This window comes from Ailuropoda melanoleuca, chromosome 12 (genome assembly GCF_002007445.2).
Source record: "Ailuropoda melanoleuca isolate Jingjing chromosome 12, ASM200744v2, whole genome shotgun sequence".
Classification (NCBI taxonomy): Eukaryota; Metazoa; Chordata; class Mammalia; order Carnivora; family Ursidae; genus Ailuropoda; species Ailuropoda melanoleuca.
In genome coordinates, this window is record NC_048229.1 from 20,661,335 (window position 1) to 20,732,870 (window position 71,536).

Sequence of the window (71,536 nt, forward strand, 5' to 3'; positions counted from 1 at the left end):
TTTCACCTTAATTACTTCCTCCAAATACAGCCACACTGAGGGTTAGGGCTTCAATGTATGAATTTGGAGGGTTCACAGAACTCAAACATTCAATTCATAGCCATCGTATACTAAAAATTATTTGTTGTTTATTTGAAATTCAAATCTAACTGGACATCCTGCATTTTACCTGGCAATCCTACTCACCCAGCCACGCTCTCTCTGCTCTTTTCTGTGCCAGGCCCCAGGCATTGGCTCAGTCAGCCCTCACAACAGCACTGCTGGGGAGTTTGCACCCCTGCTTCTACCCCAGGTGGAAGTCATGCCTTGAGAGGTTAAGCGACTTGCCCAAAGTCACACAACTACCAAGAGGCCAAGGCAGATAGATGAGGCAAGAGTCAAACCAGGTAGGAAGCAAATCCAGAACATCTGACCGCCAAACCGAGGCATGACAACACATTGTCATGGCTTGAGACCAGGCTCCTTTAGCCCAAAGTATGGGAAGTTATCAGAAATAAAATGTACAGGGGCGCCTGGGTGGCTCAGTCGTTAAGCGTCTGCCTTGGACTGAGGGAGTGATCCTGGCGTTCTGGCATCAAGCCCCACATCGGGCTCCTCCGCTGGGAGCCTGCTTCTTCCTCTCCCACTCCCCCTGCTTGTGTTCCCTCTCTCGCTGGCTGTCTCTCTCTCTGTCAATTAAATAAATAAAATATTTAAAAAAAAAAGAAATAAAATGTACAAAAGCCAGAAGCCCATAAGTGATAGTGCGACCTCCTTCCCTCCAAAAACTATATTCATAAAACAATGAAATACCAGAAGATAGTTCTTCAGAGTAACACATCAAGGCTCCAGGGACACCTGAACTGGACGCTGCCAGATCCTTTGCCTTTTTTCCCCCTAGGATATTCACTTTTCCTTTGCTTTTTCAACTTAAAATTTTTTCCATTTTTATTTTTTAAATGAGGTAGAATTAATATCAATATCAAAATGCACAGATCTTGGGGCGCCGGGGTGGCTCAGTCCGTTAAGTAAGTCCCTTAAGTCCGACTCTTGATTTCAGCTTAGGTTATGATCTCAGGGTCGTGAGATTGAGCCCTGTGTCAGGCTCCACGCTCAGCAGGGAGTCTGCTTGAGATTCTCTCTCCCTCTCCTTCTCCCCCTCCCCCTGCTCTCTCATGCTCTAAACAAACAAATAAATAAATAAAATCTTTTTTAAAATGCACAGATCTTAACATACAATTTGACATTTTAGGACAATTGTATATACTCTGTAACCACTGTCTAAAACAAGATGTAGCATATTTTCATCACCCCAGAAAGTTCCCTTGGGCTTTTTTCCTCCCCACCCCCATGGCAACCATTTTTCTGATTTCTATCACCATAGATTAGTTTAGCCTGTTCTTGAACTTCCTATAAACAGAGTCATACAGATTATACTCTTTTGAATCTGGCTTCTTTCACTTAACACAATGTTTTGTTTTTTATTTAGGTGGAATTCACATAGCCTAAAGTATACAGTTCAGTGGCATTTAGTACATTCACAGTGTTGTGAAACCACCGCCTCCATCTAGTTCCAAAACATTTGCATAACTTCCCTGAGAGAAGACCCCATCGCCATTCGCCATTCGGTAGTCACTCTCTGGCTTTGCCCCCACCCCCAGCACTTGGCAACCAGTAACCTGCTTTCCGTCTAACCTTTCCTATCTACGGTTCATCGGTTCTCAACTGTCTGGTGAAATCCCACAAGTAAAGAGGAATTACAAAAAAGGGCTGCAAAGAAAGGGAGGAAGACGAAAATAACACTAGGTAAAGTAAAATTAAGCCAAATGATGAAGCCACGAAGGAGAGCATTTCTTACGCCATCAAGACGAAGCCTACTCTTCCCTCCTGAGCAGAAGGTCCCTGCTCAAATCCGTCTTGAAGTTTGCTGAGGCGCTATCTACGCAAGCGGTGTTTATTTTCCTGTGGACAAAGCACAATTCAGTGGCAATGTTGAAAGAGAAAAGCCCCACAGCTGGCTCCTTCTGCAAATGGCATTGACATAAAGACCAAAGTAAATGTTAGGAACCCGCAAAGAGCAGCAGGTGTTTTAAATACAAGACTAGCAGCCACTGGGGAGAACTGTGACCACCTGTTAACAAGCATCTACTCAGAACTCATTTGAAACAGTCAATAGGGATGGTTTCTGACTTGTGGGTGCACTTTATTATTGGGGTTTTGTGAGTTTTGGGGTAGATCTTTTCTTGGATTGCAGGGAGTTTTTTAGTAATTTCTGATGTTTTATAACGGGGTCCTTGCTCACCACCATATCCTCAGGACCTTGGGTCATGCTTGGCATACAGCAGGTGAACAATAAGACATTTTGGAATAAAGGAATGAATAAATGAGTGAATTATCTGTCCTACTGACTGTAAAAGTGGAATCATAAAATTACTGCATTTTAGACTCAGAGGAGAACTAGAGAGAAGGGAAACAAAAGACCTCCCACACGGGACCATGAAAAGTGGTTTCTATACATTACCTTATTTAATCCTCACAAATACCTTAAAAGGTATGATGCCAACTTTATAGATGACGATACTAATGGTCACAGAGGCACCCTGCTATGTGTCCCAGAACAATAAGTCCAAGCCTTTCATTTGGTCATTGAGGACACTCAGAGCCAAAGCAGTCAGGGGTCTTGATCCAGGTGACAGAGCTAGCCTGTCCTTAGCTGAAGGCATGATATAATGATCCTTGAAGCAAAATGCCCATTTGTGTCTAAAGCACAGAAAGTTTCGAAAGGCAGAGTATTTGCTTGTTAAAAAAAAAAAAAAGGGCGGTGGGAGGTGCAGCTTCCTGGGCAGATTTTAGGCAAATAAGCCTTCCCTGGTTACACAAGATGGATTCGCATCTCAAGAATCTCAGAGGATGGTTCTGGACTAGCAGCAGTAGGCAGGACACTGGGGAGGCCGACAGGCTTGGGGCTGGAGCGCCGGGATTTGCCAGTGGGTCCTGGCCAAGTCACTGTGAGCCTTTCTGTGCCTCAGATAAGCCACTGATGAGGGATGCCCTGAGTGCCTGCCAAGTACTCCGCCAGAAAGGCAAATTTGATCGATAATCATTACTCAGTGTAACCAAGTGGCCCAGGGGTACAAAAGTGCCTACGATCTGGTCCCTGCTTCCTTCTCTGATAGGACAACCAACTGTCCTGGTTTGCTGGGACGATCTCAATGTATCCCGCCAAATGTCCTGAGTACTGGGAAACCACTCAGTCCTGGACACACGGGGGCAGTTGGCCACCTATGAGAGGCTTTGACGGGCAGAGGAAACCACACGCACAATTATAACGAACACCGTGGGTGGCATGTGATGCCACGTCTAATGCAGAGACGCCACCAGACACAGGCAACCGCACTGTGCTGACCTCGTCAGCGCCTACGGCAAAAGGAAAACCCAACAATAATGATCTTTCTTTATTTAAAAATATGATAGGGGCGCCTGGGTGGCACAGCGGTTAAGCGTCTGCCTTCGGCTCAGGGCGTGATCCCGGTGTTATGGGATCGAGCCCCACGTCAGGCTCTTCCACTATGAGCCTGCTTCTTCCTCTCCCACTCCCTCTGCTTGTGTTCCCTCTCTCGCTGGCTGTCTCTATCTCTGTCGAATAAATAAATAAAAATCTTTAAAAAAAAATATGATATTTGTGGGGCACCTGGCTGGCTCACTTGGTAGAACATGTGACTCTTAATCTCAGAGTCATGAGTTCAAGCCCCATGTTGGCATGGAGCTTTAAAAAAAATGTGAGGGCGCCTGGGTGGCTGAGTCGGTTAAGCATCTGCCTTTTGGCTCAGGTCATGATCCCAGCGTCCTGGGATCGAGCCCCACGTCAGGCTCCCTGCTCAGCAGGGAGTCTGCTTCTCCCTCTCCCTTGCTCCTCCCCCCCTGCTCCTGCCCGCCGTCTCTCAAATAAATAAATTTTTTTTTTTTAGATTTTATTTATTTGACAGAGAGAGACACAGTGAGAGAGGGAACACAAGCAGGGGAAGTGGGAGAGGGAGAAGCAGGCTTCCCGCTGAGTAGGGAGCCCGATGCAGGCCTCCATCCCAGGACCCTGGGATCATGACCTGAGCCGAAGGAAGACGCTTAACTAACTGAGCCACCCAGGTGCCCCTAAATAAAAAAATTTTTTAAAGCTTTTAAAAATATGCTACTTTGTACATGACAGATTTTTTGCATTAATTTAGATTTTTTTAAATATCGCATCAAAATTTTTCATCTTGATTACTGACTTTTGGGGCACCCCTTACATTTTGCACCCGAGGCAAGTGCCTCTCTTGCCTCACTCTATACTAACCTTGCAAGGCAGCCCTGCATGTTAGCCCCGTACCTTCCATATGGTCTTTGACATCTGGGACACATCGCTTGGCTTCTCCATCTGAATATCTTCATCTCTACATAGAGGAGGGTGAATTACACAGCCCCTAGGGGTACTGACGGCTCCAAGCTCTGTGCCGTCATGATGAGGTGTTGGGAAACTGAGAGGAACAGGGGATAGATAATGCCGGGGACAGTCAAGGAAGGGAAAGAGAAGTAGCATTTCTGCTTGCTCACTATCAGAGAAACAGAACCAGGAGGACAGTTTTACATACATCATAGATACGTGATATGGGATATATAGATCATACAGCATATGTGTATATATACGACACAATCGCATGTCATATATACCCACTATACATATGATATATGATCTACGTATATGTGATTTATCTCAGGGAATTGGCTTATATGATTGTGGGGCTGGCATGTTTGAAATTTTTGGCACAGACTGGCAGGCTGGAAACTTAGGGCAGGAGCCAACGTCCCAATCCATAGGTGAAATTTCTTCTTCTTTAGAGAAACCTTAGTTTTGCCCTTAAGGCCTTTCACTGATTGGATGAGGCCCACTGAGAAGCTCTCCTTTCGTAGATGTTAACTGCGTGTACAAAATACCTCCAGAGAAACACCTGGATTACTGTTTAATAGATTACCTGGCTATTACAGCTTAGCTAAGTTGACTCATGAAATTAATCATCACGAGAGGAGGAAATCGCTCAGAGAAGTGATGTCAATTGTCCAAAATCATCCAGCTGATTGGTGCCAAGGTTGGGACTGAAAATATCCTCTACGTGGCCCCCAAAGTCCACGTTCTCCCAGGAGTCTTGCTGTGTCTGGGCCTCCGAGGAATCTCCTGAAACATCAGAGCAGAGCCCTGATCCCTGCACGACACTGTTACTTCTTGTTCATAGTTATTTGTGTGTGTGTGTCTCCTCCTGGACGGGGGGTTCTTTGGGAAAAGGGTCATGTGTAAATATCTTCTTATGATCCACGGAACTAGTGAAAAGCCCCACAGCTGCCAAGCATTCAGGGAATATTTGCAGAATTAGAGACTCGCTAATAATTCCCAGCGTGGTGTTTCCTAGGTAGGAGCACGGAACTAAGCTTGCACTGGAAGATGTTAACTGTAACTTCTAAGATTTTTTTAAAAATGTATTAGAGAGAGAGAGAGAGCACGAGCAGAGGGGAGGAGCAGAGGGAGAGGAAGAAGCAGACTCCCCACTGAGCAGGGAGCCCGACAAGGGGCTCGATCCCAGGACCCCGAGATCATGACCTGAGCCGAAGGCAGACGCTTCACCAATTGAGCCACCCAGATGCCCCCTAGATATCAACTATAACGTCTTCTTCTCGTCCTCCTTCTCTTCCCCTCCACTTCCACCACCACCTCCTCCTCCTCCTTCTAGTGTTAACTTTTGCTTTAATTGAATTTCAGTTTCCCCTCCAAAACAAAGTCAAAGGAAAGGAACCCTTTGCCCCTTGTGGTCATGACGCTATATTCTAGAATTCCGCTGGGCATTCTAACTTAATGTCTTGACAACCCTATGGGGTGGGTTCTACTATGATTCTGAGAGGCATGATAGGAAAACAGTCTCTGAAAAGTTAAGGACTTGTCTAGAGTAACAGAGTTTGTAACTGGACTCTACCCTCCCCCTGCCCAACCGCTAGGCCACACAGCCCCAGTCAAACTGCCCCCTGTGGCCAGACTGGACCTCGACCTCATCAAGCCAAGTTCTTTTGCCTCAAGATGAGGAACAGAGAAGCACGTGTGTTAATAATGGCAACACCATGGGGCGCCTGGGTGGTTCAGCCAGTGAAGCGTCTGTCTTCAGCTCAGGTCATGATCCCAGGGTGGTGGGATCGAGTCCCACATCGGGCTTCTTGCTCGGTGCAGAGCCCGCTTCTCCTTCTGCCTGCTCTGCCTGCCACTCCCCCTGCTTGTGCTGTCTCTCTCTCTAAAAAAAAAAGTAATAATAATAATGGCAGCACCAGGACCAGGGCTCTGGGCTCCTGGCTTCTGGCCCCTGGGCACATTCTCCTAGTTGTCTCTCCCAGCAAGGCCTCCCTGGGGCCCTTGCATGCCCTGCCTGGGCCTCCTGGGGCTATTTACTCCTCTAGGTGTGGGCCCTGCCTGGCTCCCAGGCTGTTGTTTGCACAGTAAATGTTACCTCGGCCCCACCAGGCTACTCCCCAACCAAGGAATGGCCACAGAGACTGAAAGGAACGTTCTTTTGCTGGTTTCAGATGCCTTGACTTCAGTTTTCAGTTTCTATCTAATAAAATGCAAATCACTGAAAGTGGGGGTTGCCTCGGAAGCCTCACGGCCTCCAAGCAGTGAGCCAGGCCTGGGTCCTTCTTCTGCCTGTACAACCTCCAGGAATCGGGCAGTACCTGAAGTCACAGGGATCTTGGTTCAAATCCCAGTTCACCCACTGACTAGTGACATGACCTTGGGCCTCACCTCTCATTCTCCTCGGAGAGATGGAGCCAGTTCCTACCCTACAGGAAAGAGAGAAGTGATGTGCCAGTGCCGGGTGCAGCACCCCATTCTCATCGGCTGCCACTCCTACTGTTGGCTGATTCCGCACATCCTCGAGCTTATTTCCTTGACAATATAAGGGGCTTTAGCATAAGAAGGACAAAAACAAGGCTTGATGTCCAAAGCTACTCTGGTTTCCTATCACCTGGCTTCATCCTGGAAAAAGGTTCTAAGAACTTTTAGAAGTAGAAAGTGAACAAACAAGGGAGATTTAATCAGTAAAAACAGGTTCTATCTTTCTCAGGGAGGCGGCTGCCTACAGCTCCAAGCAAATCCTCTCAATCAGAACGATCAATCACTCCCTGATAGATTTCCAACAGGAGGTGCCTGTTCTGGAACCCGGATACGCAAACAAGGGCCTTTCGGGAAGGGAGGAGGGAGGGAGGGAGGGCTCAGGGCCTCCTCCCGATTGCGGATTTCATCAGCTGCGCTCTCTCCCAGGAGAGCCCGCAGGACCTGTCAAGCCAGTGCCTGAGGCCAGAAGGCAAGCCGAACGTTTCAAAGTCCACGGGGCCTCTTGCTCTTGACCTTTTCATTTAAGCGGGCCACATTTAAGAAATGCCAAGGAGGAAACAGTGCTGATTTAAGGTTGCCAAGCCAAGTGGGGGCGCAGAGAAAAAAGCAGGGTGAAATAGAAAAGGTCAGCTACCAACCCTGTGCAAAGCCAGGAGGCAGGCTCGGTCGAGGGAGCCCTGAGCTCCTGTGCCAACTCCTGGCCCCAAGAGCTAGCCTCTCCCTGGGACTCAAAGGGAGAGTGACGCAAGTCACCCCCAAGTCCCCTCTGGCTGCTTTAGAGAAAGAGGCAGAGCAGGAACAGGGAGAGGGAGTGAATGCAGAATTTAAGGCCAAACAAGGGTAGGATGGAGGTGGGGGTGGCGAGAAATGCTCCCCCATGTTCTCTCTCTCATATTCCTGCCTTCAGTTTTTTTTGGGGGGGGGTGTTTTGTTTTGTTTTTAGGTTTAAAAATATACATATTTTAACACCCTGGGGGTAGGATGCCTTTCACACCCACTGCAGGAGTAGAATCAGAAATCAGGGGGGCGCCTGGGTGGCACAGCGGTTAAGGTTAAGCGTCTGCCTTCGGCTCAGGGCGTGATCCCAGCGTTTTGGGATCGAGCCCCACATCAGGTTCTTCCGCTATGAGCCTGCTTCTTCCTCTCCCACTCCCCCTGCTTGTGTTCCCTCTCTCGCTGGCTGTCTCTATCTCTGTCAAATAAATAAATTAAAAAAAAAAAAAGAAATCAGGGAAGGGAGAAAGAGAAGAGAAGAGAAGGGAAAAGAAGAGAAGAAGGGGAGGAGTGGTGAGGGGAGGGGAGGAGAGGAGAGGAAAGAAATCATATATAAAGTATTTCCTTCCAATAAAGATGGCCCTCAATCAAAAGAAAGAAAGAAAGAAAGAAATTCAGGGAAGGAGAGGACATTCTGACTAGCTGTTTCCTTTTTTTTTTTTTTTTTTTTTAAAGATTTTNTTATTTATTTATTTGACAGAGATAGAGACAGCCAGCGAGAGAGGGAACACAAGCAGGGGGAGTGGGAGAGGAAGAAGCAGGCTCACAGCAGAGGAGCCTGACGTGGGGCTCGATCCCATAATGCCGGGATCACGCCCTGAGCCGAAGGCAGACGCTTAACCGCTGTGCCACCCAGGCGCCCCCTTTTTTTTTTTTTTGATCCTTTTGGCAAGGGTCGTAGCTGAAGTCTGAGCTCAGAGACCCGGAATTGGGGACCACGAGTGAGAGCTAGCTGGGAGGCTGGAGCGCGTCGGGGGAAGCGTTACCGTGACCCTGTGACCTGAGAGGATGGCAGGTGAGAAGAGTCCTGCCTCCAGTTTGAAAGAAAAGTTATTGGTTAAATGAGAAATATTAAGGACATCTCAGGAGTGCTGAAGGGGAGGGGAGGAGCAAGGGATGTCCTGGGAGAGTTAAAATAAGTGTACAGAAATTCAGAAGGATCTTCTCATACCCTTAGCTTTGAGCATGTTAGCAGATGTTACAGGTTGCATATCTGTTTTGTGTTAGTTTCAGATCTTCTTTAGCACCAGATGAACTATCACCACTTTTCTTTCTCAGGGGCCAGGTGACATTTAGCTTCTCCAGCAGGGAGAAGGGTCCAGGGTAAAAGAAAAGGTAAATCTTGGGCAAACTCCTACTCATCCTTCAAAGCCCATGCAAACATCTCCTTTATGAAGCCTTTGTTTATGGCCCTTGCTCCTCAGTCCCGCCACAGGGCTGAATGCAGTTACACTGCATTGGAATTACTTACTTATCCCTTTGCTTTCCCGGGTTCTGCTCCCTTGAGAGCAAGGCAAATGTAGCCCAGAGTCCCGGGGTTTTCTGGCAGTGGATCTGGTCATGATGTTGGAAATAACAGTATATTGCGTGTGGAAACCCAGCTCCCAGCAACCAAGTAAAAATCATTGAATGCAAATGGTTGAACACAGTGTAGGGTGGAGATTTTCAGGAGAACCTCAAGTTGATACAAAGGCAAATTGTTCTCTTTCTTCTGGCTGGAAACTGGGCTGGGGGGGGTACATTTGGTTGATCAGGGTGAGGGAGTCCTCTTAGAAAACTTTGTGGTCAATTTTTTCCCCAAAAAATTTCAAGTAAAACTTAGACTCAGACAATCCACTTCCTGCAAGCCTGAGCAATTCTGATCTTTCTAGACCGTGATGGAACACTTCAACTGAGAAATGTCATTGCCATCCAGAGCTGTACCAGGACAGCTATCTTCTTTACTCCTTTATCTGTTCCAGAAGATAAGAAAAAGTCAGACTCACAGACCCTTTGAGCTGCAAAGTCATCTGGTCCCCTGGAAGGTGAATCTGAAAACCCCCTTGGGGCGCCCGGGTGGCTGAGTTGGTTGGGCGTCTGCCTTCTGCTGGGGTTGTGGTCTTGGGGTCCTGGGATTGAGCCCCGAGTGGGGCTCCCTGCTCAGCGGGGAGCCTGCTTCTCCCTCTCCACCTACCACTCCCCCCGCCTGTGCTCTCTTGCTCTCTCTTTCAAATAAATAAAAATTTTTAAAAATAAAAATGGGGGGCGCCTGGGTGGCACAGCGGTTGGGCGTTTGCCTTCGGCTCAGGGCGTGATCCCGGCGTTATGGGATCGAGCCCCACATCGGGCTCCTCCCCTATGAGCCTGCTTCTTCCTTTCCCACTCCCCCTGCTTGTGTTCCCTCCTCGCTGGCTGTCTCTATCTCTGTTGAATAAATAAATAAAATCTTTAAAAAAAAAATAAAAATAAAAATAAAAATAAAAATGGGGTGCCTGGGTGGCTTAGTCGTTAAGCATCTGCTTTCGGCTCAGGGCGTGATCCCGGCATTCTGGGATCGAGCCCCACATCAGGCTCCTCCGCTGGGAGCCTGCTTCTTCCTCTCCCACTCCCCCTGCTTGTGTTCCCTCTCTCACTGGCTGTCTCTCTCTCCATCAAATAAATAAAAATCTTAAAAATAAATAAATAAATAAATAAATAAAAATAAAAAATAATAACAAAAGGCCCCCTGCCCCCTAGTATGTATCTGTGGGGATTGGAGTTCATTCCTTCAGCGGCTGCACCTGTCTCCGTACAGAGCTGCCCCCTGGGTGGGCTCAGAGACTGATCAGTGTGTGCTCTGGTCACCTACCCAGCCTTCCCCTCGTGCCAGCGAGGGTAAGCTCACCAACAGCCATTTGTTCCTTTAGATATCAAAGCTGCGCTTCCTCAAGTGAAATCAGAGGGGCTCAGGCCACGTGGTCTGCATCGCTCTGGAGCCTGGAGCTAAATGATAGAAGCTCCTTCCAGGGTTCTGGGCACCCTGCTAGGTTGCTTTCCAGCACGTTCCTGCCTCTTCTAGTAAAAACAAACCACAACAACAAAAGGAAGCTTTTGAAGAGCTTCCTGGCTTATTCTGGGTCACCCAGCAGCGCCAAGCGCTAACCGCCAGCCTCCCCAGCTCTCTGGTGCAGTGGTGGGTCCCCTACTGCTCAGCTCCCCAAGAGGCTGCAGATTGCCACAGGTACAGACAACAAGAAGTATTTGGAGGATAACACTGTAGGTCTTAAAGACTATGATCAACTGCATAGTTCTGGAACTGTATGCTGGAAAGTATAAGTAATTTGCAAACAGAAAATGATTGTGTCTTGTACAAAACAACGGGGTCCCATTTTAAATTTCCTCTTCGGGGCACCTGGGTGGCTCAATTGGTTGAGCGTCGGCCGTTGGCTGAGGTCATGCTCTCCCGGTCCTGTCCAGCCTGGCGTCGGGCTTCCTGCTCAGTATGGAGTCTGCTTCTCCCTCTCCCCTGCCCCTCCTCTTGCTCTCTCGCTCTTGCTCTCTCTCTCAAATAAGTGAAAACTTTTTTTTTTTTAAGATTTTGTTTATTTAGGGGCGCCTGGGTGGCACAGCGGTTAAGCGTCTGCCTTTGGCTCAGGGCGTGATCCCGGCGTTGTGGAATCGAGCCCCACATCAGGCTTCTCTGCTGTGAGCCTGCTTCTTCCTCTCCCACTCCCCCTGCTTGTGTTCCCTCTCTCGCTGGCTATCTCTATCTCTGTCGAATAAATAAATACAATCTTTTAAAAAAACCAAAAAAACAAAAACAAAAACAAAAAAAAGATTTTGTTTCTTTAACAGAGAGAGAGCACAGCAGGGGGAGCAGCAGGCAGAGGGAGAGGGAGAAGCAGGCTCCCACTGAACACGGATCCCAATGTGGGACTCGATCCCAGGACCCTGGGATCATGACCCGATCCAAAAGGCCATGCTCAATCAACTGAGCCACCCAGGCACCCCAATAAAAATCTTTAAAAGCAAAAACAAAAAAACCCTCCTTTTCTCCAGACCACACAGCCTCGCTCACCTGTTCTGTGCAGAACAGCCCCACAAGCCACCAACCCCCAGCTATGGCGTAAGCCAAACTCAACCCCCAACCTCACCATGGGGGGGGGGGTATGGCGTAAGCCAAACTCAACCCCCAACCTCACCATGGGTCACGGGTCTGTGTGCTCAGCAAATGCTGGCAGCCCTCTGCTGGAAATGTTATCCCAGGTCACACTAACAGGGCAGGTCATGGGCAGCCTGTTCGGGTCTGGCCCAGCCAGGGATCAAGAGGGCATTTTGTTCTCAGGGTGGGGGAGGGAGTAAGTGGGGAAAACTCACCTGGTGTTCATTGCTGTGACATTTTTCCTGCTTTGTGGACTCTGTCCCTGCTTAAGACTAGTGACTGAATTTTATACTTCAACGTAGATTTTAAAGACTTGGACTCTTAATTGTTCTGCTTAGCCTTCTGGGACCTGTCAAACTTCTTGGTTACCAAATACCAAAAGATGGAAGGAAGGATGAGATTAACGGTAGGCTAGAGAGAATATGGGAATGCCAGGTGGGGCTGGGGGGGACGGCCCGCCGTAACTATAACCTCACACACATATTACATGCCTTCTCTGCGTCAGGCACTGTGTTCAATACATTATCTCGGTCAATACTTGATTCTTGTTTTACTGACAAGGAAACTGAGGCCCAGAAGGGTTAAGTAACTTGTCCAAGGTTATCTAACGAGTATGTGTGAGAGCTGAAAACCTATGCCATCCATTTCATAAGCCAAGGCCCCTATTCCCGCCTCTCTGTCCCCCAGGCTGGAATGACCATTCTTACAGGGTCTAGAAATGGAAGATGGATGGCCCCTGCCCTGAAGTTCTTTGAAGCAAACACAATTCTATTTCTTCCTCCTTTTTTAAAGCTTTTCTCTTCTCATATTCCCTTTATTCACCAAACCAGAGTTTCTTCTATATTTTACCCAACTGGCTCTTGGAACCACATAAATCTTGGCTGTTTTCATGAAAAAGAAAAAAAAATCGTTTATAAGGGAAGAGAAATGATACAGTTTGCTGTCTTTTCCCACATGAATATTAAATGTATAAAGTCAGCTATAAATAAAAAAGAGGAATTGAAGTCTGAATCCAAAGACAACTTAAAGAACCTAAAGTTTGAAATAAAAGTACCTAAAGGTCTTGGGGGGAGGTTGTTGAACTCACAACCCTGAGATCAAGACCTGAGCTGAGCCCAAGTGTCAGACGCTTAACCAACTGAGCCACCCCAGCAGGTGCCCCTTTTTTCTTTCCTTTCCTTTCCTTTCCTTTTCTTTTCTTTTCTTTTCTTTTCTTTTCTTTTCTTTTCTTTTCTTTTCTTTTCTTTTCTTTTCTTTTCTTTTCTTTCTTTTCTTTTCTTTCTTCTTTCTTTCTTTCTTTCTTTCTTTCTTTCTTTCTTTCTTTCTTTCTTTCTTTCTTTCTTTCTTTCTTTCTTTCTCCCTCTTCTTTTTTTTTAATGTTCGGAACCCCTAGGCCATTCTCAGCAAATCCAGTCTCCTCTGAGCTAGGTCACACAAAAGCTCACAGCATCACCTAACGGAGGAGGCCACCTCATGGAAGGGGGAGGGATTCCATCACTATTGCTTCGGAGTCAAAGCAAAGTCAGGATATGCATGTGTCTGAGTCGATTCAGCTCCTCAGATCAATGTCATTTGCTGAAATTAGTCATGAGACATTTTGCAAAAATAGATACCCCACACAGAAGCGAAGGAATCCAAAAACAAGGCAGGATCCTGAAACAGGAAACAGACATTAAAGGAAAAAGCACTGAAACCTAAATAAAGTCTAGAATTTAGTTAATGGCAAGGTGTCGTTGGTGGTTTCTTAGCTTTGACAAACGTGCTATTGGTAATGGAGACTGAGAATGTTAGGGGAACTGGCACTGGGGACGCAGGGGGGTGGATGGCAATTCTCTGTACTGGCTTTGCATCTTTTCTGTAAATCTAAAATCACGCCAAAACAAAAAGGTTATTTTTTTTTTAAAAGATTTTATTCATTTATTTGAGAGAGAGAGCACAACGAGCGGAATGGTGGGGGGGGGGGCAGAAGGAGCGGGAGAAGCAGGCTGATGTAGGGCTCGACCCCAGGACCCTGGGATCATGACCTGAGCTGACGGCATACTGAGCCACACAGCCGCCCCCAAAAAGTTTATTTAAAATTTTGTGAAACTAGTGAGTTGATATTTATTCTCCTCGTACTCATGAAGGGGGCCTGCAGCACTTAAACTCCTTTCGAGTCAGATAAAACTTGGCTTCTCTTGCTGCCTTTGAACCTTGATGTCGATAAAGTTACCGACAATAGAGTGTTTGCCCTTTCTTTAAAGACACAAAACCAAATGTAGAGCCATTTACTGCTCTGGGTCAGTGCCAAGTGAAAAAGAGAGGCATGTGATATCTTTGCACTTTTCAAATGAATCTTTTCCTTTTGTTGTTGTGTCCTTTAGCCCTGTTGAATTTACTGGGCAAATGAACTATAGCGTTTTGCAGAAGCCAAAGGAGTATTGAGTTTCTTAGAACCTTAATACACACAACTGAAAGTCAGGAAGTGTTGCAACTCTTCTCCAGAAAGGGGTGGGCCGCCGCAGGATTGAAGGAAACATTCGTCAATGTGACTAGGAGGATTTCCTGTCCACATGCTCCGTGTCTCAATATTACTTAAACGGTTTGTAAACGTCCTGCTTTAAAAACATATCCATAAAATTAGAAGCACTAGGATCACTAGTCCTGGCAAACCAAAGGACTTCATTTCTGGAGGGTAGGGAAGCCAGCCCTGTGCATCCAGGATTGGTTTCTCAGTTGTAACAGATGTACCTGGGTCGTGTGAAATGACAATGGTAGAGGAAACTGGAAGTGGGGGAGGGGTGGACATAGCTCGCTCTGCAAGACTGAGATACAACTTTGATTTCGTTAAAGAAACAAAAATATTATATAGAACTTTGCTCTTCACTCTTTCCCATATCATTAAGAGTTTTTTTTTCCCCTTCTAAGAATATAAAAAGTTGTCTTAGAACATTTGCTTTCCTTTTCCAGTGTAGATGGTGTTAGAACAAGAATAATTAGTACTTTTTTTGCTAGAATCTGGCTTTTGATTACAGTGTGGGAATCTATAAGAAATGATGCCAAGCAAAGCAAGGGGACACATGAGTCTTTAATAAGGAGCGTCAAAATCATGGCATCAGAAAGCCAGAATTCCTGAATTTTATTCTCATTCTTCTCCTGAACCATTTTTAAATCTATTTAGTCAATAAACAGGGGATTATAAAGATGAGCCAGATGTAGTCCTTGTCTTCAAGGAGCTTGTGGTCTAATATGGAGATCCAGGCAGGTAAATGTCAATGGCCAAGTGTCACAGGTGTTTTGCTGGGAGGACTGACCGCATGGGAACAAAGCAGGTGCACAGTGGGCTGATGTTTGGCACGAGTTTAGAGCCGTGGTTCTCACCGGGTGGGGAATAGATCTTAGCTCTCAACAGCCATTGGTAATGTCTGGAGACAATTTTGGTTGTCATAACGGGGGCCGGGGGTGCTGCTGGCATCTAGTGAGTGGAGGCCTGAGATGCTGCTAAAATCCTACAGTGCCCAAGACAGCCCCCCACAGCAAAAAACCTGTTGGGCCCCAAATGTCAATAATGCCAAGGTTGAGAAACAATGGTTTCAACAAAGAGAGAAACATGCATTTGATAGCACACTGGGGGGAGCACATTCCAGGAAAAATTGTAGGACTGGAGTGTGGGAGGGACAGATAAACTGGGAGAGTAATCTATAGCCTTAAGCTGACTGTTTTGTTCTTTTGAACCTCAATTTTCCCGGCCACAAAATAGTGATGCTATAATAACAAATGACTCATCTCTTTTCCTGGATCAGAAGAAAGTGCCACTGATAAAAATTATGTCCTTGGGACCCACCTACTTCCAGCTGCCCTGCTCAAGCATACTTGTTCAACTGGGCTAGTAACACATTCACAAGAAAAACAAGGACAGCGTGCCTGGGTGGCTCAGTTGGTTAAGCGTCTTTCTTCGGCTCAGGTCATGATCCCGGAGTCCTGGGATCGAGCCCCATGTTGGGCTCCCTGCTCAGTGGGGAGTCTGCTTCTCCCTCTACCCTTCCCCGACGCCCCGCTCTTGATCTCTCTCACTCTCTTTCTCATATAAAAAAAAATCTTTAAAAAAAGGAAAGAAGGGGCGCCTGGGTGGCACAGCGGTTGGGCATCTGCCTTCGGCTCAGGGCGTGATCCCGGCGTTGTGGGATCGAGCCCCACATCAGGCTCCTCCGCTATGAGCCTGCTTCTTCCTCTCCCACTCTCCCTGCTTGTGTTCCCTCTCTCGCTGGCTGTCTCTATCTCTGTCAAATAAATAAATTAAAAAAAAAAAAATCTTAAAAAAAAAAGTGTTTAAAAAAAAGGAAAGAAAAACAAGGACAGTGTTTGGGAAATGTCACTTGGGCAACATGGTAGGTAAAGTGCCTGTATTGAGGGTTGTGTTGTGTGGTGTGTAACAAGAACATAGCCACGGTATTTCTATTTCTCACATAATTTGGGATTGCAAAGTGGGTAATCTAGAGCTAGGCTGGGGCTTAAGGTCCACTGCATGATGCCATCGGGAACCCAGACTCCTTCTGTCTTCCTCTGATATCCTTAGCATGTGGCTTCCTTCCTCATGTTGCAAAATGGCTACTGCCTTCTCTGTCTTTTGCCCTTTTATCGGCATTCTGGGTAAGAGGAAGGGGTTAGGAGGAAAAGGTCAACACGCAAAATCCCGAAGGCATCCCAGTTGGGTCTCCATTTAATAAACTTTCTTGGAATCTTCTCTGCCTAGAACTTGTACTTATCCATTAGACTGAATGGCATTATGTGGCTATCCATAGCTTCAAGGGAGTCTGGAAGCTGAGTGAACACATTTTTCTTTCTTTTCTTTCTTCTTCTTTTTAAAGGTGTTATTTACTTATTTGACAAAGAAAGAGCACAAGCAGGGGGAGCAGCAGGCAGAGGGAGAGGGAGCAGGAGAAGCAGGCTCCCCTCTGAGCAAGGAGCCAGATGTAGGACTCGATCCCAGGACCCTGAGGTCATGACCTGAGCCGAAGGAAGACGCTTAACCGACTGAGCCACCCAGGCACCCCATATTGTTTTTCTTTTTTTTTTTTTTTTAAGATTTTTTTTTTTTTTTTNTTATTCGACAGAGATAGAGACAGCCAGCGAGAGAGGGAACACAGGCAGGGGGAGTGGGAGAGGAAGAAGCAGGCTCATAGCAGAGGAGCCTGATGTGGGGCTCGATTCCACAACGCTGGGATCACGCCCTGAGCTGAAGGCAGACGCTTAACCGCTGTGCCACCCAGGCGCCCCCCATGTTGTTTTTCTTAATAATGAAGAAAAATAGAAAGGATGTTGAGGAGATAACTAGAAATACTGCCTTAGTGTCTTAAAATGAGCACATTCCAGGCTTTTGTAATGAGCACATTCCAACCTTATGCTGAATTCTGCTTTTATTTATTTTTTAAAGATTTTATTTATTTACTTGACAGAGATAGAGACAGCCAGCGAGAGAGGGAACAAGCAGGGGGAGTGGGAGAGGAAGAAGCAGGCTCATAGAGGAGGAGCCTGATGTGGGGCTCGATCCCATAACGCCGGTATCATGCCCTGAGCCGAAGGCAGACGCTTAACCACTGTGCCACCCAGGCGCCCCTGAATTCTGCTTTTAAAAAAATGGTATGATGAGGGTGCCTGGATGGCTCAGTCAGTTAAGCATCTGCTTTTGGGCTTAGGTCATGATCTTGGGGTCCTCGGATCAAGCCCTGTTTCTCCCTCTCCTTCTGCTGCACCACTCCCACTCGTGCTCTCTCTGTCTCTCAAATAAATAAATAAAATCTTAAAAAAAAATAAAGCATATTGCAGACAACCTAACAGTTGAATAATCATTCAAAAAATATGTACTGAATGCCTACTACATGCTTGGGACTATATTAACCACAGACGACCAAAGGAGATTAACATATGACTTCTGCTTCCAATGAGCATGTTGAAGTCCAGTTGGAAAAAACATACACATGAACCAATGAAAAGTTGGGTGACCAGAAAGAGTTAAATAACCATCTGAAATAGCAACACAAGAAAACAGTACATTGCCAGTGGGGATGTAAAATGGTAAAACCAGTGTGGAAAACTGGCGGTTTCTAAAAAAGCTAAACCTACGCCTCCCACAGGATCTCACAATTTCACTCCTAGGTATTTAGTCAAGAGAAATGAAAATACAAAGATTTCTTTCACAAAAGATTTGTGCCCAAAGTTCACAGCAGCTTTATTCACAAAAGTCAAAACTTGGAAACAATTCCATTTCTAAACTTGTAACACAAGAGTAAAATGGGATCAGTCATGGGGATGAAAGGCACAGCATGCGGAGTATAGTCAGCGGTATTGTGATAGGGCTGTATGGTGACAGATGGTGGCTACACTTGTGGGGAGCACGGCACATGTACAGAATTGTCAATTGCTATGTTGTACACCTAAAACTAACATAACATGGGGTGTCAGTCACGCTTAAAAAGAAAGAGTAAAACGAGATCAAATTTTGGGAATGTTTCTAATTTGAATAAAAACATGTCCTTAGGGTACCTGGGTGGCTCAGTCGGTTAAGTGTCTGCCTTCGGCTTCGGCTCAGGTCGTGATCCCAGGGTCCTGGGATTGAGCCCCGCATCAAGCTCCCTGCTCAGTGGGGAGTCGGCTTCCCCCCTGCTTGTGATCTCTCTCACTCTCTCTCTCAAATAAATAAAATCTTTAAAAATAACTGTTCTCAGTTGAGAGTGTTAAACTCGTTAAACAAGAGAGCCATTAGACTGGGGTGACTTTAATGCATTAGTAGCCTATGTAAACAAAGTGAAACCTAAGGCTGTCATGCCTGGAGGTTAAGAAATCGAAACCTAAGGACAACAAATCACAAACGGCCTACTAGGCTTTCCCAATAAAGGCAACCCTTTTAAACTACAGCCAATCAAATGAGCCCTCGCTTTGCTGCTCCCTCTTCTCTCGAGAAGTCTTTCCCCAGCTTCTGTGGGTGGTGTGCTCCTAACCACTTCCGGTTTGGCACCAGCCTCTTCGATTTTTGCTCAAACTCAAAATTTTTAATATGCCTCAGTTTATCTTTCAACGGGAAGAAAGTTCTCCATTAGATCAAGCTTGTTACTTGCGCTAGTCACACCTTGTCTGTCTTCTCCAGCTGTGGTTTCCATGAGAGGTGTGTTTGTCTCCCGTCGTGACTGTGGCTATGTTGTTTTCACCATTAATTTTCAGGCTCTGTTTTGTACATTTCAAAATGATATTACCCACGGAGTGCGGGTCTGAATGCGCCTCTGACAGCGCTGGGGCAGAGCATGAACCACACTGGCCAGAGTCATGGCAGGACAGGTGTGTAGAAAGTTTCTTCCCCTCTTTGATCCAGTTTTAATTGAAAGGAGTGCAGCTGAAACTATAGCCAAAGGAGGCATTAGGCTTCCAGAAAAATCTCAAGAAGTGTTGCAAGCAACAGTAGTAGCTTGTTCGATCAGGCTTTAAAGGAAAAGGTGGGGAAAAAATAAAATAAAAAATAAAGGAAAGGGTGGAGAGATTCAACCAGTTAGTGGAGAAAGTTAGAGATACAGTTCTCCCAGAATATGGAGCCACCAAAATAGTTCTGGATGACACGGATTATTTCTTATCTAGAGATGATGACATTCTCAGAAAGTATGTAGACTGAAGTCATTATTGAAATGGCATGAAGGGGCGTGTGGGTGGCTCAGTGTGTTAAATGTCTACCTTCGGCTCAGGTCATGATCCCAGAGGCCTGGGATTGAGCCCCGTGTTGGGCTCCCAGCTCAGCAGGGAGTCTGCTTCTCCCTCTGCTGCTCCCCCTGCTTATGCTCTTTCTGTCAAATAAATTAAGAAAAAAAAAGAAAAAGAAAGGAAGAAAGGAAGAAAGGAAGGAAGAAAGGACGAAAGAAAGAAAGGACGAAAGAAAAGAAAGAAAGAAAGAAAGAAAGAAAGAAAGAAAGAAAGAAAGAAAGAAAGAAAGAAAGAAAAAGAAATGGCATAAAGTCGGGGCCCCTGGGTGGCTCAGTTGGTTAAGCATGTGCCTTCGGCTCAGGTCATGATCCTACGGTACTGGGATCAAGCCCCACCTCGGGCTCCCTGCTCAGCGGGGTGTCTGCTTCTCTCTCCCTCTGCCCCTACCCCTGCTTGTGCTCTCTCTTGCTTTTTCTCTCAAATAAATAAATAAAATCTTAAAAAGGAAAAGAAAAAGAAATGGCATCAAGTGAAGAGGCCCATTCCAGTGAAGTTGTGAAATCTTTCATCATGTAAATAATTTTCATGTCTCTCTTTTCTAATAAAAATGGTATCCAAAACAAAAAAGACCACAATGATGTTACCCTATTTATAAAGATCTATGGTATCTTCTGCCTTTAATTAACATGAAATGCCCTTCTTTGTCCTTTTTAATGCCTTCACCTTGAACACTACTTTGTCTCATACTAATATTGCCTCAGAGTCTTTCTTTCTTTCTTTTTTTTTTTTTTAAAGATTTTACTTATTTATTTAACAGAGATAGAGACAGCCAGTGAGAGAGGGAACACAAGCAGGGGGAGTGGGAGAGGGAAGAAGCAGGCTCATAGCAGAGGAGCCTGATGTGGGGCTCGATCCCATAACGCCGGGATCACGCCCTGAGCCGAAGGCAGACGCCTAACTGCTGTGCCACCCAGGCGCCCCCAGAGTCTTTCTTTCTTTGCCTGGTAAGCCCTTCTCCATTCTTAGGCTGCTCGCTTTTGTGTGTATGAACTGGAAACAGCATATAGCTAGATCTTGGATTTTTTCACTCAAAAGAGCCTTTCTCTTTTACAAAGGTAATATAATCCATTCACGTTTATTTTTTATTGCTTATATAATTGGCCTTGTTCTTACCATACTATTTCATGATTTGTACTTACTGTGTTTCTTGTGTTCTCCCTTTTCCTTGTAATTTCTGGAATGATTGTTTCTTGCTCGTCTGTCTCACTTGTTCTCACTCCTGTCCTGTCTTTGTCTTCCCTACTGTTTTAGTTCTTCTACCAGGGTCTTAAAATTTTTTGTTCACGTGGTCCCTAAAATAATTTAGTAAAACTATGTACCCCACATACATTTTAAATTTGACATCTAAAATTTCTCATCATAAGCTGAAACAGTTTCAAAGGATGGCATTTCTATTGCACCTAGGAATAGTGACATTCTAAAATAAAACGTCTTTGTATCATTCTTTTAAATGTGCCCAATGGAATCTTAATACCATAGTTATTTGCCAATCATCATCGCACATTTTAAAATATGAGCTGAGAAAAAAAAATAATAAAATACGAGCTGAGGATTTTTATCAAGAATGGCTGGCTGGAGTGGAGGGTTGGTACGTTCCAGGTCTGAGGATTCAACTAGCCATTGCTAATGGAGTGGTTACAAATATTTGCATACCTGAGAACTTAGCGATAAGTAACCATGTTGAGGTTAGTGGGAGCCTGCTTTCTTATTCTTAATTGAGTTAAAATTATGAAAAGAGGGAAGGTTAGAATAAACTCTTTGGTGTTGAATTGGTTGGGGTTATTGGTGTGGACTCATGAGCTTTTAATATAGACAGATTGATATAAAAATAGGTTTAGGGGTGCCTGCGTGGCACAGCGGTTAAGCATCTGCCTTTGGCTCAGGGCGTGATCCCGGCGTTATGGGATCAAGCCCCACATCAGGCTCCTCCTCTATGAGCCTGCTTCTTCCTCTCCCACTCCCCCTGCGTGTTCCCTCTCTCGCTGGCTGTCTCTATCTCTGTCGAATAAAGAAATTAAAAAATCTTAAAAATAAATAAATAAATAAATAAATAAATAAATAAATAAATAAAAATAGGTTTAAATGTACACAAGTCTATCTTTTTCTATATCTCTCTCTATATGTGGATAGGCATACACATGCACATAAATTATATTTCCTAGTTCTATCCACTGAGACAACCCAGAAACAATGATACCCCAGAGCAATGAGCACGCCTAGTGCCCATATCTTTGTCACTAAATATCATTCTCCACTAAAAGGAGTCGGTGCTCGTTGGAGAAATGGCCAGTTCCAAGCATGGACCTGGGAAAGAGTGAGTCTGGAATTTCTCTTTCTACCAAAAAATAAAAAAACATGATCAAAAAGTGATTGGAACACGTCAGAGAGGACACATGTCAAAAAGAGGCTCCCATACATGCTACAACATAGTCTTGAAGACATTATGCTATGCGAAACGAATCAGACACAAAAGGACAAATATTGTGTAATTCCACTTATATGAGCTATCTAGAATAGACAAATTCATAGAGACAGAAAACAGAGAATACAGAATAGAGGTAGTTAGGGGCTGGGAGGATGCGGGAATGGAGAGTTATTGCTTCATGGACACAGAGTTTCTGCTTGGGATGATGAAAGAGTTCTAGAGATGGATGGTGGTGATGGCTTTCTGACAATGTGGAGGTACTTAAGGACACTGAATTCTATGCCTAAAAGTGGTTATGATGGTAGATTTTATGTAATGTACATTTTACCACAATTTATAAAGGGGGGTTCTCGGGGCACTTGGGTGTCTCAGTCAGTTAAATGTCTGACTCTAAGTTTTGGCTCAGGTCATGATCTCAGGGTCGTGGGATCAAGCCCGGAACCGAGCCCTGCGTCAAGCTCCACGCTCGGCACAGAGTCTGCTTGTCCCTCTCCCCCCCCCCTGCCCCTACCCCCACTCTCTTTCTTTCTCTCTCAAGTAAATAAATAAAAATCTTTTATTTTTTAAATTTTTAAAATTTTTTAAAAAAGATTTTATTTATTTATTTGACACAGAGACACCCAGTGAGAGAGAGACAAGCAGGGGGAGTGGGAGAGGAAGAAGCAGCCTCCCAGCAGAGGAGCCTGATGTGGGGCTCGATCCCAGAACGCCGGGATCACGCCCTGAGCTGAAGGTAGACGCTTAATGACTGAGCCACCCAGGTGCCCCTAAATAAAATCTTTTAAAGAGGGGCTTTCATTGGCCAAGTCTGAGACAGTTCGAGAATCAAAATAAATAATTAAGTAATAGACTTCTTTAACTTTTAATAATTTTTAAAGTAAAATAGGACTTTATGAGTTGATAATTATATGAACAAATAAATAAATAAATAAATAAGGGAAAGTTCTACTTCACAGTAAAATTCCAAGTAATAAATGCAGAAGTAATGATGGAATTAGGAAATCACTATTTGCTATTCAATATAGTAACAATTAATTTAGGCAAGAATCATCAATGGATCTTAAAACTGGTAGGTGAAAGTCAAATGAGAAACAGGATAGGTAGATATCTTAAAATATCTTTCTACAGAATACTTACATATTTTTTAAAAGATATTCTTTATTTATTTGAGACAGAGGGACAGAGCATGAGCAGGGGGGAGGAGGCAGAGGGAGAGGGAGAAGCAGGCTCCCCCTAAGCGGGAAGCCTGATGCAGAGCTGGATTCCAGGACCCCGAGATCATGACCTGAGCCGAAGGCAGACACTTAACAACTGAGCCACCCAGGCGCCCCTACGAAATACTTATTATTAATAAGTACAATACTTAATAATTTTGCAGTGGAGAAACTTAGCAGATACCATTTAAACCAATTGATAAAAGTTAATATCACTAGTTATGGGACAAACTGACATCATGTGCCTCCTGATACACAGCAACATGCATAAATCATGAGGTAACATCAGAAAACCCAAAGTGAGGGACATTCTACAACTGTGATTGACTTGTGCATTTCAAAAATGTCAAGGTCAGAAAAGACAAGAAGACCAAGAAACTGTTCCCAATGAAAGGAGCTCTAATAACAATTAAAATTAGTACAAATTTTATAAAATTTTTCAAAACAATATACGTTCCAAGTTTTGGTATATAATTGTTAAACAGAGAGAGTAAAGTGATTTTGGAAATGTATCTTTGGATTCATGTATCAATGGATTAATAGTACTTACTACGAGAATGGGACAGCCAGGTTTTGGCATTAATTTTATTCCTTTTTTAATTTTTTCATTTCTAAAAAAGATGCCAGTGCCCCAAAACAATGTTCACATAACTAAGTGGATGGGGAGGGAAAGCATTTTGTTATAATAATGTCCTTCAATTGTTTGTACATCTTTCAAGTTAGAAGCCGAGTCACACAGTGATCTATCATCAAAAATAATTCTATTGTGGGGCACCTGGGTGGCGCAGTCGTTAAGCGTCTGCCTTCGGCTCAGGGCGTGATCCCGGTGTTAGGGATCGAGCCCCACATCAGGCTCCTCCGCTAAGAGCCTGCTTCTTCCTCTTCCACTCCCCCTGCTTGTGTTCCCTCTCTCGCTGGCTGTTTCTGTCAAATAAATACAAATATTTTTTTTTAAATTCTATTGAACTCTCAGCTGATAATTCAATTTTTTCTTCCATCAATTTTATTGAAAACAAAGAATAGAACCAATGCAGTTGGAAAGGGATTGGATATTCACTGATGAGGGTCACTTCCTTTCTCAATACCATCCCTAATAGCTAGACTGGCCTATTTGCTTGCATGCCCAGAGATTTTTCTTTTCCTCTATCTTTTAAAAAAAAGATTTTATTTTTAAGTAGTCTCTACACCCAACGTGGGGCTCAAACTCACAACCCTGAGATCAAGAGTCACATGGTCTTCTGACTGAGCCAGCCAGGTACTCCTCCCCCCACCCTCCCACCATAGCACACTTTTATTCCCTTCCTTCTCTTCACCTGTGCCATCTCCCACACTGATATCATATAGACCAGTGCTATCCAACAGAAACAGAATGCAAGCCACTTGTATGATTTTTTAAAAAGATTTTATTTATTTTATTTGACAGAGACAGCCAGTGAGAGAGGGAACATAAGCAGCGGGAGTGGCAGAAGAAGAAGCAAGCTTCCAGCAGAGCAGGGAGCCCGATGCGGGGCTCGATCCCAGGACCCTGGGATCATGCCCTGAGCTGAAGGCAGACACTTAACGACTGAGCCACCCAGGCGCCCCCACTTGTATGATGTAAAGTTTTCTAGTAGCCAATTAAAAAAAACAGGCAAAACCAATTTCTAAAAAGCTGTTTAGTGGTGCCTAGTTGGCTCAGTCGGTTAAGCATCTGACTCTTGATCTCAGTTCAGGTCTTGATTTCTGGGTCATAGTTCAAGCCCCATGCTGGGCTCCATGCAGGGCATGGAACCTACTTAAAAATAAAATAAAAATTTGGGGCGCCTGGGTGGCGCAGTCGTTAAGCGTCTGCCTTCGGCTCAGGGCGTGATCCCAGCGTTCCGGGATAGAGCCCCACATCAGGCTCCTCTGCTGGAAGCCTGCTTCTTCCTCTCCCACTCCTCCGCTTGCGTTCCCTCTCTCGCTGGCTGTCTATCTCTGTCAAAATAAATAAATAAAAATCTTTAAAAAATAAAATAAAATAAAAATTTTAAAAAGTAGTTTAACTAAAAATAGCAAACGTACTATCACTTCAACATATAATCAATATAAAAAAGGATCAACAAGATATTTTACATTCTCTTGTTTTCATACTAAGTCTTCAAACCGAGTGTGTATTTCACGTTTGAAGCACATTTTAGCTCAGCCTAGCCACATTTCAGGTGCTCAATAGCCACATGTGGTTAACAGCTACCACATTAGAGCAGTTTTTGAATTTTAGTTTCAGATTATATAACTGGGTTTTGTTTTGTTTTACATTGACATTTATTTTGATTTAATGACCTACGGCTTCTCATCACTGTTTCTTGCATTTCACAAAGTCTAAGAACTTTGTGTTTTATGTAACTCTTATCACAAGTGCCTAGTAAATGTTTTAAAATAGTAATGGCACCTGATGCAAGAATTATCAGATTACTCTTAACAAAGAGGATATGTAACTGTTCAAAGGTTTGGAGTTGAGCGTTAGAGACTTCATGGATAGTAACCTGCATTAGATCAAATTACTGTTTTTGATCATAATTTTAAATGTTTATCAAAAAGATAAAAGCCATGAAAACAAAGCTGGGGGAGTCAATTTCAACATTCCATTTCTACCCCATTAACCAAGACCAAAACGCAATCCATCTACCTTTTCTCCTCCGCCCCAGCACCTTGTGCCTTCTCCACATGGTTACTCATGTACACAGGGCTGCACTAAAGGGCTTCATGGCATTTTCTTTTTATGCCTACAGGATTTAAATTTTAGCTTCTCTAGGACTTCTTACAGAGCACCATTCTCTTGGTGTTCACAAATGGTAACTTAATAAAAGTTTGCATGACAGTAACGTGACTTTTCTCAGAACCTCTTACAGCTTTCTATAAAGATGTAGGTCTCAACCAGAAGGCACTCCAAAGACTTCTTCCAAAGTTCTCAGAGGCCAGGAGTCTCCCATCCCAGGAGGCACATTAGGACCTGGAGAGCTCCGGGCTGATGAGACTTAGAAAGGAAGCAGTCTTCATGTCCTTTGGTGTCTCTGACCACCCCACCTCTTATCCAGTCCGCTGAAGCAGCGTGCGCTCAGGACGCCCTCAGTTTTCGATAGTCACTGGTTTAGCTCTGTCAGCTTGGAGGAAGAAAGTACCGGCAGCAGACTCACGACCCAATCCTGGGAATAACAGAAATTGTGCCCCTTTAAAGGGCCTGTGTTTCAACAGACGGAGTTGATTTAGTTCCCTCTTCCCATCCTGCTTCCTCCCCACCAAAATATAATTGAAGAACAAATCTGACTTAATGACACTGAAAAATTACCTAGAACAATCCTGTCTTTTCACTTTTTGTCTATTTTCAACCACCAGGTAGGAGTTGTACTAATCTTTGCGTCCCTGGAACCTAGTACAGTGCTATGCCCAGAGGAAGCAATAACTACTTGTTAAAGAAAGTATCACTTTGTAATTCTAGGGAATTTCACATTTTGTAATTTGCTTCAAAAAAAGTGAACAGAGCGGGGGAGGGCGCTCATCGGATTGCTCCATTCTAATATCCTTGGGCCTAAATTGCTCCCTAGCTGCCAGGGCTGGAGCCTCGAACTTCCCCGCGTGCCAGGGGGCGGAGGGTAGACCCCGGGACCCTCGTTTTAACGTGAAATGAAAAAAGTATGCTCGTGGTGGACAATTTAGAAATGCAAATTAAAATTACATTACATGTATTCCTACCACTTGGAGATCACAACACCTCGGTTTATGAAATCCTCACTAAGAGCCATGCCTAGTTTTTAAAACGCGCGATTTCACTTCGTAAAGACTCTTATTTCCCGGAATTTCTTTGCAGGCTTTTTTCTCATCCAAGGCCCGACTGGCTGGCGCTCTCTCTCTCGCGCGCTCTCTCTCTCTCTCTCTCTCTCTCTCTCTCTCTCTCTCTCGACTACCCGCTCCGCTCGAGGCCCGATGTGGCGCTCGAGATAAAATGTGGTGGGGCAGCGGTGACAACCATCTGTCAATCTCGGTATAAAGTCATCAGTCTGGAAATCTCTCCGTCTGGCATTAGACTCAGTCGTTCTGGGTGGAAAGGCGTCAGCCTAGGGGGTAAAATCCGTCCGAGGAGGAAACTCCGCCGGGCTCCGAACCCTTCCTGAGGAGCCGTGCAGTCCCCAGGCTCTCCAGGGTCCCCAACCCCGGATCCTGCCGGTCTCCCCCACCGCCCCTCCTCCCCCGCCAGCGGCCGCCACGCTGGACGCCCCGGCCCCACCCCCTCAGGGCCCGCCGGACCAATGGACGCCGAGAGCCGCCATGCGTCACGCGTCACTGGCCAATCGCCGAGGGCCACGACCGTAGAAAGCCTGGGTGCGGCGGGGCCCGCCCGGCGGACGGCGGCGGCGCGCGCTGGTGTAGACACGCACGGGCCATGGTGGTGGTGGCACCCGCGCAGAGCCCGGCCGCCGGGGCCCCCAAAGTGCTGCTTCTGTCCGGCAAGCCCGCCGCCGCCACCGGAGCCCCGGCCGGCCGGACTCTGCCACTCATGGTGCCGGGCCAGCGAGGGGCCAGCCCGGAGGCGGCGAGCGGGGGGCCGCCCCAGGCGCGCAAGCGACAGCGCCTCACGCACCTGAGCCCCGAGGAGAAGGCGCTGCGGAGGTGGGCGAGGGTCGGGGCGCGGACCCTGAGGGCGACGGGCGAGGGGCTGGGACCCGGATCCGAAGCCGGGCGCTGACCGCCTGCCGCGCTCGGGCGCCCGCGGCCTGGCCGGTGGGGTGCCAGCGTGGCGCGGGGCGGGGCGGGGCAGGAAGTCGGGAGTCCCGGGCTGCCCAGGCCTTTGTTATCCCCCTTTTTTTTCAGTCTCATTAGAGATGCGTAGAGCTGGGTGTTCGCGCACTTGGGTTCCAGGACCTCTTGTTAGGTGGCCACAAACCCGTCATTCAGCTTTTCTGCATTTGGGCAGTGGCATGGACTCGATTGACCTACTTTTTTGGAGGGGCACGGAGCCGAAATGACAGTTGTCGAAAGGGCTGTGAGCTCTGTGAGGCTCACTAGTCAAACTTGGTCCCCGCGCCCTTAAAAATGGTATCTATTCATGAGGTCGTTGGAAAGATCGAGTGAGAAATGCCTAGTAGCCAGTTGTCGGTAAATGTACTTTTGTGATCACAGTGCCTTTTGTGATTTAAGTGCCTCCTTGAGCAGACACCAGGCCCAGCCGCCCGAGACTGCCCAGGATGTCAGCCTTTATTGTCCTCTCCTTTATTTGAGTTATACGGGGGAGTAAAAATGGGAGGAGGAAATCTCTTATGATGCAACATGAGTAGTATTTGTGTCCAGCGTCCTTGCTGTGGCCGGGATGCGACGGGGGTGTGGATGACGCAGTATGGGGGAGAATGAAGCAGTTCTTCAAGCCAGATCCACGAAAGGCTCTATTTTTTTTATTTTGTTTTGTTTTATTGAGGGGAGGAGCCTGGAGTGTATTTTACCTCAGTGTACCTGATATTGTAAATGAAAATGAAAGTACCAGCTGGCCAGGTTCTCAAAGATATACATAAGGTTTGAGATGACTTAGTGTGGTATGTCCCCTTTGTTCTTAGGAAACTGAAAAACAGAGTAGCAGCCCAGACTGCCAGAGACCGAAAGAAAGCTCGAATGAGTGAGCTGGAACAGCAAGTGGTAGATTTGGAGGAAGAGGTAAAAATACTTAAGGTCAAACTCTTACCTTTATTTCTTGTATATTCTTCCTTGGTGAATGTCCTGATGTTTGCTGCCCATCCCAAGTTGTTTCTGTCTCTTTAGAATACAATTGAACAGTTAATTAAAAATTAAACTAAAAAAAAAATTAAACGAATCTAAATTAGGGTAGATAGGTAATTAAGTGGTGGAACTTGATGAGAGCAGAAGTGGTTGACCCTCTGGCATTTGGTGCCAGATCTGTCTCAAAGCTGGTGAATTACAACATTACAACGTTTATCAAGTTAGTACTAAGAAATTCGTAAAAGCAGATGGAAAATCGTTGCTTAAACCTGAGACCCTTCCTGGCTTGGCCAAAAGTCCACTAACGGTTCCCTTTCCCTTCTAGGGCCCACTTATTACCTAATGTTAAATTGTTGCCAGCTACACATCTTGAATACATAAGGATTCCATACACCCACACTTTTTTAACATATTTTGATTTTATGGTCCATCATTACCACTTCTGTTAATTCAAGATAGGAATTTTTTTTTTTCTGGCCATCATACCTAAATTAAAGCCACGAGTCACCCTTTGCTGAGGTCTATATTGGTAGTTGGAAACATTGTCATTTGTGACCCCACCACATGGCACTTGTTTTTCATAACTATGACCTTTCCTTCGAATACCTACTGTGAACCAACCGTGTAAGCAGAGTTTTCCAAAAGGACAAGGAGAAGGGAAGGAAAACAACCCTGGTGAAACATCCTGAGGTGGATTCTTAAGTGAAAGAAGTGGATGTTTTAATAGCTTCTTCTTGAACTTACTTCCAGAACCAAAAACTTTTGTTAGAAAATCAGCTTTTAAGAGAGAAAACTCATGGCCTTGTAATTGAGAACCAGGAGCTAAGACAGCGCTTGGGAATGGATGCCCTGGGTACTGAAGAGGAGGCGGAGACCCAGACCAAGGTAAGTCAATTCATTTGTCTATGCCTCCTATGTGAGAATTGGTTCTAAGTGACATGACTCCTTAATGACACTTACTGATTTTTCAGCTGTGTAGTGAATAGTACTAAATCCTAATAATTAAAGTAAGTTACACAGCTAAGAGCAAGTACTAACAAATATCATAGCCAACAAGATGTACCATGTCAGTGTTAAAAAGAACCAGAAAAAGAGAGCCAGTCAAATCTAACTGAATGCTACTAAAACTTGTAGAAGTTCTTTGATGAATATGAATGAGTAGGGAAAGGATTTACTGTGTTAGTGACACCCCTCTGACAGAAGGTGATATGGGCTTTAATGCACAGACATGGCAAATTTATTGATAGCACTTAAGTGGTTGACAGTAGGGCAGTTCTACTCTGTGAAGGTAATGTTCAGAACAAACTTAAAAAATTACTGGGGCGCCTGGGTAGCGCAGTCGTTAAGCGTCTGCCTTCGGCTCAGGGCGTGATCCCGGCGTTCCGGGATCGAGTCCCACATCGGGCTCCTCCGCTGGGAGCCTGCTTCTTCCTCTCCCACTCCCCCTGCTTGTGTTCCCTCTCTCACTGTCTGTCTCTCTGTCACATAAATAAAATAAAAATCTTTAAAAAAAAAAAAAAAGAAAGAAAAAAAGAAAAAAAAAAAACTTAAAAAATTGCTGTCCAAAAAGACTTGGGGCCTAAAATTCACTATGGAACTTTATTAAGAAAACTATTATGGGGGCGCCTGGGTGGCTCAGTCAGTTAAACGTCTGTCTTTGGCTCAGGTCATGGTCTCAGGGTCCTGGGATGGAGCCCTGCATCAGGCTCCCTGTTCAGTGGGGAGTCTGCTTCTCCCTCTGCTGTTCCCCCTGCTTGTGTTCTCTCACTCTCTGTCAAATAAATAAATAAATAAAATTTTTGAAAAAGAAAAGAGAAAATTATTACGGAGGGGCGCCTACCTAGCTCAGTTGCTGGAGCATGAGACTCGATCTCAGGGTTGTGAGTTCGGCCCCACTTTGGGTGTAGAGATTACTTATAGTAAAATCTTATTTTTTTCTTTTTAAGATTTTATTGAAGAGAGAGCATGAGTGGGGGAGGGAGGGGCATAGGGAGAGGGAGAAGCAGACTCCCTGCTGAGCAGGGAGCCCAGTGTAGGGCTCCATCCGAGGACCGAGATCATGACCTGAGCTAAAGGCAGACACTTAACCGACTGAACCACCCAGGCGTCCCTAAAAGTAAAACCTTAAACAAAACAAAACATTATTATGGAGAATATCATTGAAGATATTATTTAAGAATATCAGTCCTTCCTGGGGCGCCTTTGGCTCAGGGCGTGATCCCGGCGTTATGGGATTGAGCCCCACATCAGGCTCCTCCGCTGTGGGCCTGCTTCTTCCTCTCCCACTCCCCCTGCTTGTGTTCCCTCTCTCGCTGGCTGCCTCTATCTCTGTCGAATAAATAAATAAAATCTTTTAAAAAAAAAAAATATCAGTCCTTCCTGAATCTTTGCTTAGCGTAAAGATGTTTCATTGCTTAGAAAATGACAGAAGTTAGTCTTCCCTCTCTTTTCTCCTCTCCTCTAAAGAGGACTCAATAAAATGGAAATAAGGGAAAGGAAAGATTTCAGCTCTAAAGAATAGTTTCCAGCTTTTTTGAAAGTTGAGAATCACAGCTGCCTGGTGAGCATTTCCTTGAGGACTCTGCAGTTGGAGCTGTTTATTGATGTTGGTCTTTCTTCCCAGGGGAATGGAGCGAGGCCGGTGGCCGGGTCTGCTGAGTCCGCAGCACTCAGACTACGTGCACCTCTGCAGCAGGTGCAGGCCCAGTTGTCACCCCCCCAGAACCTCTCCCCATGGATTCTGACAGTGTTGACTCTTCAGACTCTGAGGTAGGGGTTTTTTGAATTTAGTAAAGAGCTGTATAACTAGTTAATGCCATCTGTTTGATGTCTGACATTCCCAATCAGAGGAGGGCAGAAGTTAGTTTTGGTTGGGTTACAGGTGAGCATCGACTGCCTTCCTATCTCCAGGTAATTTTAGGATATAGAGTGAGGTATATAGATAAATGGGTCTGTGGATTTTGGAGGTCATCCTTTCGTGATTAATTTACATTGGGGGACCTAGGATAAAGTATTCCAGGAAAATTTTCAGTGCATTCTGATGGTTGGATTCCATTTAATTTTTTGCCTCTTGCAGTCTGATATCCTGTTGGGCATTCTGTTCAACTTGGATCCAGTCATGTTCTTCAGATGTCCTTCCCCAGAGTCTCCCAGCCTGGAGGAGCTCCCAGAAGTCCACCCAGAAGGACCCAATTCCTTACCGGCCTCCCCTTCTCCGTCACTGGGGACGTCATCAGCCAAGCTGGAAGCCATTAATGAACTGATTCGTTTTGACCATGTATATACCAAGCCCCTAGTCTTAGAGATACCCTCTGAGACAGAGAGCCAAGCTAATGTGGTAGTGAAAATTGAGGAAGCACCTTTCAGCCCCTCAGAGAAAGATCACCCTGAATTCACTGTCTCAGTGAAGGAAGAACTTGCAGAAGATGACTTCATTCCAGAGCTGGGCACCTCAGATCTACTTGCATCCAGCCACTGCCTGAAGCCATCTTCCTGTCTACTGGATGCTTATAGTGACTGTGAATATGAGGGCTCCCCTTCTCCCTTCAGTGACATGTCCTCTCTGCTTGGTGTAGACCATTCTTGGGAGGACACTTTTGCCAATGAACTTTTTCCCCAGCTGATTAGTGTCTAAGGAATGATCCAGTGCTGTTACCCTTCTCCTTGACCATTATATTGCCTGGAAGATAGCAGAGAAGCATGTGCTTCATTTAAAAAAGCCAAAGTAGAGGGTGTACAGTCCTAGGGAATTCCTCTAAAGTATTTGTCAGTTCAAACAGTATAGGTCACCCCAAGTATTGTCTTTTTGTCATCCAGCAGTCCAAGGTACTCAGATATATTACTATAATCCAGAATTACAGTTTTTGAGGTTGTACCTTTAAGGGCAGTAGTTTGCCCTAAAATTTTATGTAAGGGTCATTGGATAAGTGTCTTAGACATGGAATTTAGGAGTGGCCCTTTAACATTTCTTTTCCCCCTTCCTGGCATCCCAGGCTTGCCTCCGATTTTAGGTCCTTTAGTTTGCTTCTGCAAGCAGAGAACACCTACCTGAGGGGGCTCCTTTCCCTCATGTACAGTTCAAGTAAAGATCAAGAATCTTTTGTAAAACTATGGAAATTTACTATGTAAATGCTTGATGGAATCTTTCCCTGCTAGTGAACTTTTGGAAGGTGCTTTCTCCATTTATTTAAAACTACCTGTGCAATTAAAAAGTGCAATGCAGTGTCTTTGTTCTTTGGTAAGCCTTACTGTTTTCTAGGTGGTCCACTGTTTGCCATGAGAATGCTTTATCCAACTTCAGTGAGCATGCCACTTTTTAAAGGATTTTCCCCCTTAGTTACTGCCTGCTTCAGTTTCTGGCTGCTATAAGTGATACAATCTGCTCTTTGAGCAGTTATGTATTTCTGAGAGTTTCTTTAGCCTAACTGGCCAGTATCACAGACTAGTAAGTGGCAGAGCTAGAACGCTTAACCATTATTTTGCTATACCATCTTATGTTAAGACAAGGACGTACCATTAAATATCAAGATTCTCTTGCCATTATTATAGGGATTAAGAACATTTTCTAGACTCAAAACTCCCTGGGTTTAACTCTGCCAACTGGCTAGTCAGGTAACCCTGGACATGTAATATCACTTCCTCACCTTTAAAGGGGGAGAATAGTCAATCTCTCTCTAAAGGTTGCTAGAGGATTCAGAGAGATGATGCATTATAAGCTCTTGGTAAATGTACACTTACCAGGCACCATCCCAAGCACTCAGAAGTTAGCTCTTCCCCTAATCCACTTTGGAGAGAGATTAATCTTACAGATTTATATATCCTCTAGAACTTGTTTCACAGAAGAGTGAACCTATTCAATAAAAAATCTGACACATCAATATTATCCCAAAACTACAGAAATGATAACCTCATTATCCTCCATGTGCATCTTTTCCTCAGGACTCTTCTTACAAGATACTGGACTTCCCTCATTTATAGACATTGCACCTATACCAGGATCCTATGCCAGTATTAAGACTACCACCATAGAGGTAGGAGTGAGTGAGTACAGACAAAAGGTAGGATTCAAAAAATCCCGAGTTGCAAGACAAAGCAGGCTGCACTTTCAGCCAAGTACAGAGGAGTATGTTTGGTATGACTGGAGGCATGTCCACAAGACAGCCTAAAATCCCTGGTCACTAAAGCCAGAGCTCAATCCTAGTTCTTGGCAATGCAAGTTTACTTAGGCTCAGGGTTTTTTTTTTTTAATTTATTTTTCTTAGTAATCTCTCCACCCAACGTGGGTCTCAAACTCACAACCTGAGTTCAAGTCTCACACTCTTCCGATTGAGCCAGCCAGGTACCCCTAGGCTGCTTCTATATCGTAAATGTATAGACAGCCTCCAGCTGTCCCCGTGATTAAAAATCTCATCACCTGATTTTCTATAACTGAAAACTGAAGTGCTGGAAATCTATTTAGGGATTGTCTAAGCAAATGCAATTACAGAGGCATTTTAGCCACTCTCAATAGCAGAAGCATCTGGAGACTGAGGCTCAAATAATTTACATTCAATGACATCACATGAAAGAGGCAGCTGTACCAACAGGGATAACACATAGGACGTATATAACCTGTGTCAGTCATTGGGGTTTTCATTTCCTGCACAGATGGGTGAAAATGACTAAACACTGCTCAGCCTTGAGAAAACACCTGGTATTTAAGGACATCTTATTGAAACAAACTGGTCAGAAATAAAATTCAAGATCCTTTCCTGGAAAACCAAACCAAGATTTCTATTAAGTGCAGAGGATTGTCCATAAGTGAAACAATCAGGTGACAAATGTCTGCACACCATTTCCCTAGGCCTTGTAACATCAACCTATGTATGCTTCCTTGCTTTTCTACTAGGTATGCTACTGAGCAGACACAAAGTAAGGACAGAACTGTAGGCAAAAGGTAACACTGTCTACTCCAGGAATACTTTATGGTATCAGTTAAATTCTAATATCCTAAGAATGAAATCTTTACCTCGTGACTTCTCAAATTCATTAAAGGACAGGAAAACTGGCTTGTTAACCCACTCGTCAGTTGTTGAAAGACAACACCCTTGTCTTGCTGGAGCTGTAGTCTAAATGCATGCAATTCATCTCTAAAATGCCACTGACAGAATATTTAGACCAAATGGACATACACAACTGTATTTTCTCAAGGTAATGTTACACTGACTGAACCACACTTTGTTGTGGATTATATTTCAATGAAATCTAAACGACATTCAAGGTATTCTATGAAAACACTGTTAAAACCACTGGTCAAGTAGGAAGAACACTGAAGCTGGTTAAGTTCGATTATAATACGAAATTGTCACTATCTACTTAGGTTTTAGTTTCCAAATCTGTAAAATACAGCTTTTAGCTGATTTCCAAATTTTGGTGAAAAACAATATCCTGAGTTTTCGTAACTGAAACCCAAACTTAACCCCGCCCACCCACAAATCAGGGACCCACATCATCAAGCCAAGGTTATAAATAGGCAGGCAATACTGCCACCCAGTGACCTGTCAACTCTTAAAGACCATATAATTGAACATTGTGGATTTCCCTATTCCGTTTTTAAAGGTCCTAATCCCGTTAAGAAAAAAACAAAACTGTTAAGTTTACATACCATTTTCAACTCTATATTTAAACATTTTTGAAGACTGTCACTACTGTCACCTCAATCACCACTGCCCACAGATGCTGACTGACAGCAGTGAATTGGTGAGCAGAGGGGCGAGCATTCTGTGGGTTTTGGAACAGCAAAGTGGTCTGCCTCTTTTGGCAACAGTGGATTCATTTACACAGCTTAACTTTAACCCAACATAATCATCTCCTCAAGATAAATTTAAGTTCCTCACTGATATGAATGCTTTTTTAAAGATTTTTAATTTTTTTGAGGAGGGAGGAGAAAGCGGGGCAGAGGGAGAAGTGGACTCCCCGCTGAGCAGGGAGCCTGATGCAGGGTTTGATCCCTGGACTCCGGGACCATGACCTGAGCCAAAGGCAGGTGTTCAACCGACTGAGCCACCCAGGCACACGCGAATGCTGCTTCAAACAGAATTTAAAGGAAAGCAGAGGTAGCTGATTTTGTTTACTTATGTCAGGAATACAAATACCTCAAAAAGTCAAAACACTTAAGAAGTTTTATTTAAAACAATAAAATACAGAAACACCAGATTCTCACCTTAAAGTAAAATTGACAGCATCTTCCAGAACTTTCCTAGTACTGTACCATTCTGGTCACTATTAACGAAAAACCAAGTTTCAAATCCAAAATAATTAACAAACCCGCTTATAATAAGCATTTTTCTCATGGTTCTTGCCCCTACCCTATTTTCCTAAATTTTACATTTGCACCTTTTCAAAAATGAGTGGCAGGTTTTGTTTTTGTTTCTGCTTTTTTTATGACTGATTAATGTTTGTGAGAACTGGACTTTATATTAAAAAAAAAAAAAAACCCACACACACCCTACTCAAACTCAGAGAAAATATACATTTGTTCATTAAAGCTCACCTGCTTTAGATAATTTTTCTCTTCACACATTAGCATAGTAAGCCAATGTTTGATCCATGCTTCAAAAGCTGTACAAAATGAAAACAACTCCCTAGGGAAACCTTAAGGCAAAAGCAAAAGCCTTACACTACAGAAGAAAAACAAAGCAGAGGCATGGAGACTGTGGAGACGGCTCAGATGAATAAGCACCACAAGGACGAAGAAAATTTCTGTACAAACATATGCAAAAAGATAAAATTTAAAAAGGAGAATTAAACATCCATTTTCCTGCAGAAATAGTTAATCGCGTCAGATAATCTGACTCCTGAAACAAGTTGTTTGGATTTTAATTAACACTCTTCATTCTCTCCTATATTTTACCAGTGGTATCAGAGCCTGTTTTGGAGCTCTTCCTCCTTTTCATCATACAGACCTTTGATCGGAGGCCTGGCCCACAATTCTTACCGAAGACCATCTTAGTGTGTTTTGGGTCCTTCTTCGGAAAGTTGTCACCTCCCCTTCCGCCCTAACACTGGGGCTAACTCCAAATTCTGGGCATTCACTTCATGTTTTTGAGTTATACCAGAACAAACTTTTTTAGCACGGCGATTTCTTTAAGGCTACAAACTTTTAAGTTGGTCCCATTAAACAATGACCTAAAGGCAGGAGTTTTTCAAACGGCATGAATCAAACACTTGCACATTTCAACAGAACACAGTTTACATTCATCTCTAAATCTGAGATTAAGAAACTATTAGCTGGTTTCCAACTGGTTTTAATACTGGTTTGAAGTTCGAATAATTTTACTGTGTAGACATTAAATATTGTTTAAATATTAAACATTAAATCTTTTCCTGACTATCCAGACAGAAAGAGAAAGCAGGAACAACAGGCAGGGGAAGAAACAGTCCAATTAACAGACTTGTTACTTCTATGCCATCTGTAACAAGGGGAGGGATTTCAGCATGGGTTTCGAAAATGCTTGGGAGCTGGTTTCTAAAAAGTCACCTCTACTTGGCATGAGCCATTTTTTTTCTACACAAGGTATCTGATTCCTACAAAGGGGGAAGAAACGCAGAAAACAAAACAAAAAGAACTGGGGTGGTCTCCTGTTGTGTGATATAAGGGCCAGTATTACACTATTACACTCATTTAATAAGTTATAGTGGATATTCCGTAGCACTTTAGGAAGTGTTATTTTACTCGGCACTACTGAGTCCTTGCCACACAGAAGAGCCCTTCCTGAGAAATAAAAAACTTCAATCCTGGTTATCCCCAAAGGGTACCTTGAGCCTGGTTTAGTTCCTTATGATGAAGATGTCCTGCTAACAGGAAGCTATTCTCTACTAACTCTGAGGTTTACTGCCAACAGCTGAAGCACCAGGCAAAGTGGCTAGTTCAGTAACTCTCAATGTCACTTACCCCCATGTTTTCAGTTAATTATTGTCATTGTTTTCTACATTAACACTAAAAATACTCAACTTGCTAATATAGGTACAACCTTTTTAAAAGTACCTATCAATGCTGGGCTGCGCTGATACGGCAGTTCCCTGGGATGACTTAAGGGAGGCTTCTCCCATGGCCAATTTGCACATGGGTTACCTCACCATCACTTTCTAACGATCGCTCAAAGTTAATTATGTTGTAAACATTCCTGAATAACTGGGCTTATAAAATATGCAAGGGAAACCAAGGAGTAATAGTAGCACAAGGCAAAAAAGCCTCGAAGGAAAAACCTTTTTTTTGTATTTTCATTGCATGTTCAGAGGCTAAGAAGTGAGCCACAATGCTACCAGCTACTCAATCACTGTAGCTACACAGAACTGACAATATACAAGTTTCAGAGCCTCTGGTAAATCTCTTAGCAATAGGCTAAGCTTCTGCTTTCCTCCCTCCTCTTTGCAATCATGGAGAGTGACCACCGTAAAGGAGCTCCGATCCACAGACGCAGCGGTGACTCGGCTGTCAGGGACACAGTAGGAGCATCCTTCTTTCTTAATGCATTGTTTCAAATTCAAGTGTCTGAATATTTGCCAACTATCTGAATGGTTTAGACAATGTGACAGATGACGTAAGTCACCCTAAAGACACACAGCTTCTACACTTGCCTTTGCAGGCTGCAATTTCCATTCCCTTAATAAGCCCTGTGGAAAACTGTTTTCCCTTGAGACAAGCTTCCTTGGCAAAAAGTTGGATTCACAAAATGGCTACCAAAATGAGAGTCCCACCCCAAATCACAGGTGGAGATATTATTACACCCGTTTCATAAAACTTTCAAGTCCCTATACTATACAAATACAAGTAGGCTCACAAGTAAATACATGAGCCTTCTAAAATTTGACAACTTTAGCATAGAAACTGGTTTCTAGAGTTCCATCTCTTCTTCTGTGCAAACAGCTGTGTCCAAACTATTGTAAACAGGCATCCCTGCTGCTTGCCGAGGTTCCAGGAACAGTTCAGTTCTCCCAGGGAAGGCAGTGCCAGCAGCTGCATGCTTAGTTTGGCTCTCTCCTGTGTAGTTCTTAGCATTAGATGATGGCTTTGGCTTATCAGAAAGGAGTTCAGGGAGAGGTTTCCAGAGCACAAGTTCCATGGAAGGACGGCTCCTAAGACATACAATACAGATTTTTATCAAAAATTTTAGGATATGAAATAAAAGATACATGTTGAAAAGCTCACGTTTGCTACCAAATACCTAGAGTTAAGAACTGATGGCATCAAAATAGATTTCTGATGATCTAAACAGATCTTTAGAAAGGTCATTCAAATACATACACAATTTTAGACATTCATTTGGAGAGAGAATCCCAAGCAGACCCCGCTGAGCATGGAGCAGGCCACAGGGCTCGATCCCAGGACCCTGAGATCATGACCTAAGCTGAAATCAAGAATTGGATGCTTAATAGACTGAGCCACCCAGGTGCCCTGTTCTGCACATATTTTTAGCCAAACCAACTAGTCGTACTGATGCCGTGATTAAAAGTAACATACGGGTGCCTGACTGGCTCAGTCAGTAGAGCATGAAACTCTTGATCTTGGGGTTTTAAGTTCGAGCCCCATGTTGGGTGTAGAGATTACTCAAGATCTTTAAAATAAAGGGGTGCCTGGGTGGCTCAGTAGTTAAGTGTCTGCCTTCGGCTCGGGTCATGATCCCAGGGTCCTGGGATGGAGCCCCACATTGAACTCCCTGCTCAGCGGGAAGCCTGCTTCTCGCTCTCCCACTCCCCCTGCTTGTGTTCCCTCTCTCGCTGTGTCTCTGTCAAATAAATAAAAACTTAAAAAAAATCTTTAAAAAGAAAGCAATATAAACATCCAATGTAAAAAAAAAAAAAAAAAAGAGAGAGAGGCTCTTGATTTAATTTTATAAATTCCTTAAATTGTGGTTAATGGCATGGGCTACTACCTTGTACTAAATCTTTATAAATGAAATACTGACCAAACAGCTACAAAGTAGAATGCTTTTTGCATTAAGTCCAAACGATTATGTCCCCAACGCCTGCCTGCCCCCTCAGTCCTCCTCCATCCAGTGATGGTTTGATAGTTTCTGGGACCCAAAGGCAAGTAAGACAAAATAAACCAGGCTGAAGAGTACCGACAAATGCTAGCTTCTGGAAAATTACTAAGAGCAGAAAGTGCTACTTCTTAGGCTGTAGGACAACACGGCCCGCTTACTCCTGGCTAAACTATTTACCCACCCTCAGAGCTGGGTAGTTAATTATAAGCCCAAGCTAGGGGGCTAATGCAAAACTTCTGTGATCTACCATTAGCTGAATCCACTGGGGCCAAAGGTAGTAATTCTTCACCTACCTGGCATCACTGGGGCTGGTGTTCTCAGAAAATTTCTCAGATACCTGACACCTACCCTCACTGAGTATCAAATCTACCTACAGTCTTTTCCAGGCAACACCGAAATCGCACTTTATAACCTGACTACTATTTTACACATGGATGATGGCTGCTTCAGATCATGAAAGCTCAAGGACTGTTAAGAATTACAGGGCTATCATTAGTTCTTACGTTAATAGCCCCAGGCCACTTCATTTTTTAGGCTCTAATGTTTGCTTTCTAGTTTCCTCTCTTGTCCTCACACTATACTATCACTACTCACTACTATGAGTTTGTTCTCACTTGCTGTTCCTGTGTTTCTACTCTGACGGATCTAGGAAACCAGATAACTGAGCTCATTAAACTACGGCTAACTTAAGAGCAAAATGGCTTGCAGCTAAAGCCCTGAGGGGCTATCCACTTTGAGATAAGAACATGAGCTTTGGATTGTGGCCTTCCCGGTAACTATTTTGACTACCAGGAGACTTCTTTTGGTTTGTTTTCTAAGTCTCAGCAGTGTTCCTGGATAACTGAGAGGCCGGTAAACAAGAGCTTTTGAAATGTGGTTCTATATTCTAAGACAAGAATTTGGGAGAAGGGCTCTCTTGCCAATCCTCCCAACCCGAATTATTAGACGATGGTGCCTTTCAGGACTTCAAAAGAACTGGGGGTTAAGAAGTTAAGGCAGCCGCTCCTGCATACTTCAAACTTCTTGCACAGCATTTTGCTCAACCCCAGTGAAGTAAAAGGTTTGCACCCAACCTAAACTAAATACAAAACCCACTGTGCTTTCATATCACTGGTGATCAGGGGATGGAGAGATCACTAGCATAGGACAGGCTGTGTCTGGAGACACTGGCTTTCTCAGTTGGTTAATCATTCAACTCTTGATTTCAACTCAGGCATGATCTCAGGGTCCTCGGATCAAGCCCCGAGTCAGGCTCTGGGCTCAGCACGGAGTCTGCTTGTCCATCTCCTTCTGCTCCTCCCCCCAGCGCTGTTTCTAAAAAAATAAATAATTTTAAAAATAAATAAATGGAAACCATGAACCAACACTTACATGGACTCAATCATTTTCTTTGTAAAGACTTCATCAAATTCCCTCTTCAAACCTGTTTTCATGGTGTCAGAAAGAACAAGACTGGGGAGATGGTTAATATTTCTGTCAGCTTCCACTTCTTCATCTTCATCAATTATCCTAAATAAAGACAAAAGAAGCAGAGAAAGAAAAATCAGTCAAGCTATTATATATTCCAGTAATTGGATGAAATTTAAAAACAAAAGCAACAGGTGCTACAAGAAAAGATCAAGTAAAATATGAGGCTGAGTGAAGAAAGTATATACAGAAGCGTTACTCAACATTTCACTTAAAGTTTTACATCAGATGCAATCACATTTCAAGAATGTGCCCCTGAAAACTCCGATAAACCAAAAAATTTATATTCACAGACAGTAGGTGAAAATATTTAGCACAGTTCTATGAGAAGAGTTTGACATTTAATGCGTCAACTTCGAGTTCTCAGATTCTTCATAATCTGAGAAGTTGAAGACCACCATTATCACCAAATGATGAATTAGACCAGCTTAAGAGTAGAGACATCACACGGGGATGGCAATAAGCCAACAACACACACTACCGGTTTACCTGTCCTCGATTTCTTGAAGCCTCCTTCGGGCAGCTTCACACTGTGGTTCTCCGGTTGTCTGGTCCATTTCTTCACAAATAACATCTAACATGCCAGGTGCAGAGAGGCCACTAGTGCACGGATTTACTCCAGGACTCTCTATATCCTGATGTGCACAAAGAGTCCAGTCATTAGGACCAGCACAGAGCCCTGCTTCAGTTAGCCTTTTCTTTCTTACTGGACAACTGAAAAAAAAAATTCAATGAAAATTCAGAGTCATATAAATGAAATGTTTATCGTCCCTTTCTCTAACCAAACTTATGTAAAAAAAAAAAAAAAAAAAAACCCAAAAAACCAAACCAAACCAAACAAAACAAAGCAAAAACCTCTGATTTTTGACAGTGTGTGATTTTAAGACAGAAAATCATGCATTTTCTTTTTTCATTCTGACAGCTTCCTTGGGACGTTTTCTTCTACTGCTCTCTACCAAATTAGGCTGCACGTGCAAGATTGTTTTTTCAGAGTACTGTTCAGTGTGGGAACTTAAAGTCATTCCTATTTATTTGGCTCTGGACAGGTGAAGTGGGAAGTAAAGAAACCAAAACCACAAATAGCAATTCAGCACCAGCCGTATTTTGTCATAATTCTGCTTGCTCCATATGGGGGTGGTCGACAGGTATCCTATCTTCCCATAGGGCAAAAGATAAATGCTTCATCGGGTCTGTTCCAGAGCACTGCAGGTTGCAGAGGATGATACTGCTGATATCTTGGTCCTCTCCGAAACATCAGAAGACTGTCATCTGGCTCTGAGTCCTTACTAATAATGGTGTATATTTTTCTCCCACCTTGCAACATAAAGCATTTTCACTTCCTTGAAAAGTTTATATTACACAGAGCCCTTAGAATTCATCGATTTCTTTGTTTTGCAGATTTGGAAACTAAGACCTATAAAGCTGAAGTGCCCCCTCCTAAGTGTCACATAAGATAGGGCTGTATGTTGGGTACCAGAAGCCAGAGCTCCAAAGTCCGAGCTCCAGGCCATTTTCACTGAAACTTAGAGCCTCCCTGGGGAAGTTCAAATATTCAAGTGCTTACCATGAACTAGTATTTGCATACACTGCAATGTGCCCAGTTTAATTGAAAACTGTCTGAAGAAGGTTAAATAGACGACTGGTCCTATTCTATTTAAGTACTTAGACCAGATGTACTTTATTATTTGGGCATCAGCAAGTGCAGCCTCAAAAACAGAACACAGCTCTGCAACTAAAAAAAAACAAAACAAAACAAAACATGAATGGCTACCACAGCTTACGAGTCTCTAAACTAAAGGTCAAAGGAAGTGGTATGTATTTTACAAACAGATATTTCTATTCACGTTAAGACTACAAAAATCAACATTAAAGTCCCCAGCAATATAAAATATGACAAATAATGGTGGTCTCTTGAACCTAGACTTTTACTGGAATCAACAAATAATTTTTTAAAATCTTTAGTTTTTTGAGGTCTTTTTTTTTTTTTAAGATTTTATTTATTTATTTGACAGAGAGATAGAGATGGGGCATAAGTAGGCAGAGTGGCAGTCAGAGAGGGAGAACAGGCTCCCCGCTGAGTAGAAAGCCCGATGTGGGGCTCGATCCCAGGATGCTGAGATCATGACCTGAGCTGAAGGCAGTCACTTACCGACTGAGCCACCCAGGCACCCCTTTTGAGGTCTTTCTTGAGTATAGTGGGGGTTTTTTTGATGTTTTTTTTTTTTTTAAAGATTTCATTTCTTTACTTGAGAGAGACAGAGAGAGAGAGAATGCACACAAAGGGAGAGGGAGAGGCAGACTCCCTGCTGAGGAGGGAGCCTGATGCAGGACTTGATCCCAAGACCCTGGGATCATAACCTGAGCCGAAGACAGATGCTTAACCAACTAAACCACCGAAGCACCCCTTTTTCTTTTTTTTTAAGATTTGACAGAGAGAGAGAGCCAGCGAGAGAGGGAACAGAAGCAGGGGGAGTGGGAGAGGAAGAAGCAGGCTCCCAGCAGAGGAGCCTGATGTGGGGCTCAATCCCATAACGCCAGGATCACGCCCTGAGCCAAAGGCAGACGCTTAACAACTGAGCCACCCAGCGCCCCCAAGCACCCCTTTTTTGAGTATGGTTGACATGCAAAGTTACATTAGTTTCCGGTGTACAACACAGTGATTCTACACAACGGTAGCTACCATCTAAATACATGAAACCCCTCACAAATTTGCATATCGCCCTTGCACAGGGCCCATGCTAATCTTCTCTGTACTGGTCCAATTTTAGTCTTTGTGCTGCCAGAGTAAGCACAAGAATATGTTTAGTTTGTAATTGGTTTTAACTGATAAGAAAATATTAAGAATGTCTAGCTATACATGATATATTTCTGTAATATTTGGATAGTTTTATGATGTGGTGTTTTGGAAAGCAGGAGAAAAACTATACACATAAAAGCAACTAAGAAAAAGCAGAAAAAATCTAGAGGGGACAAGTAATTTCCTAGCACATCCAACAATTCAACCATGAAATGCAACTGAGTGTAAGAGCTGGTTCTGATCTCTGACCTCCAACATGATCTGGACTATATTATTTCATGCCTGTAGGCCATTTTGCAAATAATTAGAGACCAACAATCATTAAGTTTCAAAGAAAATGTGATATAAAAGGCTTCAAAGTATAGGTAAGAGCTATGGAAGTGGCAGGTGGACAGCACACTTCTGGGCATTAGATATTCAAATGTCAATTTCCTCATTCTCAGGGCCTCAATCTCTCCATCTGTAAATTAAAGACAGTTAACCATTTATTTATTTATTTATTTATTTATTTATTTATTTATTTATTTATTTATTTATTTCTTAAAGTAAGCTCTACACCCAATGTGGGGCTTGAATTCACAACCGCCCCCACCCCATAGCAAGGATCCCATGATCTACAGACAGAGCCTGCCAGGGTCCCCAAAGGTGGTTAAATTTTTAAGCCGACAGATTTTATGCTTTCAAACTTTTTACACTGGAACTCTTTATTCAATTGTCTCTCTCTCGCTTTTTTTGGGGGGGGATTTATTTATTTATTTTTGAAAGAGAGCAAGCAAGCAGGGGGAGGGGCAAAGGGAGTGAAGCGACTCCCCGCTGTATGTGGAGCCTGATGCTGAACTCGACCTCATGACCCTGAGATAAGGACCTGAGCCATGAACCAGAACCAGGAGTCACACGTGCAACAGACTGAGCCACCCAGGCATCCCTATTCAATTATCTCTTATAGTGTACTCCAAAAGACAAAGACAGAGAGATCCCTGTGTATCTGCAGCAAGCCCAAGGCAATAAAAAATATAAATTCTGTCTGGTCTGGTGTTTGTTTTATTTGTTTTTAAAGATTTTATTTTATTTATTTGAGAGAGAGCAAGTGAGCGAGCACAAGCAGGAGGAACGGAAGAGGGAGAAGCAGGCTCCCGCTGAGCAGGGAGCCTGATGTGGGACTCGGTCCCAGAATCCTGGGACCATGACCTGAGTGGAGGGCAGGTGCTTAACCAACTGAGCCACCCAGGCACTCCAGGTCTGGTGGTTTTTAAACCAAGGCAACTTTCAAATCTGTTTAGCCTATGCATCAGCAAGGTTAGAAATCCAAAGTTTCTGCTTGCCAAAAAACAAACAAGCAAAACATATACAAAGTTAAAAGACAAATGACAAATTTGGGGAAACATAATACACATAATAAACTACTGATTTCTTTAGTAAAGATTTCTTTTTTTTTTTTTTTAAGATTTTATTTATTTATTTGACAGAGATAGAGACAGCCAGAGAGAGAGGGAACACAAGCAGGGGGAGTGGGAGAGGAAGAAGCAGGCTCACAGCAGAGGAGCCTGATGTGGGGCTCGATCCCATAACGCCGGGATCACGCCCTGAGCCGAAGGCAGACGCTTAACCGCTGTGCCACCCAGGCGCCCCTCTTTAGTAAAGATTTCTTATAGATGAACATGAGAAAGATCAATAAGCCAAAAAAAAAATTAATAAGCCAATAGAAAATGTGCAGAAACAGTAACAAGTCACACAAACACAAATGGATTAAATGAAAAGTTGTTCAAATTAACCTTAATTTACAAAATATAAATTAAAACAGTGGTCTTAAAAAAAACCAACAATGGTCTAATTTTAACTATAAAATCCTGTGCTCATACAATTCAATGAATAATTAGAAAACAAACATCCGTTAAAGTAACATTCAAGATGTCTATTTCCTCCTTCCTACAGGTAAACACTATGTTATGGTACTGTATATATTCTTAGGATGTTTCCTTTGCTCATATTATGCTTGACACATATCCATATCGATAGGTATCATACATTCTTTCTTCCCCCTTTTTCTCTGAACAGAACTCCACTGTATGAATTTGGAATTTCCTTTATCCATTTTACTACTGAGGGACATACAGGTTGTTTCTAGTTTTGAGCTATTATGAACAAGGATGCTATGAACTTTCTCGTATGCGTCTGTTGCGAGCGTGTACACACACAAGAGGGAACTGTTGGGTAAAAGGGTGTATATGTCTTTAACTTACTAGATAATGCCAAACTATTTCCCAAAGTGCTGGTACCGATTTACATTCTCATCCATAGTATTGCAGAGTTACTGGTGCTCCAGTACCTGGTGGTAAAGTAACATAACTTTGAGGTTTTACTAGGCATTTCCCTGAAGACTGACAAGGTCGAACGAACACCTTTCATTTGTGGGTCATTTGGACATCCTCTTTGAGGGATTCTTTCGTTCATTTTTCTATTAGACTCCCTGTCTATGAGATGTGATTTTTAAATCTATAAGTGAAGTGAAAAAGTTTGAAAATACAGTTCCGGTGAGAAGATGGAGAAATAGGCATTTCTACTGTTAAAAGGAATATAAATTGGCAATAACCATTTTTCAAAATTTAAAATGCATGCAATTCACCATCTAGGAATCCATTAACCTACTTGCAAATCTATACAAGGAACTTTAAAAAGAACAGGCATGGTAGATTTAATCTACAGTAAGAGCAAAAATTAGACATCTTAGAAATCTATCAACAGGAGACTGGCTAATGATCTATACCCAGGCCTTACAGTAGTATTCCATTCAGTGTTGCAGAAGAAATTTGGTAGAACCCTATGTGCCCATACACAAGCTACAGGAGAGTAAAATGAAAAAAAATCAATGTGTTGCGCAATGTGAAGAGTTACCTTCTTACAAATATAGAAAACCAGAGATATATACAGTTATAAAAAGTTTTTAGATTATCTTCCAAAGGAGAAATAGGAAACGGGTAATGGAGAAAAGGGGAGTACGTACTCTAAGACTTTACAATGTGTATCCTCTTGCACACTTGAAATCCTTTTACATTGTGAATGTAATAATATTCACATGGATGAAAATCCACAGGTTACTAAGGATTACAGAGGAAAAGTTTCCCTCTGACATGCCAGCTACCCAGTTACTTTCCCTAAAAGGCAACCACTGTTACCAGTTCCTTGTGCCTCCTTGCAGAGATAACTTAATGTTTCACCTTTTCACTTAAAATTAGTAGTTGAGGATATAAAACAGGTTAAACTAAGTGACCATAAAGTGAATAAATGGCACCTGAAACTTACTCATCATCCTCCTCCTCTCGCTTGTGTTTCTTTTTACAGCGAACTGAAACACTGTTGAAACAAACAAAAATCAGTCAATTGAGAAATTCACTGAGCCTGTTTTCGGCATCCACGCATCCACTCTCCCTTTCCCCAAAAATCTCGCCCATCCCACGAGTACCCGCTGTACCCTTCCTTGCCGCCTGGGATTGGATATACGGATCACAAGGACGCTCAGGTTGGGTGGTCCCGACATAAACAGAAGTTGAAATCTCAACTTCTTACTTTGTCAAGGGAGCGGGAAATAAATTTGGTGGGGGGGGGGGACCGACGTAGGGAAAACCTATCTGGGGCAGGCACTGTGCTAAGCACTTTACTTCCACGATCTCACCAGCAGGACCCACTTCTGTCCCACTTTGCGGATGAGAAACCGATTATCCGCGAGGCACTGAAAAGTTAGCACCGGCGGCCGCGCCGAGGGGACGGCCAGGCTCCGGTCGGCCCGGGTTCCAATCCCGCCCGACCTGGGCGAGCTCGGCAGTCTCCTCACTTCTCGGAGGCGCAGGCCGGCCGAAGTCCGACCGGGACTCCGGGGCTGTGTGGCCCCGGGCGACTTACAGTTAACGTCCCCGGGATCAGTTTCTCCTCTGCTATCTGCGGGCTCAGGAGCCCCCCACGTAGGGTCGTGAGGAGGATTAACGAGTCCGAACTGCGCGCCCGCCCGCCCCGCGCCCGCCGGGCTCCTCACCGTCCGCGCGCCGCGCTCCCGGCGGGGCTGCTCGGGGCNGCCGTCCGCTCCCGGCGGGAAGGCCCGGCCGGGGAAGGCCGGCGGCGGCTGCAGGAAGTCCGGGCCGCCGCTCAGGGGGAGACCGCTGAAGGGCCGGCCGAGCGCGGCCATGGCCAGGGAGACGAGGAGGCTGCGCCCGCGGCCCCGGCCGCCCGCGTCCCCAGGCCCGGCAGCTGCGGCCACAGCGACTGCTGAGAGGCGCCCGCCTCTGAGCCCGCTCTCGACCCCACGTCACGCCTTCTAGAACCCTCCACCCCGGGCCGCCCAGGGGCACGCCGGGATTTGTTGTGTGTGGAGAGCGGCTACCGCGAGGGATGCCGGGAGTTGCAGTCCGAGCGGACTACAACTAACATGGCTGCCTCGGTTTCGCGGGCTGGAGCTGGAGGATGGCTTTGGCGAGGTTTGAATGCAAAGTAAATTCCAGTCCTCACACCTCTGTACCTCAGTTTTCTCAACAGTAAAACCTGATAATAATACCTATCTTCTTAGGGTTGATGGGAGAAGTAAATGAATTAAAACATGTGGATCCTGAGCTGCCTGGCTGGCTCAGTAGAGCTTGTGACTCGATCTGGGGGGCAGTTGAGGGGGGGATGAGTTCAAGCCCTACGTTGGGCATAGATCCTACTTTAGAAAACAAACAAAAACTAGATCTCTTAGAACAGTGCTTGGCACATAGCACATACTCATTAAACATCAGCTATTAGTTCTTTCCATGTTTTAATATAAATGAAGTTGGCGTGGCCTTAGGGGGAACAGCTTGGAGGCTCTGTAAAAACCTCAGAGTTCTGTGAGAGGTACTGGCAAGCCTTCCAGCCTGTTTAGCTCCAGAGACTGTCTTGCCAGAGGGACTAGCAGAGTTGGTGGACCCCAAATGATGTGAGAAACAAAGGCAAAAGAAAAAATTAAATTTCCTTACTAATTACAGTCCAGTGACAAGTCCTTGAAACAGGAAGAGTGGGACGTCTGGGTGCCTCAGTCGGTTAAACATATGCCTTCAGCTAGGGTCATGATCCCAGGGTCCTGAGACAGAGGCTCAAATGGGGCTCCTTGCTCAGGGGGAAGCCTGCTTCTCCTTCCACCTGCTGTTCCCCCTGCTGTGTTCTCTCTCTCTGACATAAAAAATAAAATCTTAAAACAAAACAAAACAGGTAGAGTGACATTCCTCTAGGAACTCAGAGCTACCTTAATGTTAATACTTTGCTAAGGGCAAAAGGCAATCTTAGCTTGACATTAGCGTGACCTCCAGGATCCTGTAAGTCCACTTTAACATATAAAAATTCCTTTGGAAACTTCCTTTTATCTCTACCCCCCAAAATACATGTTAGCTATCATCCTCCAAGCATGAGGATCTCTGAGTAAGATTTTATTAGAGGGTGATAAATGACATTTCCTAACAATAGCTTGCCCCGTGAAGGTCCTAGAAAACTTGCTTCCAAAATTCCTTAGAGACTTATGGATCCCTAACCCCCTCCCAACTTGAAAGTATATATAATCAACCACTCCTCATGACCGCAGTGCAGCTCTTTCTGCCCATGAGTCAGGTCCCTATGCTTTAATAAAACCACGTTTTAGAACCAAAATGTCTGAAGAGTTCTTTCTTGGCCTTTGGCTCCGAACCCCAACACTTTCCTATATCACCAACCACTGGTCGTACCATTTTTCCCATCCCAGAGAATGACACTATCATCCAGTCTGGGTGCTTATACCAAAGTCAGTGCCCTTCAGCCAAAACCCACCAAGAACACACCTGTAATTGAACAAAGATTTACTGACTGCTTACACTGAGGAAGTGCCTCAGCAAAAGGTGTTAGAAAAAGCTTCTTATAGGACTTGGGATATCTTAGGTGATTTGGGGGAATGTTCAGGAAAAGCAGGGCTTTGTTTTGGAATTAATATTGTCAGGAAGCAGGGATCATTCTATGGGTAACTTAGTCAATCTTTTCTAGAAGGTAGGAAGAACGGAAGCTAAACCTGTAATTGGTAAGGAAGCAAAGTCCTTCATATTAGCCAGGGGGATGTTTGGACAATTTTGTGGTTTGCACGATGTTCACATTTTCGTCTGTGTTCAAACATGATTATGAAGTGGTCTTGTTTTTATCTTGATCCTTCGAAGTCCCTGTCTCAGTCCTTGTTGGATGTTGATACTCTGTGAAAGTATTTAACAAGAAGACACCAAAGCCTGTCTTATAGCTAGTAGCAGGCTAGCTGTCAGAAGATGATTTTCTCTCTCTCTTTTTTTTAAGATTTTATTTGTTTATTTGACAGAGATAAAGACAGCCAGCGAGAGAGGGAACACAAGCAGGGGGAGTGGGAGAGGAAGAAGCAGGCTCATAGCGGAGGAGCCTGATGTGGGGCTCGATCCCATAACGCCGGGATCACGCCCTGAGCCGAAGGCAGACGCTTAACCGCTGTGCCACCCAGGCGCCCCTGATTTTCTCTTTCTAACCAAAAACCTAAGCATCATCATTGATGCCTCTTTTTCGTCCCCCCTCCCCCCCCCCCACTTAACCAGTCAGCAAATCCTATGGGCTTTACTTGGGAAATACTTCCGGATTCTCTTTATCTTTCTCCCTATTTCAGTGCCCTCGTTATGGTGTAAGAAAAAAATGAATGAACCTCTTTTGCCTAATGTAATGTAATGGATCAGATTTAGGTTTTCTTAGTGGCATTTACAATCCAGTTTTGCCTCCAGAGGGTAATACCCTACTTCCTTCAACTGGGTATAAGAGATAAGTCTCCTGGGTCATTTCTACAAATGACCACCTCATTCTTCCCCTGGGGGAAAAAAAAATCCTTCCAGATGACACATATAAATTTAAATGAATATTTATGAAAAGGGAGTGTCAGGGAGGAATAATTTTCCTCTGTCCTTCAAGTCCTCCTAGCTGGACTGAGAATCAAATTCACAGGAGACAGATTAACAAGAGAAAATAATTTCTGCATACAGGCAATCCACATAGACAAAAGAAATTCCAAACATAATCAGCAAGAGGCTTACATGAGCTCAGGAGAGGGGCAGGGGTAAAGAATGCAAAGAGCAAGACCATTAGCAGGAAAGTGAGAGATGTTTTTGGAAAACAAAGGTTGCCTTATTGTGAATGTTTCTTAGGTAAAGAGGAATCTCTGCTAATGGCTCTGTTCCTGGTAAAGCAGGCAGTTGAGGGGATGGATGGTAAAGAGCTTTTCTTGAATCTGCTGGGCTTTGTTTTTGACTCAAAATAATGTTCATGCAAAAGTGGCCTGTCATCAGCCCTTACAGTTGTCTTCCTTTACACCATTCTGAAACACCTTTCGACCTAATTGTATTTCTTGAATGCCTATCCAAATTCATTCTTTAGTTCACAATCCTGTACTAGGTTGTATATCCCTTATCAGGCAATGTATTAGATTTATTAAAAGATCTTATTTTGGGGGGGGAGAGCAAGCACGAACAGGGGGGAGGGGCAGATGGAGAGGGAGAAGCAGGCTCCCTACTGAGCAGGGAACCTGATGGGGCGCTCTATTCCAGGACCCTGGGATCAGGACCTGAGCCAAAGGCAGACACTTAACCAAGTCACCCAGGTGCCCTAGAATTAATGATCTATTAAGTACTGCCCATTTGCAGGTGTTCTTCACCCAAAGTAAGTGTTCCTCACAATAACGCCATCAATTGGATGCTTTTCCTACTCGTTTCACACCTAAGAAAACTGAGGCAAGTTTTAGTCCCCAATTCCCTTATATAAGTGAAGGGGTTCAATCCCAGGTCTGAGACCCTAGACCCTGTCCTAAACTGCTAGGCTTTGCTCCATCCTGTTGAATTTCCTGCCAGCAAGTGTTTTTGGAGGAGTAGGGGAAAGCCTCACTAGAGTGTGTCTGAGGGAGACTGACTCCTTTCCGCTTGCGACCTTGGAAACAGAAGACTGAGGGCTGCTGTGCATTGTCGCCTACAGAAACCTGAGAAGAGCAGGTCCGGAATTTGATGGTAGCCACTGAGAGCATCTCCTCTTTTCAGTAACAGTCTAGACCTGACTCTAGGTGACTTCCAATTAACCTCTCAGACAATTGCTGGGTCAGACATAAACTTTTTAAAGATTTTATTTATTTGACAGAGCACAACTGGGGAGAACGACAAACAGGGAGAGAGACAAGCAGGCTCCCCACTGCGTGCGCAGAGAGCCCCATGTGTCGCTCCATCCCAGGACCCTGGGATTGTGACCTGAGCTGAAGAGACGCTTAACCGAGCCACCCAAGTGCCCCCAGACATACAGACCTTTAGACAACACTCTCCGGACTCTTCTCCTGGTGGCTAATCTTATCCGTTTAAAACAACAATAAACAACAATATTTTCTGGCTATAAAACTATCTAGTAGAAAATGGATGGTGATATAAAAACACAGAAGCAAAAAAAAAAAAAAAAGCCTTCAAACCATCCCACAGGAAGCTCCATTATATGAATATCCTTCTTAATGTAGTTCGGAATGTCGGTGAGGTCTGGAGCCAAGGGCCAAGAAAGAAAATTTGAGAGCTCTTCGGTACAAAAAAGGCGATCTTACTAAAGCACAAAATCTGGACGAGAAGTGAGAAATAGCGGTCGCAATGGGCTTGTGAGGAAGGGCTGATTATATACACGGACAGGGGTGGGGGGTGGGGTGGTGGTGGTAAGGATTTAGGGAGGTGTCCAAAAGAACTTTCATATGCTAAAGAAGACCCTTGGGATACTGAACGCCTGGCTATTGTCAAGGTAGGGTTGTTTTTCTCTGGAGCAAAGCATTAACCTTAAGATAGTTGGGAGTTTCCTGGAAGAACATCACACAAATCCCACCCAGGAGGGGCAGGGGGATTGCTTCGAGGTGTCGGCTTATGCTTTGTTCTCAGATTGCCTTCTGCTCCCTCATCACTTCTAGTCTTTTTTCTTATTTGTGTGGGTATGTGTGGATGCACGCAAGCTGTCTTGTGCAATTATAGACCCCAACAGTTATTTCTCATTGCTCTTTCTTGAGGCATTAACAATTACATTCCAATTGCCAGTCCAGAAAAGCCCCGATAGCTACTGAATGCCTAGAAGGCCACACCCCGTACATCCCCTTCTGTGCCCTTGGTGGTGGGCTGGACACCCCAAACCCCAGCCACGATCACTCCCTGTCTGCCTGAAGCTCTCCCTATAAAACTCTAGGTACCCATCTTGCAGGCGGAGAAGTCAGTTGTGAAGGCTGGAATCGGCCACCTCCCCCAAAATCTCTCTCCGTTCCCAGTCCTTGTCTTTGGAGTGATCGGCTTCACTTGCTATGAGTTTATTTGTTTAGCAACGGTGTTGGCAAACCCAACCAGGAGCTATGCTTTTGATTTGCCCAGCCCCCCTGGGGTTTCCCGGGATGGAGCAGTTGGCTGGGCAGCGTGCCAAGGCCCACCTGTTCATTTTCTCAGTTAGTGGACATGACAGATCATTGGGGAACATGTGCGCACACAGATGTGTGCTGTGTATAATGAGCGAGCAGAAGTCATCCTGAGGACAAAGCACAGGTTAACAGCCTGCAACCCCTTCCACCTCCAGGTGGGATCTGTGCGACCTTCCTCAGGCACTCCTGGATGCCCTAAAGCTAAGGGAAAGGAAAAACAAATGGTTAACTTATAGGGGCACCTGGGTGGCTCAGTCGTTAAGCGTCTGCCTTCCGCTCAGGTCATGATACCAGGGTCCTGGGTTCGAGCCCCACATCAGGCTCCCTGCTTGGTGAGGAGCCTGCTTCTCCCTCTCCCACTCCCCCTGCTTGTGTTCTTTTCTCACTGTCCCTCTCTCTCTAACAAATAAATAAATAAAATCTTTAAAAAGAGGAATAAAGATTTTATTTTTGGGGGCTCCTGGGTGGCCCAGCTGGTTAAGCATCTACCTTCTTCTCAGGTAATGATCCCGGGGTCCTGGGAGCCCCACGTCGGGCTCCCTGCTCAGCGGGGAGTCTCTCTCTTCCTCTCCCTCTGCTCCTCCCCCTGCTCCGGCTTTCTCTTTTTCAAATAATAAATAAATAAAATCTTTTAAAAAATAATAAAGGTTTTATGGTTTTAGTAATCTCTCCACCCAACATGGGGCTTGAACTCACAACCCTGAGATCAAGAGCCAGCGGCTCCTCCAACTGAGCCAGCCAGGTGCCCGTGTTTTTGTTTTTTTCTTAAGATTTTTTTTTTTAAGTAATCTCTCCACCCAGCGTGAGGTTTGAACTCACAACCCTGAGTTTAAGAGTTGTACACTTTACTGATGGAGCAGCCAAGTACCCGAGATAAATGCTTTTGAAACAAACGTGTTCAATATGACAAGTGCAAAGGACTGAGTATTTGTGGTATTCCCCCTACCCCCACCCCGCACCAAATTCAGATGTTGAAATCCTAATCCCTATTGTAATGGTATTAGAAGGTGGGGCCTCTGGGATAGGGATTAGGGTCTATGGGAGGGTGGAGCCGTCATGAATGGGCTTAATGTCTTTTTGAAAGACTCCAGACAACTCCCTTGCCCCTTACACCAAGTGAGGACACTGCGAAAAGATGGCTATCTTTGAACTAGGAAATGGGTTTGTGAACACCAGTAATGGGAAATCATAAAAAATAGTGTTGGGAGGTTTGGGCAGGGAGAGCCCTCGTGCCCTACTATTCACAGTCAATTGCAGACCCAACAGGAAAAGAGGGACTTAGGGTGCACTTGGCACTTTTTATTTTGAAAGTTGTCACCAGACACAATCTCCTGGCACCTTAATCTCAGATTTCTCAGTCTCCAGAACCATGAGAAACAAGTTTCGGGTATTTATAAGTATTTGTTACATAAAGCCTGACCAGACTAAGACACAAGGTTAAAGAAGACAAAAGACCAAGAGAAGCAATTAACACTAGCAGCAAGCGTTTAGTGAGCATTTACTAGAGCAGACACTGTGCTAAGTGTGCTTTTCGTCAGCTTCACCACAGCTCTGTACTATGGTGTCAATAGCACCACTTTGCAGAATAAGAGGCTAAGATTCAGAGAGGTGAGGGAAATGTCTCAAGGTCTCCCAGGTAGTACTGATGGCTTTAGATTTGGCTGATTCCAAAGCCAGGATCACAGTCACTGCTTTCCGCAAGGAAATGGAAACATTCTTTGCAGCTGAGCACCCACGGGATGCATATTCGAGGGAAGATCCCTCTATTAGGGCTCTCCGGAAAAACAGAACCAATAAGATATATACGTAAGAGGAAATCTATTATGGGAACTGAGTCACACGGTTATGGAGGCTGAGAACTCCCAAACCACGTCTGTGGTGAGCGGGAGAACCCTGAAAGCTGGTGATGTAATTCAGCGGGGTCCGAAGGCTGTGAATTAGGGAGTTGATGGTCTAAGTCTCTGCTGAGTCTGAAAGCCTGAGAACCAGGCGCACCTTTTTGTTCAAGGGCAGAAGAAGATGGATGTCACAGCTGGAGCAGAGAGAAAGAGCCAATTCACCCTTCCTCTGCCTTTTTGTTCCCTTTGGGTCCTCCATGGATTGCTTGATGCCCACTCACTGCTTTACTCAGGTCACCTATTCAAATGCTAATCTCTCCTAGAAACACCTTCACAGACATATGCAGAAACAATGTTTTACCAGCGATTTGGGCATCACTTAGCCTAATCCGGTTGATACATAAAATTAACCAGCACCATCCCCAAGGAATTAATGCTCCTACTTAAAAATGGCGGCGCCCTCTCTTATCAAGGATGGAGTAAAAACTGCACGTCAGATGTTGCCACTAACATCCCAACATGTGGCACCTTCTCAAAAGCAGCATTTGTTCAAAAATGTTTATATCATATAAGTATTGGGATATTTCGGCGACAGGTATGAAAAAACCGTGCATATGAAGATAATAAAGGGCTATAATATGTAAATAGGAAATACTGTGTTAGGTCATGGGAGTTTTTCCGCGATCATTTTAAAGCAAATCCCAGAATCATATTTTATCTGTGAATGTTCTGGTGTTTATCTCTAACAAACACTTAAAAAAACAACCTATACCATAATGCTATTATCACACCTAACAAAATTAATAATTTTTTAAAGGATTTTATTTATTTATTTGTCAGAGAGAGAGGGAGAAAGAGAACACAAGCAAGGGGAGCAGCAAGCAGAGGGAGAAGCAGACTCCCCACTGATCAGGGAGCCCAATGCGGGGCTCAATCCCAGGACCCTGGGATTGACCCTGACCTGAGCCAAAGGCAGATGCTTAACCAACTTAGCCGCCCAGGTGTCCCCCAAATTAATAATTTTTTAAAATCACCTAATCAGTAATCACATTTTCCCAAGTGTCCCTACATGTGTTTTATAGTTGGTTCGATGGCATCATAACTCAACAGCGCGTTAGGTTTTCTTGTCTCTCTTTTTTTTTTTTTTTAAGATTTTATTATTTATTCGACAGAGATAGAGACAGCCAACGAGAGAGGGAACACAAGCAGGGGGAGTGGGAGAGGAAGAAGCAGGCTCCTAGCAGAGGAGCCTGACGTGGGGCTCGATCCCATAACGCCGGGATAACACCCTGAGCCGAAGGCAGACGCTTAACCGCTGTGCCACCCAGGCGCCCCAGGTTTTCTTGTCTCTTGAGTCTCCTTTAGTCTCGGTCCCCTGTCTGCTTGTTTCCTTGTTAATTTTTAGTTGACTAACTGGATCCTCTGGACATTGGCATGGTCATGGTGAGCACGGAGAGTGGTGATGAGGCATCTACACATGGCTTCTCAGGTCAACATCAACAAGGGATCCTAGAGCAGAAGGCAAGGGACATGGGAGATACTACCTGTGTGATAAGCACAGTCCCAGTGTGTGGCAGCTTCCTCACATAAGCAAGTAGGACTTGGCCGAAAACTGGCGGTATCAGTATCACTATGACCCCGTAGGCTCTGTGATCTCTTGCTTGCTGGAATCTTCTAGCTAGTCTCCCTACTCAACTCTTGCTCCTCCAGCCTGTTAACTATGGTGTAGACAGAGATGTTTGTCCAACATGCCATCCTGTTGGGTTCCTCCCCTGCTTTAAGTCCTTCCATAACTCCCTATTACTCTTGGGTGGAGGTTTAGCCTCCTTACCAGACTCTAATTCCCTCGGGATCCCTCCCCTTCCTCCCTCCCTGCTTCATCTCTTCCAGCTCCCCACCTGATGTCTGCATCCAGCAGTTTGGATTTTCTTCTGTTTCCTATTGAATTTCTGTCAGCCTCTCTCACTCACCTCCAAATTCTTGTGTACATATGTCCTTCTCTCTGGTAATGATTGCCATCTTTTGCATCCAAACAGATGTTTCTAGTATAGCGAATGTTTGTGGTGCTTTTGGAGCCAGAAGAGGGAAGGTAATGACAAGTGCTCTTATGTCAAACTCTTGCAGTACCTTATGGAATGCATTCTGCCAAGAGCAGGCTTGAAGACGTGAAATTAGGGATTTTCACACAGCTCTTCGGGGTTAACGTCAATGAGAACACGAACAAATTTCCTTGATTTCCTTGGTGCCCATGACTGGGGCAGAAGAAATGGGCAATTGGTCCGAGCAGTGAAGCACCTCCCTTGTTTCCACATTCTCCTGAGGAACAGGGGAGGGGCTCCTGTACACATTCTTAGCTAGTCATTAAATTTAGTTTTCACAGTTCTCACATGTGTTTAAAAACAAACAGGGGTGCCTGGGTGGCTCAGTTGGTTAAGCATCTACCTTCAGCTTGGGTCATGATCCCGAGGTTCTGGGATCAAGCCCTGCATCAGGCTCCCTGCTCAGCGGGGAATCTGCTTCTCCCTCTCCCTCTGCCTGCTGCTCTGCCTACTTCTGCTCTCTCTCCCTTTGTCAAATAAATAAATAAATAAATAAATAAATAAATAAATAAATCTTTAAAGAACAAAAAACCCTTGGGTTTATTAATAAAGTTTTGCCCAGAGATGTTTTGCCTGCGTAACACTGTGATGTGGTCTACAATTTTCCTTATATTATTTCTGCACAGACAGTTTGATAGAACGTGTGTGTTGGCATTGGTCCACCCCCAGGCGGTATGCTCCTCCCTAACCACAATACCCACTCCTGGGGTAGCAAGGAGATTTCATCAAAGGCAACTCCTTGGGGTGCCTGGCTGGCTCTGTGGGTAGAGCATGTGACTTGTGATCTTGATCTCATGGTCATGAGTTCAAACCCCATGTTGGGTGTTGAGCCTACTTAAAAAAAAAAGAAAAAAAGGCAGCTCCTACAAGTACTTCAGCTATCTTTCACTCTCCTGAACCCTAGAGGTTTCTGGTCATTAACATAATGACATTAGAATGAGTTTTTCAATGATAAGATGAGTGGTGTTTAAAATGTGTGGATTAAAAAAATTAAAATAAAATAAAATAAAATAAAATAAAATGTGAGGATTACCTAGTATTAGTTTAGAGGTGTCTTCATCCTGGCATTAATAAAGTATAAAAATCTAGTGAGCCCTTCACCCTTCCATACTCAAGATAGCATCCCAGATTTTTTCTTATTTTATTTATCAAAGATTTTATTTATTTATCTGACAGAAAGAGAGAGCAAGCACAAGTAGGGGGAGCAGCAGGCAGAGGGAGAGGGAGAAGGGCTCGATCCCAGGACCCCTGGATCATGGCCTGAGCAGAAGACAGATGCTTAACGATGGAGTCACTCAGGTGACCCAGCATCCTAGATTTGATTCTTAAAGGGTCCTGTGCCCCAAACTGGTGGGGAGGGTTCTTAGTTATATTCTGACACTGGAATACTTTTTTCATTTGCCTCAGATGAAGCTTTTGTGCAAGGAGTTTTTAGAAAAGCCAAGAGGAACAGATCAGGGTGTGGGTTGCACTTGCCATAAGTCATACGGCTGTTTCATGCCTGCTTGCTAAATGTCCTTAGCAGAGGCAGAATTTTGTGTGAAACTTGCTTTCCTAAGAACCTAGTAGAACTAGAGGAAGAAAGAAGAAATCACTGGGGAAATTAGGAAATGCTTTGAGATGAATGAAAATGAAAATACAACAAACCAAAGCTTATGGGATTCAGCAAGAGCAATGCCTAGAGGGAAATTTATAGCTACGCACAACTATTTTAGAAAAGAAGAAAAATCTCAAATCAATAGCTTACATTTCCACCTTATGCAATTAGAAAAAGAAGAGCAACCTAAATCCAAAGCAAGCAGAAGGAAGGAAATAACAAAGATTAGAGCAGAAATTAATGAAATAGTAGAAAAAAAATAAAGAAAAATCGATGAAACCAAAAGTTGGTTCTATGAAGAGAGCAACACAATTGATACTTAGTTAGACTGACCAAAAAATAAGAAGCAGACTCAAACTACTAAAATTAAGAATGAAAGAGGGGGCCTGGGTGGCTCAGGCGGTTGAGTATATGACTCTTGATTTCAGCTCAGGTCTTGATCTCAGGGTTGTGAGTTCAAGCCCCATGTTGAGCTCAGTGCTGGGCATGAAGCCTACTTAAATGAAAAGAAAAAAAAAAGAAAAAGAGTGGTAATTACAAAGGAATACCATGAACAGACGTATGCAACAAATTCGATAATTTAGATGAAATGGGTAAATTCCTACAAAGACACAAATTGACAAAGCTGATTTGAGAAGACATAGAAATTCTTTTTTTTTTTTTTTTTAAGATTTGATTTATTTATTCGACAGAGATGGAGACAGCCAGCGAGAGTGGGAACACAAGCAGGGGGAGTGGGAGAGGAAGAAGCAGGCTCATAGCAGAGGAGCCTGATATGGGGCTTGATCCCATAACGCCGGGATCACGCCCTGAGCCGAAGGCAGACGTTTACCAACTGTGCCACCCAGGCTCCCCCTAGAAGACATAGAAATTCTGAATAGACCTATAATAAGAGATTGAATTAATAATTAACAATCTTCCTACGTAGGTGCCTGGCTGGCTCAGTCTGTAGGGTACGCCACTCTTGATCTCAGGGTCCTGAGTTCAAGCCCCATGTTGGGTGTAGAGCTTGTTAAAAACAACAACAACAATGAAACAAAGTCCCAGGAAATTGACTATAAAACTATTATAACTAATAATTGAGTTCAGCAAGGTTATAGGATACAATTCAATATTTTAAGAATATTAAAATATTTAAGTTTAAAAATTAAAAAATCAGTTGCATTTCTGTACACTAGCAATAAATAATCTGAAAATGAAATTAAGAAAATAATTCCATTGGGGTGCCTGGATGGTTCAGTCAGTTAAGTGTCAGACTCTTGATTTCAGCTCAGGTCATGCTCTCAGGGTCCCAAGAGGGAGCCCCACATCAGGCTCTGCCTCAGAGTCCAAGCCCAGTATGGAGGCTGCTTGAGATTCTCTCTCTCCCTCTGCCTCTACCCCTCTCCCTGGCTTGTGTTCTTTCTCTCTCTCTCTCTCTCAAAATAAATAAATAAAATCTTAAAGAAAAGAGAGAGAGAATAATTCCATTTGTAAGAGCAACAGGGGTACCTGGGTGGCTCATTCTGTTGAGTGTCTGCCTTTGGCTCAAGTCCGGACGATCCCAGGGTCCTGGCATCAAGCCCGTGTTGGGTTCCCTGCTCAGCGATGAGCCTGCTTCTCCCTTTCCCTCTGCCCCTCCCCTGGCTTGTGCATGCTCTCCCTCTCAAATAAAAAAATAAAATCTTTAAAAAAGAAAAAGAAAAGAGCACCAAGAAGAATAAGGGCCCCCTGGCTGGCTCACTTGGTAAAGCATGCAACTCTTGATCTTGGGGCTGTGAGTTCAAGCCCCACATTGGGTGTAGAGATTACTTAAAAACAAAATCTTTTAAAAAAAAATCTTAAAAAAAAAAAGAATAAAATACTTAGGAATAAGTAATGAAATAAGCACATGACTTTTACACTGAAATTACAAAACCCTGTTGAAAGACATTAAAGATGATCTAAATAAATAAAAAGCCTGTGTTCATGGATCATAAGATTTACACAGTTGTTTTTTTTTTTTAAAGATTTTATTTTTTTATTTGAGAGTGAGAGAGAGCACGAGAGTGGGGTGAGGGGCAGAGGGAGAAGTAGACTCCCTGCTGAGTAGGGAGCCTGATGTGGGGCTTGATCCCACGACTCCAGGATCATGACCTGAGCCAAAGGCAGATGCTTAACTGACTGAGCGACCCAGGTACCCCAACACTGTTGTTTAAATACTGAATACTCCCCACATTGATCTACAAATTCAATGCAATCCTTATGAAAATTCCAGTTGACTTCTTTTTGCATATATTGACAAACTGATTGTAAAATTCATACAGAGATGCAAGTGTTGTATAATAATTTGACTGGCCTTTGTTTCTGGTTCCTAGAGGGATAATCTATTTTATTTTTTAAAGGTTTTATTTATTTATTTGAGAAAGAGAGAGAGAGAGTGCACACACAAGGTGGGGAGGGGCAGATGGAGAGGGAGAAGCAGACTCCCTGCTGAGTGGGGATTCCCGATGCAGGGCTGGCTCCATCCCAGGACCGCGCAATCATGACCCAAGTCAAAGTCAGAAGCTTAACGGACTGAGCCACCCAGGTGCCCCTGGAGGGATACTCTAAATCCTTGGAATCTCCTGAACAATAAGTGTGTCTTTGTTATTCCTGAGCATCTTTCATCACTCCTGAGTTTATGTTAATGAATGAGATGACTCCAGATGGGGGCTGGTCACTAGAGAGACCTACTATGTGATTAGAAGATGGGGTCTTGGAGCCAGCTCAGCATCCAGCAATGGGAGGGAGGCTGAAGATGGAATTCAACTACATGGCCAATGTTCAATCAATGATATTTACATAATAAAACCCCAATAAAAACTCTGGACACCAAAGCTCAGTAGAGCTTCCTGGTTGGTGAACACACTGATATGCCTGGGAGGGTGACATGCCCTGATTCCATGGGGAGAGGTCTTGGAAGCTCTCTCTTCAGGACCTTGCCAGATCTTGCACTATGTGTCCCTTCATTTGTATCCTTCTTACAACTGTAGTCACAAATATAACTTTGTTTTGAGTTCTATGAATCATTCTAGTGAATTGCTGATTCTAAGAGGGGTCCTGGGAACCTCTTGAATTCATAGCCTGTCTGTCATAAGTATGGATGGCCTGAGGACCCCCCTTGAAGCTGACATCTGAAATAAGGGCAGTCTTGTTGGACTTAAACCTGCACCTTTAAATCTACAAAGTCTCACACTAACTGTGGGTGATTAGTGTCAGAATTACACTATAGTATTACACTGGTGTCAGAATAGCAAGCAACCCAGAATAGCCACAGAGTCTTAAAAAAGAGGAATGAGGGGCACCTGGGTGCTCAGTTGGTTAAGTGTCTGACTCTTGATCTTGGCTCAGGTCTCGATCTCACTGGTGTGAGTCCAAGCCCCAGACTGGGCTCCGTGCCCAGCTTAGCAAAAAAAAAGAAGAAGAAGAAGAAGGAGAAGGAGAAGGAGAAGGAGAAGGAGAAGGAGAAGGAGAAGGAGAAGGAGAAGAAGAATGAAGTTGATGGACTCAAACTTGCTGTGATGAGTTTCTGAGTTGCCACATAGGCATTTTACAGCATGATAATCCTGCTCATACCCAGAGTCTGGACTTTTAAATAAAGATTCAAATTTAGGACTTTGCTGTTCCCAGGACACCTTTTTAAAATAACCATGTAGAGTTAAGCCCATGAAAAGTTAGTGACCTCTATGTCACCCACCTTATAATAGATGCTTGCTACCCTGTTCTCTATCTCCTGCTCACTCATGGCCTGGGACAAAACCTGCCCTTCCTCCAGCTCATTGTGTTGGCCACCTCTTCCTACATCCCATCCCCTTCTCACCTGCCAGCCCAGTTCTGGGATCTGTAAGTAATAAATCCTGTGACTTTACTTCCTTTGTGTGTGTGTGTGTGTTGAAACTGTGCTTTCAATCACAAAAACCCCGTGGTTTTCACTTCCCCAAAGTGGGAGCTCAGATGTTGAGAAAGCTACCTGCTGATCGTCTGTGGTGGCTTGTGTCCCCTCATTCACCAGGTCACAATCTGCATATTCTTAATTCAATACACTGGCTCCAGCTTCTCAACACACTTTCTGATTCCAAAACAGTGTCATACTGATATGGGGATAGATGTATAGATCAATGGAATAGAATTAAGAATTCAGGAATATACCCTTATACTTATGATCAACTGATTCTCAACAAGGATGACTAAACAATTCAATGGGAGAAAGAACAGGCTTTTCAATAATGATGTTGGAATAATTGGATAGCCACATGCAAAAGAATGAGGTTAGGTCCCTGCCTAACACCGTGTACAAAAATGAACTCAAAGTGGATTATTGACATAAACATAGGAGCTAAAAATATAAAACTCTTAGAAGAAATTGCAGGGGTAGGTATTTGTAAACTTGGGTTAGGTAACGGTTTCTTAGCTGCAACACCAAAAGCATGAGCAGCAAAAGAGAAGACTGGTAAGTTGACCTCACCAACATTAAACACTTTTGTGGTTCAAAGGACATCATCAACAAAGTGAAAAGATAACTCACAAAATAGGAGAAAATATTTGCAAATCATATATCCAAAAAGGGAATTGTATCACAATATGTGAAAAATTAACTCAATGGTAAAAAGACAACCCAGTTTTTAAAAGGGCAAAGGATGCTTCAAAAAGATTTATAAATGGCTAGTAAATATGGGATTATATACTTAACATCATTAGTCAGAAATGCAAATCAAAACTACAGTGAGGGGGTTCCTGGGTGGCTCAGTAGGTTAAGCACTGGACTCTTGATTTGGGCACAGGTCATCATCTCTGGGTTATGAGACTGGACTCTGTGCTGGGCATGGAGCCTGCTTAAGACTGTCTCCCTCCCTTTTCCTTTGTCCCTCCCCCTCTTGCCTGCTTGCACTCTCTCTCTGCCCCCTCAAAAAAAAAAAAAAAAAAAGCAAAACTACAGTGAGATAACACTTTGCCACCTACTAGAACAGCTAAAATTAAAAAGACAGTAGCAAGTGTTGACAAGGATATGGAGAAATTGGAAATTTTATACACTGTGGAAAGATTGTCAATGGTACAATCACTTTGGAAAATAGTTGGCAGTTTATCAACAGATTAAACATATAATTACCATATGACCCAGCGATTCTACTCCTAGGCATAGATCCAAGAAAAATGAAAATATATGTCCATGCAAAAATGTGTACATTTATTTATTTAAAGATTTTATTTTTAAGTAATCTCCATACCCAATGTGGGGCTCAAACCTACAATCTTGAGATCAAAAGTCACATGCTCTACTGACTGAGCCAGCCATGTGTACGTTTATGCTAAGGGAAAGAAGCAGGTACAAAAGACCACTTGTTGTATGGTTCTGTTTGTAAGAAAAATCCAGACTAGGCAAATCTACAGGTTAATATTTGCCTAGGGCAAGACGTGGGGAGGAGAAAGGGAAGATAAAGAGTGATTCCTAATGGTACAAGATTCCTCTCTGAGATGACAAAAATGTCCTAAAATGAGATCCTGGTGACAGTTGCATAGCTCTGTAAATAGGCTTAAAACCACTGAACCGTATACATTTTAGACAGGTGAACCCTGTGGTATATAAATTAAATCTCAATACAACTTCTAGAAAACAAATCTGGTAGCAAGGTTATGGTAGAGTAGCTAACTTTGACCTACCCAGTATTCTTGGTGGTTTCTGACACCTACCAAAAGGAACCCAATGGCCATGCATGGGCAAGCTGGCATAGGTCCACACCACCTAGCCTGCTAGTGGTGTGCGCCATCCTTTTTTATAACATATGCTGGGAGGTTCTAGTGGTGTGTGCCATTTTTTTCCCCCTAACATATGCTGGCAGGGTTGGGGGGGTTGGTAACTATTGTGAATAAGAGATATATAGGGGTTACAGTGAGCTTTCCTCTACTTCTCTGAGAATTTGAAACTAGGGAAGCCAGACGGAATATAAAATATCATAATGATGAAAGCACACACATAGAAAAACAGCAGAGAGAGAAATGATGGCAACTGAGCCAACGCTTGCAGGATAATTGGTAGTTAGAACCCATTTTTCTTTCTTTCTTTCTTCCTTTTCTTTCTTCCTTTTCTTTCTTTCTTTCTTTCTTTCTTTCTTTCTTTCTTTCTTTCTTTCTTTCTTTCTTTCTTTCCTTCTCTTTTTTTTAGGATTTTATTTATTTATTTGACAGAGAGAGAGACAGCCAGTGAGAGAGGGAACACAAGCAGGGGGAGTGGGAGAGGAAGAAGCAGGCTTCCAGCGGAGGAGCCTGATGTGGGGCTCGATCCCAGAACGCTGGGATCACGACCTTAGCCGAAGGCAGACGCTTAATGACTAAGCCACCCAGGTGCCCCTCTCTCTTTTTTCTTATTGTGGTAAAATATGCATTACATGTGGCACCTGGCTGGATCAGTCAGTAGAGCATGCAACTCTTGATCTCAAGGTTGAAAGTTTGAGCCCCACGTTGAGTACAGAGATTACTTAAAAATAAAATATTAAAAAAATACACATTACACAGAAGGGTTGGTGCCTTCGAGTCTGGTCATGATCCCAGGATCCTGGGATTGAGCCCTGCATCGGGCTCCCTGCTGGTGAGCCTTCTCCCTCTCCTCCCTGTGTGTGCTCTCACTATCTCTCTCTCTTGCAAATAAATAAATAAAATCTTTAAAAAAGAAAGAAAGAAAGAAGGGAAGGAAGGAGAGAAGGAAGGAAGGAAGGAAGGACGAAGGAAGGAAGGACAGAGGGAGGGAGAAAGGAGGAAGGAAGGAAAGGAAGGAAGGGAGGAAGGAAGAAAGGAAGGAAAGAAAGAAGGAAAGAAAGAAGGAAAGAAAGAAAAAAAAGAAAGAAAGGAAGAAAGTCCATGTATAACTCCTGACTTTCCAAAAACTTAACTACTAATAGCCAACTGTTGACCAGAGGCTTTACCAATAACAAAAAGTTGATTGACATGTATTTTGTATGCTCTATGTATTATACACTGTATTCTTATAGTCAAGTAAGCTAGGGAGAAGAAAATGCTTTTTAGAAAATCATGAGGAAGAGAAAATACATTTATAGTACTGAACTGTATTGAAAATTATCTGTGCATGAATGGACCCACATAGCTGAAACCTGTGTTGTTCAAGGGTCAGCTGCAGTGTTCCTCCTGACCTGGTTGCCTCTCTCTTAATCTCATCTCTGTCAACCTCCCACTACCCCTCTCCCCAACCCCAGTGCAATAGGATTCTTCTTTACTTGCACGCCATGTCTCTTGCTTATCTACTTGAAAATGCCAAATGCCTTCAGGAAGCACCCATGATTCTGCCCCTAATCCCTGGTTGAGGCGAAGGGCCCATCCTCTCTGCTCCCATCTCCTTCCGTGCTTCTATTAATATTTGCTGAGTGCAGTGGCAGGCTCTGTGCTAAGTACTGCATGTGCCCTGCTTTATATACTCTTCACTCCTGATGTCCCATTTGTATGTCATCATGGTTGACGGTGGTGCTATGGCCATCCATGTTTTACAGATAAGACGACTGAAACTCAGGGGCGCCTGGGTGGCACAGCGGTTGAGCGTCTGCCTTCGGCTCAGGGCGTGATCCCGGCGTTGTGGGATCGAGCCCCACATCAGGCTCCTCCGCTATGAGCCTGCTTCTTCCTCTCCCACTCCCCCTGCTTGTTCCCTCTCTCGCTGGCTGTCTCCATCTCTGTCGAATAAATAAATAAAATCTTTAAAAAAAAAAAAAAGAAGACTGAAACTCAGACACTAAACTGCTCAAGGTCACACAGTGAGTAAGAGGAAACAGTAGATGGGAAACCTAGTTCTGTCTGATTGTAGGCAATCTGCAGTATCACAAATATAATTTGTAACCTGATTTCTTCTCTCCTTAGTCCACTGGGTGAGCGCTCATTTTTTTTTTTTTAACACTTTAGTGCTCTCACATCACCTCCTCTGCAAAGCCTATCCTGTTTCTCCCCTTCCCCCAGCTGAGTTAGGTGTTTCTTGCTTGGGGCTTCCATGGTCCTGGAAGCCCCAGGGAAATATTCTGTTAAAATCTCAATTCCAATCTCTCTCTTGAAAAAATCATGAGACTGTCAACACAGTCTCCATGGCAACAATTACCAGAGTCTAGTAGTGTCTCCTCCCCAGCTTTGAGATGGGGCATCTACTCCATTTCCTTGAAGACCTCACCCCTCCCCAATACATCACTCCCACCACCATCATCCATGTATTTGTTTCCTGCCTAAAGCCCTTAACCCTTGGGACTCTGATGATATGTTTCTGATGATTCTTTTGCCTCTTGACAGCGACCCATGGAAACGAAAAAATGGTGTGTTGCATTTTTTCATCTGGCCACCTCCGATATATTCAACACGTCACAAAAAGTGACGGAACCAAAGGTATTCAAAGTAAAGCTTTACATCCAAGTCTGCTGCAAGCATGTGTCACCTGCTATTGAACACGCTAGGGGGCATGACCACTATCCTGACTCAGAGCAAAACAGCATCTTTCCCTTCACCTGGTGGCAGCCACAGAGACAGGAACAAGCCGGTCAGCAGTGGAGTTGCCTTCCTCTCTGGTTACAGATTATTTGTTATATAATTCCCTCTGCTATGATGGGAACTGCCCTTGGCTTCTGTGCAGGAAAAAGTTAACATAGCATTCCTGAGATTACATATCCTTAGAAAAGCCTGCTGACTAAGTTGGCCCTTGGCTGGGAATTTGGATTTGGGGAGAGTTTACTTATTCCCAGAATTGATAAGACTGGCGCACAGTGCCTAAATTGTTTGTAGAAACAATGTAGTTTATGCTGAATACCTGTTTTCCTTCTGGGAGTCTGGAATTCTGGCACATGCTAGGCAGAGAGTTCATGTGACCAGTGCCTAAGAAAGTCTGGGTACTGAGTCTCTAATTATCTTCCCTTGCAGATGACATTGTTACACAGGTTGTCACAGCTCGTTGCTGGGGGAATGAAGTGTACCCTGTGTGCCTCCCAGGGAGAGGACCTTGGGCCTAGTTGCCATTGGACTTCGTCCCCTGAGCCTTTTCCCTTTGTTGAGTTACCTTTGTGTCCTTTCATTGTAATGCATCATACCATGAGTAGGACGGTACACTAAGTCCTGTGAGATTTCCTAGAGAGTTATTGCATCTGGGGTGGGTCTTAGGGACACCTGACACAGCTTCTCTCTGCTTGTCTGGATTCTACTCTCCCTCTTCCCTGAACCCTTACCTGGTTACTACACCTGGGAGCGATCCGTCCCTATGCCCAATGAAGCTGTATATGAAGGATTAAGTCCTGCCTCTGTTTGGCATGATGCATGCCCTGGTAAATGGCCCCTAGTTACAAATTGTTTAATCCTCAGGTGCCTGGGTGGCTCAGTCAGTTAAGTCAGTTAAGTGTCTGCCTTTGGCTCAGGTCACGATCCTGGAGTCCTGGGATCAAGTCCCACATCGGGCTCCTTGCTCAGCGGGGAGTCTGCTTCTCCCTCTGCCCTTCAGCCCACGTGTGCTCTCTCTCTCTGTCAAATAAATAAAATCTTTTAAAAAATATTTAAAACCCCCCCAAAACAAATTGTTTAATCCTCTTGGCTGGTACTTAATCTGGTATGTTCAGCCTCCCTAAGACCATAGGCTTACGTAGACCTGAGTTTGAATCCCAACTCTTGACTCTTATCTTCTGGGAACTTATTTATTCACGTAAAATGAGTTAAGTTGGGTTTAATTTGGTGGATTCATGCAAAGGACTACACATAGTAACTATGGAGCAAACAGGAACTTTCTTTTTCCTGATTTTTTTTTTTTTTAAGAAATCTCTACAAGCAATGTGGGGCACAAACTCACAACCCTGACAGCAAGAGTCACAGGCTCTACAGACTAAGCCAGCCAGTCTCCCCAGCAAATGGCAACTTTTTTTTTTTTTTTAAGATTTTATTTATTCAGAGAGAGACAGGCAGCGAGAGAGGGAACACAAGCAGGGGGAGTGGGAGAGGAAGAAGCAGGCTCTCAGCGGAGGAGCCTGATGTGGGGCTCGATCCCAGGACTCTGGGATCATGCCCTGAGCCGAAGGCAGATGCTTAATGACTAAGCCACCCAGGTGCCCCAAATGGGCACTTTTTATTATTGTTCTGATTATTGGTATAAAATCCCTCTCCACAAACAGACAGGAAACATCTAACTGTTCTGTGCATGACTTTGTTGCCAAAGTAAAAATAATAAAACTAGTCATTATAATTTTAAAAATTACATTTGAGTGTGTACTATGTGCTATGTGTTGGGCTAAGCAATTTGCTTACAGAATTTATTTCATTTGATTCTTACAACAACCTTGTGAAATAGGTTCTATTACCATGTTAAAGTTGAGGAAATGAAGCTTAGCATAACTGTGGCCTCACACAAGTAGGTGGCAGAGCTGGGATTCAAATCCAGGTGTATGGCTCAGGTCAGGCCCCCATAATAAAGTACTATGGACTGGGAGACTTAACTATAGAAGTCAATTTTCCCATGGTCTGGAGGCTGGAAATCCAAGATCAAGGTGCCAGCACAGTCAGTTTCTTTTCTTTTCGTTCGTTCTTTTTTTTTTTTTTTTTTTAAGATTTTATTTTTTTGTCAGAGAGAGAGAGCACAGGCAGGGGCAATGGCAGGTAGGGGAGAAGCAGGCTCCCTGCTGAGCAAGGAGCCCAATGTGGGTCTCGATCCCAGGACCCTGACATGACCTGAGCCGAAGGCAGACAGTTAACCGACTGAGCCACCCAGGGGCCCCAAACACCTTATTTGTTCTGATAAATTTTTTCTATATTGGGAACGATGTGGAGAGGGGGGTGAATGCTCAATTTGCTTTACTTGGTCAGAAACTTTAATTCAGGGGCGCCTGGCTGGCTCATTCAGAGAAGCATGTGACTCTTGATCTCGGGGTCATGAGTTCCAGCCCCACATTGGGTGATTACTTAAATGAACTTAGAAAACAAACAAACAAAAAACCCAACCCAAAAAACGTTAGTCCAAATAGGGCTGCTAACCTTCCAGATGTCTAGAAACCTACCTCCCCTTAAGGCTTTGACAGGGAATACTTGCAAGTGTTCCTGGATTTAGAAGTCTCGCAAAACTTGGACTTTACCCTAATAGGGAAAGAATTTGGAAGAGTGAAGGAAAAAAAAATGAAAAACAAAAGTAATTACACTGACTCAGAAATAAAGTCTTTTTTATTTGTTCCCTAAACCAGAAGTAGTTAGCTGGGAGGCCCAGTGGCCTTTCCAGCTGATGGCAACAGGTAAGGGAAAAGTTTCTTTGAAGTTCCTCCAAAAATGTTTATCTGATTTCTTTTTGAGGTCAGATTGTTTTGGTCCCTGATCATTGTTCTGAAGAAGGAATGAAGATTGTCTGCAGAAGTATTGCAAACACTACTTTCATCTCCTACTTATTTGCAGAGGCACCCAATTTAATCAGGACATTTGCTTGCACTGTAATTGTTCACTAAAGACTCCCTGTATGTTTTTAGACAAAGAACTCATTCTCCTTGTAAAATGTAAGAGGGCTGGTTATTGGACTAATATTCCTAAATACAATTAAGCTAGACAGCTGCTGTGGTTAATTTGCCTTCAGAAGAGCCATAAATCCTAAAATGTTAACAAACTGAGTAGAACAGGATCAGGGTTGACAAGATATAAATTCTTAGACCAAGGATGAGGGGGATGAAAAGGGGCTGCAGTTTAAGCTCTAGGAGTTGAACCTTGGTTCAGAACTCTGATTTTTCAATTGTAAACAAGCAATGCTCTCCAAGAGTTATTTCTTGGAATTTCTTTTTCTATCTTTCTTTCTTTCCTTTCTTTCTTTCTTTCTTTCTTTCTCTCTTTCTCTTTCTCTCCTTTTTCTTTCTCTCCTTTTTCTTTCTTTCTTTCTTTCTTTCTTTCTTTCTTTCTTTCTTTCTTTCTTTCTTTTCTTTCTTTCTTTCTTTCTTTCTTTTCTTTCCTTCCTTCCTTCCTTCCTTCCTTCCTTCCTTCCTTCCTTCCTTCCTTCCTTCCTTCCTTCCTTCCTGTGTGTGGGTTTTTTTGTTTTTGGTAATCTCTACACCCATCATGGCCTCACTGGACTAACTCTTGATAATATCATCTACATTTTGAAATGTAGGCTTAAGAGATCCTTAGGCAGCTTTGCATGGTTACTAAACTGAATGCCCTGAAGACTAGATTAACAAGGGCACTAGTGAAGGGCCCGCCATTAGAAAGAAGATACAGTTCTAGGGTGGAGGTTGGGAATCCCTTGGTCAAATCTAGCCCACGGCCTCTTTTGTAAACAAAATGTTACCATGACAGAGTCGAGCAGTTGTAACAGAGGCAGGATGGACCACAAAGCCAAAAGCATTTACTGTCTGGCCCTTTGCAGTAAAAGTTTGCCAACCCGTTCTCCAGAGCCTCAAGTTGGCCCCATCCCCACTTCT

General features: G+C 43.9%; 3 protein-coding genes, 1 non-coding gene and 1 pseudogene across 4 annotated transcripts in view; 2 read left to right on the forward strand and 3 right to left on the reverse strand.

Annotated features, from left to right (window-relative positions):
* The first annotated feature begins 18,962 nt into the window (after positions 1 to 18,962).
* On the forward strand, positions 18,963 to 19,550 carry LOC100471172 (annotated as a pseudogene).
* Positions 19,551 to 27,482: 7,932 nt separating this feature from the next.
* Positions 27,483 to 33,094, forward strand: XBP1 (X-box binding protein 1). The gene is given in 6 exon segments (XM_034638163.1): positions 27,483 to 27,770; positions 28,709 to 28,805; positions 29,619 to 29,753; positions 31,492 to 31,527; positions 31,530 to 31,637; positions 31,945 to 33,094. Coding segments are annotated over 6 exon segments (1,161 nt in total). The 5' UTR covers positions 27,483 to 27,543; the 3' UTR covers positions 32,503 to 33,094.
* Positions 33,095 to 36,010: 2,916 nt separating this feature from the next.
* CCDC117 (coiled-coil domain containing 117) lies at positions 36,011 to 48,333 on the reverse strand. Its single transcript, XM_034638164.1, is given in 6 exon segments — positions 36,011 to 38,984; positions 41,264 to 41,401; positions 41,849 to 42,073; positions 47,457 to 47,507; positions 48,184 to 48,222; positions 48,224 to 48,333. Coding segments are annotated over 6 exon segments (804 nt in total). The 3' UTR covers positions 36,011 to 38,743.
* On the reverse strand, positions 44,045 to 44,151 carry LOC117795359. The gene has a single exon (XR_004619328.1). It is a non-coding gene; the product is annotated as a U6 spliceosomal RNA (small nuclear RNA).
* Positions 48,334 to 56,731: 8,398 nt separating the features above from the next.
* HSCB (HscB mitochondrial iron-sulfur cluster cochaperone) overlaps positions 56,732 to 71,536 on the reverse strand; it is a 31,156-nt gene continuing 16,351 nt past the window's right edge. Inside the window, exon 6 of the mRNA XM_019795699.2 lies at positions 56,732 to 56,945. Within this exon, the coding sequence (XP_019651258.1) occupies positions 56,908 to 56,945 (38 nt within the window). The 3' untranslated portion in view covers positions 56,732 to 56,907. The remainder of the gene's footprint in view (positions 56,946 to 71,536) is intronic.